This window comes from Capsicum annuum, chromosome 9, assembly GCF_002878395.1.
Source record: "Capsicum annuum cultivar UCD-10X-F1 chromosome 9, UCD10Xv1.1, whole genome shotgun sequence".
Taxonomy (NCBI): domain Eukaryota; kingdom Viridiplantae; phylum Streptophyta; class Magnoliopsida; order Solanales; family Solanaceae; genus Capsicum; species Capsicum annuum.
The window spans coordinates 630,811-702,370 of NC_061119.1; the positions used below are offsets into that span (position 1 = coordinate 630,811).

The 71,560-nt window shown below is 35.0% G+C and overlaps 7 protein-coding genes across 11 annotated transcripts in view; 3 read left to right on the top strand and 4 right to left on the bottom strand.

The window, feature by feature from the left end:
- Positions 1–2,791: 2,791 nt before the first annotated feature.
- On the bottom strand, positions 2,792–18,887 carry LOC107843273 (probable UDP-N-acetylglucosamine--peptide N-acetylglucosaminyltransferase SPINDLY). 2 transcript variants are annotated; one of them, XM_016687543.2, is made up of 18 exons: positions 18,567–18,887; positions 14,815–15,253; positions 11,642–11,803; positions 11,378–11,553; positions 11,186–11,261; positions 10,438–10,566; positions 9,818–9,937; positions 9,662–9,730; positions 9,498–9,579; positions 8,918–9,012; positions 8,423–8,487; positions 6,627–6,825; positions 6,270–6,464; positions 5,078–5,172; positions 4,851–4,986; positions 4,497–4,714; positions 3,838–3,965; positions 2,792–3,635 (listed from the first exon to the last, which is right to left on the bottom strand). In XM_016687543.2, exons 2-18 carry the CDS (start codon positions 15,223–15,225, stop codon positions 3,196–3,198), a joined length of 2,796 nt encoding a protein of 931 aa, XP_016543029.1. In that variant the 5' UTR covers positions 15,226–15,253; positions 18,567–18,887; the 3' UTR covers positions 2,792–3,195. The 2 variants fall into 2 exon arrangements, with proteins under 2 accessions (XP_016543029.1, XP_047251858.1); XM_047395902.1 differs by lacking the exon at positions 18,567–18,887 and adding an exon at positions 17,379–17,399.
- Positions 18,888–20,416: 1,529 nt separating this feature from the next.
- Positions 20,417–25,763, top strand: LOC107843271 (vacuolar protein sorting-associated protein 55 homolog). Of its 3 annotated transcripts, none has more exons than XM_016687541.2 (5): positions 20,417–20,552; positions 22,662–22,713; positions 23,065–23,104; positions 23,208–23,292; positions 25,245–25,763. In XM_016687541.2, exons 2-5 carry the CDS (start codon positions 22,681–22,683, stop codon positions 25,426–25,428), a joined length of 342 nt encoding a protein of 113 aa, XP_016543027.1. In that variant the 5' UTR covers positions 20,417–20,552; positions 22,662–22,680; the 3' UTR covers positions 25,429–25,763. The 3 variants fall into 3 exon arrangements, with proteins under 3 accessions (XP_016543027.1, XP_047251859.1, XP_016543028.1); XM_047395903.1 differs by having other exon boundaries at positions 20,536–21,920; XM_016687542.2 differs by lacking the exon at positions 20,417–20,552 and adding an exon at positions 21,934–22,587.
- Positions 25,764–28,943: 3,180 nt separating this feature from the next.
- Positions 28,944–35,311, bottom strand: LOC107842278 (NAC domain-containing protein 90). Its single transcript, XM_016686034.2, has 3 exons — positions 35,033–35,311; positions 32,929–33,203; positions 28,944–29,504 (listed from the first exon to the last, which is right to left on the bottom strand). The coding sequence occupies exons 1-3, from the start codon at positions 35,208–35,210 to the stop codon at positions 29,178–29,180; spliced, it is 780 nt and encodes a 259-aa protein (XP_016541520.2). The 5' UTR covers positions 35,211–35,311; the 3' UTR covers positions 28,944–29,177.
- A 7,935-nt stretch (positions 35,312–43,246) lies between these two features.
- LOC107843270 (dehydrogenase/reductase SDR family member on chromosome X) lies at positions 43,247–52,777 on the bottom strand. 2 transcript variants are annotated; one of them, XM_016687540.2, is made up of 9 exons: positions 52,359–52,777; positions 51,053–51,119; positions 49,187–49,215; positions 48,899–49,107; positions 47,784–47,902; positions 47,177–47,272; positions 47,017–47,092; positions 45,860–46,013; positions 43,247–43,616 (listed from the first exon to the last, which is right to left on the bottom strand). In XM_016687540.2, exons 1-9 carry the CDS (start codon positions 52,572–52,574, stop codon positions 43,467–43,469), a joined length of 1,116 nt encoding a protein of 371 aa, XP_016543026.1. In that variant the 5' UTR covers positions 52,575–52,777; the 3' UTR covers positions 43,247–43,466. The 2 variants fall into 2 exon arrangements, with proteins under 2 accessions (XP_016543026.1, XP_047251860.1); XM_047395904.1 differs by having other exon boundaries at positions 47,017–47,107; positions 52,359–52,756.
- Positions 52,778–55,277: 2,500 nt separating this feature from the next.
- Positions 55,278–56,021, bottom strand: LOC107843269. Its single transcript, XM_016687539.2, has one exon. It carries the CDS (start codon positions 56,019–56,021, stop codon positions 55,278–55,280), a length of 744 nt encoding a protein of 247 aa, XP_016543025.2.
- A 3,062-nt stretch (positions 56,022–59,083) lies between these two features.
- Positions 59,084–70,086, top strand: LOC107843268 (sorting nexin 1). Its single transcript, XM_016687538.2, has 11 exons — positions 59,084–59,237; positions 59,357–59,503; positions 63,385–63,520; positions 63,893–64,026; positions 65,099–65,173; positions 66,531–66,690; positions 67,677–67,810; positions 67,891–67,959; positions 68,693–68,772; positions 69,430–69,490; positions 69,581–70,086. Exons 1-11 carry the CDS (start codon positions 59,220–59,222, stop codon positions 69,788–69,790), a joined length of 1,224 nt encoding a protein of 407 aa, XP_016543024.2. The 5' UTR covers positions 59,084–59,219; the 3' UTR covers positions 69,791–70,086.
- Positions 70,087–70,586: 500 nt separating this feature from the next.
- The window catches only part of LOC107842277, a 2,600-nt gene continuing 1,626 nt past the window's right edge, over positions 70,587–71,560 (top strand). The window contains exon 1 of the mRNA XM_016686033.2: positions 70,587–71,097. Coding sequence (XP_016541519.2) covers positions 70,789–71,097 — 309 coding nt within the window. The 5' untranslated portion in view covers positions 70,587–70,788. The remainder of the gene's footprint in view (positions 71,098–71,560) is intronic.

The window sequence follows — 71,560 nt, forward strand, 5'->3', positions numbered from 1 at the left end:
GTGATTTTGGCCAAAAATCAACCTGGCTGTCCCAGGCAAGATGGAGAGCGGCCTAGTGTAGGCCATTGTGATTTTTGGGCAGTTTGGATTTTCAAACGGGAGAAACGGCGTGAACGAATTATTTTCGGGTAGATTCAGAATCTATAGCCCATGGTTTTCGAGGTGGGCCCAGGGTTCAGGCATAATTTTTTCAAAAAATTGACCCTGCTGCCCAGGCAGGCTGGGGAATGACCTAGTGTCAGCCATTTTAATTTTTTGGGCAGTTTGGGTGGTCAAATGGGCGAAACGGCATGAACAGGCCTTTTTGGGGCTAATTCAGTGTGCTATAGCCCATGATTTTTGGGGTGGGCCAGGGGTCCAGGCGTGATTTTGGTCGAAAAGAGACTCGACTTCCCCAGGCAGCCTGGGGAGCAGCCTAGTTTAAGCCATTGTGGTTTTTTGGGTGGTCAAACGGGCGAAATGGCGCGAACGGGCAATTTTAGGGCTAATTTGGTGTGCTATAGCCCATAATTTTTTGGGTGGGCCTGGGGTTCAGGTGTGATTTTGGCCGAAAATCGACCCGGTTTCCCCAGGCAGGCTGGGAGCAGCCTAGTTTGGACCATTGTTGTTTTTTGGGCGGTTTGGGTGGCCAAACGAGCAAAACAGCTTGAACAGGCCATTTTTTATCTAAATTGATGTGCTATAGCCCACGGTTTTCAAGGTGGGCCCCAAACCGTGCGTGATTTTGGCCGAAAATCGATTGGGTTACCCCAGGCTGGTTGGGGAGCGCCCTAGTCTGGGATTTTTTTTAGAACTAGCCGATTTGGGTGGTCAAACGGGCGAAACGGTGCGAACGAGCCATTTTTTGGCCAAATCAGTGTGCTATAGCCCACGATTTTCGGAACGGGCCCGAAGGCCGAGCGTGATTTTGGCTGAAAATAGATCGCGCTACCCAGGCAGGCTGGAGAGCAGCCTAGTGTGAGGTTTTTTTAAGAACGTGGTAGTTTGGGTTGTCAAATGGGAGAAATGGCGCGAACAGGTTATTTTCAGGCCAAATCGGTGTGCTATAGCCCACAATTTTTGTGGTGGGATCGGGGGACGAGCGTGTGTTTGGCCAAAAATCTATCGGGCTGCCCTAGGCAGGCTGGGAAACGGCCTAGTGTGGACCTTTGGGTGGGCGGGGCCGTTTATGTGGTCAAACAGGAAAAACGGTGCAAACGGGTCATTTCAGGCTAAATCGGTGTGCTATATCCTACGATTTTCGAGGTGGGCCCAGGGTCCGATCGTGTTTTTCACTGAAAATCGATCGGATTGCCCCAGGCAGACTGGGGAGCGGCCTAGTGTGGGCCTTTGGTGTAGGTGGGGTTGTTTGGGTGGTCAAACGGGCGAAACAACGTTAATTATCAATTAACTCAAACGGGCGATACATATCAAGAAAACTCCACATCCTATTTTTACTCTATCATTAACTCATTCAAGATTTCCTTCCTTAAAATATCTCCCTAATTATCAATAATTAAATCATCTTCCTTTCTGATTTTTTCTCTTCCATTAATGCTTAAATCATCTTCCTTCTTCACTTTTTCTCCTCCATTAATGCATGCAACTTTTTTTTTCCTCTCCCTAAAATCTCTCCCATTTTTTTTAAAAATCTATTGATACATATATAAATTTATTTAGTTATTCATACATGTTTATTCTTGTAATGGTGATTCATATGAATGATAAATATGATATCATTATATGGGTATCATGGTGATTCATACGATAGATACATTTTGTATCATTTTAACGGGTGATACATATGTTATTAATAGGTGATACATATTGTATTATGGTGATTCATATGGTAGATACAATTATTTATTTCAATTATTGGGTGATTCATATGATATTAATGGATGATATATATGGTATTATGGTGATTCATATGGTGGATATAATTATTTATTTCAATTATTGGGTGATTCATATATATGGTATCATGGTGATTCATATGGTAGATACAATTATTTATTTCAATTATTGGGTGATTCATACGATACTAATGGGTGATATATATGTTATTATGGTGATTCATATGGTAGATACAATTATTTATTTCAATTATTGGGTGATTCATATGTTATTAATGTAATGTAATGGTGTAGTCAGTGTAAGAAACAAAAGTAATAATATTTTTTAAAAAAAGACTAAAAGCAGAATTGAAACATAATTAAAATTATATCTAAAAAAACAGACTAAAATTAAAAACCAAAAAAGAGAAAAAAGAAAAAAAAAAAGCATATCTTTCATAATTAAAGACGGAAAAAGAGAAACATAATTAAAACACCTAAATTAAATCTAAAAAAGAAAAAGAAATTAGATGTCCTTCCTTAAATAAAAGAATACAATGAATAAAAGAGAATCTATTATTTTCTTAAATAAATATCTTGTTAATTTCAAATGTATCACTTTTTTATATGTATCACCATATAACAAATGTATCACCATTTTAAAAAATCGAGATAAAATATAATCAACAAAATAATCAAGATTTTATGTAATATCAACTTAAAAGATTCAGGATTTATGTAAGTTACCCTGTTTTTAAAAAGGCACATAACATTTAACATCACATAGAATATGATTCTTAATAAAAGAAATATTCATGTATTGTTGAAATCATAAAATTTATTACATTAATTATTTTGAGGCCTCAAAATTTTGAGAGACTAAAGTAAACGTTTTACTAGCCTTACCCGTGAGTCAACCTTGTTCCAAATTTCCAATGTCCAATCCCTTTGGAAGATAACATTCTTGAAAGAGTTGATTAGAGAAAAGAGGAAGACAAATATCATTCCATTAGAAAAGAGGATCCGAATCTGCTATACTTGTTACAACGAAAAATTCCAACCAGTAACAACTTGAGCAAGAGATAACTCTATCTAATACAACCCACATCCTAATACACTACAATTCTATTTTTGGAACAAATAATAATTTCACTAGCCCTTCCAACATTCTTCTCAGCAAAAAGAATTATGCCTGCACACTCTGCAATTGCAGCTATTAACCATGTCAGCCGTTCAATTTAGCGCAATAGGACCCCATAAATAATATGATACAAGGGGCTTGATCGCATTTCAGAAGCTATTGGAGACGACTTCTTGAAGCTTGGCTTCTATTACCAATCATTCCCCACTTCTTAACGGACAGACTCGCCAAGCAAACAACTTAGCTCAGCTTACCATGATTACTATCTTGATTCAACTGCACCCCATTTTCTTCACCAATGGAAGAGTTGTATGCCAAGGTTGGTATTGTAGTGAATCCATTCTCTTTAATTGATCCGTCTTCAGAAGCAGAAACGATGGTTCGTTCTGATGAATTCACAGGCGACTCTTCTGGAACCACACACTCTATTTGTGTCTGCTGCTGCTGTAATAATTCCATACGCCTCAAAGATGGCACATCTCCATCACAGTACCTGTGCCACATGCTCCTATATGTTGACTCAATATTTCGGGTGAACTTTGCCCCGTCACAAAGTGGTGATTTTGACATCAGTTCTCGAAGACTCATTCTCAAGTTTGATAGAGACGTAACATCTGAAGCCAACTGTATAGCCGACTCAACATACTCATCTTCATTCCTCGCCACAAGGTTTTGTAACCCTAAAATGCAAAATTGCCCACCAATTGTACAATGTGTGAGAACAAACTTATGATTTCCCCCCTTGAATTTATTTCTCAGGGTCAACCTTTTTTTCTGAGATTTTTCATCCCATTTATGGAAACTATACTTTCATCAATTGGCAAATGTAAGCACGAGTTCATAAGATGCAGAGATATAAAGATCAATCGAGAACATACTTACCAACTGTCTTAAGAAGACTCACACCAACATTGTGAGCATGTACGGAACCTCCCATAGTGACACAAGGAACTCCCATGTATAGCGATTCACATGTTGTAGTTGTTCCAGCATACGGAAAAGTATCCAAGCTACAAAAGGAGGTCTAATTAGTTTCTCAAGGAACAGAGATCTCTCAAATACAAAATGGTCCTGCAGCTTCCATGACAAGATATGTTGTGACTTACTTTTGACAGTTGTTGCAAATTTGTTTGTTTGTAGTTTATAACAAAAAGAAACAGTTGACTTCAGTGAAGAAAGGGATCATGAGCTTTAATTTAAAATATCATTGCAATGATCACTTAAACTAGCATGACATTGAGAAACATAGAAAGTTGAACAATTTAAAGAAGCAAATTGATAAATCACAACCTATGAGCAAGATGAGAAGAGCATATGCATGGTAAGGGTGCCCAATCACCTTAAAACTATATTCTAGGAAGAAAGAAGAGATGGAGATAGTAATAGCATTGCATTCTTTGGTATCTTCAAAGTGAAGCTTGATACCCCATAAAAATTTGGAAATGGAACTAAGAAAACAGCTTTGTGCAAAATTTACAAATAAAATCAAAAGCTTACACAGATTGCTGAATATAAGAAGGCCACATGAGCAACGGCGTTACCTAATGTCCATGAGGGAGTATGCTTGCATATGATCGTGATTTAGAAGGATTAATGGCAAAAGATCAACTCTCTGTGGCTCCAATCCCAACTGCTCGAGAATAGAAAGAAATCTCTGCCTCACACTATCGCAACAGAACGGCTTGCACTTAACAATTAGCCGAGAATGTGGAACTGCACATAGAATTCTTGCCCAAACTTGTAGAACTTTAGGGGTTATCTGTATTGAAAACAAGTCAGCAAGAATACAAGGAGAAAGAACCACATAGTGCTGTCAATGAATACAGTTAAACTTTAAAAAGCACGAAACAATCCCATCACATGCTTCTCAATGACACTAGGTTCCTGATTAATACCTTGGCAAGATTGTTAAAGCTACCAAATGTAACGAAGCCATTGGATAAAGCAGGTGCTGGACACACTGGCCCAGCTTCAGGAGAAGGTGTGTAACAAAGAAAGCTATTTGGCAATCGAACTAACTCTTCCACATGTCTGCCAATACAATTGAAAAGATTAGCCACAAGATAGTCATGAGATCCAACTTGATAAGGTCAAATATGAAAAAAACCTTTTTCCCACTTACTTCTGTTTTGTGTTAGGAGGGTCAGCCATAGCATCAGTGATTCTATAATCAATAGTGGGCAAACCAGTTGTGTTGGGGTATCCAATCCAAGTCACCTAGCAGGAGAAACATATAGAATCATGAGGTGGCGCAATAACAGCTAAGAAGTTCTGCCATAGCAGGGAGATTAGTTAAGACTTCATTTATAGCAGGGAAACTTGATATTAGAAGCATAAGCATCAACAACAACAACAACAAACCCAATGTATTCCCACAAAGTGGGGTCTAGGGAGGGTAAGATGTACGCAGTCAATACCACTACATCCGAAGAAGTAGAGATGTTGTTTCCGATAGACCCCCGGCTCAAGTATTAGAAGCATAAGCATGTTTCAGAGAAATATGGAGTGGGAATTTTCTTGTGACGTCCAACAAGAGTGGTTGAATTAAGCATAAAACCAAGATGACACAGTAGAATGAACCAACAAACTTCGGCATTTCAGGAAAGTTACACCATTGATTCAGATGTCTTTATGAACTAATTAACTTACCAATTTCAAATGAAAATTTTGAGTTGACAAGCAATTGTGGACAGCCGTTTTATAACAATTCCAACCACCCTTGTGATTCTCCTAGTAACAACGTTATCCATGTATCTTAGAACAAAATATCATATGATCAAAGAATGTAAAGTACGTATTGAGCATGAGCCCTCATGCTCGATAAGATCCACAATTTGAATCATATGAAACTACTAGGCTAGCATCGTTCAAAATCACTCCAACATAATTCAGAATGAGATTGAATTCATACACACTCATGATTCTGAATTTCTTGATGACACCAATCTCCGAACCTTAATAGAAATATGAACTTGGTAATAGCAACACATGCTACACATCTATCTCTATTGGTTCTCTTGGAAGCATAAAAGTCTAGAAAGATGGAGGGTCAGCCTGCAATCTCAATAGAGATAGATATTCCCTTGGGATTATTAATACGCCTGATAAAGGAAAAAGAACAGAAGAACCACCAACTTCCAGTTTCTAATTTTATGCGAGTTCGGTTAACCATTCCCCGGAAAAAATATATCCAAAAAAAAAAAATGAAGGCAAGATCTTTCCCTTAAAATCTCGTGTGATGCAGTTGGGCCTCAGTCAGACAAGCAATACCAAAATTGGAAACAACCACGTTTAGGACATAATATAAAGATTACCTGTACCGGCGCGGGTCGGCAAGCCATGGTTCCCAGTTTATTATTAGCAGTGTGGCCTGTAAGTTCAACCATGATATCAACTTTATCTTCTCTGATCATGCTGGATACCTTTTTCTCATCAATCCCGTAGATATCCCTCCAGACACCACCCTTTTTCAAGACTTTGTCCCTAAACCTGTTTGTTTTTGCATCTGCCTGCAATCTCAAACAAAGAACAATATAAGAGCATGACTTGGTAATTTTGCCCAACGAATGTCTTAATGATACAATCTAAACAGCAAACTAAGAGCTGTCATAAAACAAAGACAAATGAGGGATCCGCGACTAAAATGAGGGATCAGTGACTGAAATGAATACCTTTACAACAGCTGAATAAACCACCACCTTGTATTTTGCGTAGTCATGATTGGCAAGTGGTGCTTCGATGAAGTATGAAACAGAGTGAGTAAAATAATCAGGCGAGACATATCCAATCACAAGTGGCCTTTCTGGGACCTTTGAGTTGTCCCATGAAGTGAACTGTGGATATAATTTCATAAAACGTCGACCCCAGTCTCTGCATTCATGCAACTTACAGTCAGCATACGCAACAACAGATCCAGAAACAGAATCATCCAAACCAAATACACAGCCAACTATAGGTACATGTATATTACTAATCGTAATGACATAGGCTACCTGAAACTATTTTTCAACATCTTTAATGAGGCTATAGATGGGATATTGGGGAAGTCCTATTCATCCTAGCAGCAAGTGAGGAAAGGGAAAAATACATGAATATAACATTGTCATGGTTAGGGGTACAGGATACATCAAGTAGTAGAAAAACTATTTAAAAAAAAAAAACTTCTTGTCTGCAATCTTCTAAATTTTGTAACAGTTGGTACAAAGGCCAAACACGTGATGGAAGAAACTTGTTATCTCATTTCACTAGAAAGTTATAGTAGGTCATGGGTTAATGCTAACATTACCAGAGCTAATGAGAAACTTAATGGAAGGTGAGCTTTATTGTGCAACTTGGAGAATTCAACCTAAACATGTTAAGATCACCGAGCCTGCTCCAGTTGCAGCTTTTTCCTCTATTACAATCACCTATTTGCCAGGTAGACGGGAAGATATCTACTAGGTCATCAGTGAGGTTATTTTGTGTCACCATTCAAACAAAAGTTGTCAAACCCCACAGAGCTTAATTCAAGTGACAAAGGTTGAGGGACTTGTATCTTAGGTCACAGGTCCGAGCCCTGTGTCATGCGAACTAAGCCTGGTATTTAGGTAGAGAAAGGTAGAAGGGAGACCCATTATCCCAAGTTTCAAAAGCTGTGGTTGGTGCTAAGGGTTGGCTCAGACAAATTTCTTGGTCATAAAAAAGGGGGGGCCCGTTCATTTTTATCATTAAAGCTATTCCTACCTATACTAGAATTATATCTTATTGACATTTGACCTAGTGAGCGAAATGGAGAGTCTGTATAACATATTACTAGAGTTCTATTGTTAGCACTGGCTTGCCCACTAGACAGATAAGGAAGAGGATGCTGTTCGAAGGACTTACAGAAAATTAAAAAGATGAGATTTCTGTGGTTTAACTCTCTCCTGCCTAATGAAACTTCTCATTGATCTCGTCAAAATGGATCAAACAGAGGTTTCATGGGCACAAGTGTGGTACATAGTATCACAAAGGAGGAAGTTGATGCCTGCGAAGCATAGTCTAGCAGACTTAAGTTAAGGTTCCCATGTCCATCTTAGGCACCACATCGTAAATATCCCACGTCAACATCAAGATTATACAGCAAGCATGATTGACTACATATATTTTTTTTATGACTATGATTGACCACATATATACGATTCTTTTGAATGCACAATAGGAAACTCACGTCAGTCATGTCCTTAAAATACAGTTGTTATTAGTATTATGATACTGGCATGTTCTTTGATAAAAATCTCATATGGCTATTGTTATTAGTACTATGTCTACCGGCAATCGACTGTGCAAAGAAGACTTTTCAAAGTCTTTCCTTACTCTTTCAGCCTGCACAGCATACTTTCTTTATCCTAATTCCGCATTTGTTAGTTTCCCTTTTCTCCCATGCTTGGGTAGCATTTGCAGCATGATATATTATGCAATAGATCCCACAAGAAAGAAGTAAATAAACCTGTGAGCCTCATACAACTTGTCATCATTTCCTTCATTAATGTAGTTCATGGCAAGTAACCGGTTCTGCAGAACACAAAAATAAAGATACATGACACACGGTATAGCAAATCCAAAACTTCTAAATGAAGACTCAAATAACTGCCATCTCATTTTGTTCAAGTAAAATGTTCCCCTCTCATGCGCATAATAAGTTGAGAGATTATCATGACATTGTCTCACTTTCAAATATACTGCATTCCAAACTTCTCATTTTTGTCTCAAGGGAAGTGAAATAAAACAGTTCATCCTATATGACAATTATTTTCTTTAATTTTAATTAAAAAAGAAATAGGATAAATAGCCAATGCTAGCTAAACATCCATCACAAGTAAAATCTAACAATCGAATTCATCTATAGTTACAATTATTCAGAAGACAAGTATTGACATCAAAAGAACGGTCTTGCAGAAAAAGTCAAGAATCAGGATACAACCAAAATCATAAGAGAATATACCTGGCCAGCATTTCGGGAATCGGGATCTATCTTGAGGCACTGCTCATATGCTTCAATGGCCAGAGAGATATTACCTGCATCCCTGTAAAGGACTCCTGTACAATTCCCAACAAAGATTTGATTATCCCATTAACCAAAGGAGTAATAACTAGACAGATTCTACTGAACAGGAAGCATGAGTCTTCAAGGATACTTCGACAACTGTGAGAAAACATAAACAACCTAAAGATGGCTCTAACAAATTGGAAGAACTTACGAATAAAATTGGATGGCTAAATGAGAAATTTGTGGATGGTAACATCAGAAAAGCGGAAACAGAAAATTCAATACAGGGACAAGGAAGCAGTTACATTATAAATCTCTGAATTAATGTTCTAGAGAAAGTAGCTCCATAACAACCTACAGCACAACTTAGATAGTTAATTTTCTTCTTTTTTCTCTTCCTACTTTTTCTCGAGGGACTAAGCGGAGCAAACAATATACAGAAAACTGGGATGAGAAAGGGATAAACATGAGTTGCATAGAGAAACAAGAACAGACCCTAAGTTTACACACATAAAAGCGAGCTGGAAATAAGGACCTAGATTATTATATGCCTCTGCATATGTTGGGTTTGCAATGATAGCTTTCTCAATCATGCTAGCAGCAGCATCCATTTTACCCTGCGAGAAATCAAAAAAGATGCTACTCACAACAGAACAAATACTGCTACAAAGACACTAGTAGATATCAATCGATGTTCACCTGAACTGTGTAAACTACTCCGAGATTGTTCAATGACTGAGAAAAATTTGGTTTGATTGACAAAGCCATCTGTGGAACATGCAATCGCAAATTGAATAAAACATAGATCTCCTTCGGTCAACCCAAATTAAAAAAAATTACGTGCAAGATAATTGCCTGGTAACATTCCACTGCTTTATCAAGATTGTCCCTATCCTTGTATATCACTCCCAAATTGTTGCATGCTTCAGCACAATGAGGATTAAAGTGGAAAGCAAGTTCATAAAACACAACAGCCTGCACTCGAAAATAAATCATCAACACCTTCACAAAGGAAGCAACAAGAATAAATGTCTCATCCAGGAGAAGAAATGAATAACAAGAGTGGAACGAGGGGAAAAATAGAGTAGATGTTGGAAAGGTACAGAAAACTAAACATTTGAGGAGATATACTCTCTCTGTCCCATTTTTGTGGCCTTGTTTGACTGGGCATAGAGTTTAAGAGACTTTTGAAACTTTTGGTATTAAACAAGCCATAGACATTTGTGGCTATAAATCATCTCATTAATGGGAAAATGTGCATTTTGAAGTTAAATGATCTCTAAATATAAAAGTGGTAATTCTATTTGGGACGGACTAAGAAGAGAAAGAGCGCTACATAAATTGGGACAGAGGGATCGGAATAGTAAGGTATGAACCTCAGCCATTGCAGGCTGCAGAAATAAGTGTAATCCCTGAAAAAATGTGGCTATGTTGTCATTTTAGAGATAAACGTTTGGCCTAGAGCACAAAATTACCATGTCAAATTTCAGCATTTCACCATAGGCAACACCCAGATTATACATTGCATCAGCATAGTGCCAGTTATAGCAAAGAGCTTTCTTGTAATATGCCACACCTTGGTTGATGTCTCCTTCCAATTTAACCTGAATAGAAGAACAAAGAATTCATAAGCATGATACGATTTTGGCAGTTCTAGAAGAAGTGACCTAAGAAACCACAAAAGCTTTACAACAACAACATGCCCAGCGGAACCCCCATAGTGAGGTCTGTGGAAAACCAGAAAAGCTCTAACTTGCTTTATTATAATGAAGAAGGTAAAGGTTCTAATAGAACTGCTAATAAAAGATAAGAACAAGTATGTGTATTCATATTTGTTCCCTTGACAACATGATAAATGCTTATATGAACCCAAGGTAACCTCCCTTTTTTTCTTATGGGTTGGAGGCAGGGAGTTGTCAACTGCTAAATTCTTCAGCTGCTTAATTAAAATTTCAGTCTTCATAGCAAACAGTATCTTCTCATGTTCAACAAGAAGCAAAAGAAAGCTGTGTGAGCTATAAGGCAGAAAGTGAATGCAAAATGACTTTAAGCAAGCCTGTGGTTACCATGCTCTTCACTATGAAATTGCAATATGGACTGTCAAATTAACAATATAGGAAGCCGATATAGCGATAGTGATAATTGCTAAATTAGTATAAAGTCTTACTCTGAAGAATTGACTGGCATTTTATGAAGTTAAGAACTATTCACAAACTAATTTACCTTTGTGCCTAAATCAGTCAGCGCAATTGCCATGTTATTCTTGGCAATCTCAAAATTTGGGGACACAGCTAAACACCTAAATAAGCATAACAAGCAATAATAGCAATCAGATGGAGACTGCAAAATCATGTATAGCCACCTGACACAAAGATTAACTTCAATCAAATAAACTGAATTTAACATTCTAGCAACCTCTCATAGCAAGCAATTGCAGACTCCAAATCCCCACGATTTTTGTATATAACGCCCATATTGCAATAAGCTTCAGCATACATGGGCCGCTCCAGTGCAGCCTTCTCATAGCAATTAAGGGCCATGTCGTATTGCATCATTTCTGAATATACAACGCCGAGGTTATAATAAGCAGGCTGCAAATACAACAGAAAATGTTTAAGCTTGGGCTTTCGTGATAAAAACATGGCAACAAAAGTCAAAAAGGTCACTGGAAACAATCACCGCATAATGTGAATCAATTTTGATAGCTTCATAGTATTTTTGGATTCCCTCCTGAGTGTTGCCAGCAAGCTTCAGGCTGGTTCCAATATCAGTCAATACAATTGCAAGGCATTCCGCTGCTGGTTTATATGAGGGGTCAGCTTTAAGTGCTTTCTCATAGGACTGCATTGATTTAAATACAACATAAAGATTAGCTGAAAATTATAAATGAAGCAAAAGAGAGATCCTGATTAGTGATAAGCTTCTGCTTCAAATTCAACACAAAAATTAAGTGAACTATAAATACAACAATAATACCCAATGTAATCCCATAGGTGGGGTTTGGGGAGGGTTGAGTGTATGCAAGCCTTACCCCTACCTCGTGGAGGAAGAGACCGTTCCCGAAAGACCCTCGGCCCAAGTAACACATATCAAAGCCAGTAGAAAAGGAAAATACAGAATCAAAGAGGACTTAATAAACCATAAGGAAAGCATTACATAGCATTCGATGAAATAAATGAAAAAAGAAATAGCTTTGAACAGTGATAACTTCATCACACAAAAATCAAAAGGAAAGCAATCATCAGAATAATTTAAAGCAACTCGTGTGAAAGGCACACATTCTGCAATAAATTAATGAAGCTAGATCATTTGTTTAATCAGAAGTCCATCAAGACGTAACCGTGATCACTTCCAAAATCTTTTAGTTTGCAATAACCTTGTCAAAATGACGCCCCCAGGACTCAGCTCACTTGGCAACGGTTGAGGGATTTGAGAGGCTCCAGAGGGATTTCTCAGTATTACAAGAATAATGATCTTGCTAAAGTGATCATATAACAGGTCAATTACAACCTCTAGAGCAAACTTTGTCTAGCTCTTCCGTCAAGGCAGACTACAAAATCCAACCGCATTATCACCTGAAGAATGAAAATGCAATACTCATTGGTGCATTTCTATCTTATTTTTATGAAATTGCATTGGTGCATTTCTATTTAGTAGGCCTTTAAGCCTCCATTCTACCAAAACAGAAGTCCATTTCTGTATTCAACTAGTTCTACTTAGCTTTTAACTTGATATTTATCAGCCTAGCTCATCCGAAATCGGAAATCTTTAAACTGGATATAACCAACATTTCAACTCATTAGTTGCTAGAAAGGTAAACAATCCTATACTCTTGTTTCCACTTTTAGTATAATATGATTTCTGGTTTCAAAAACTGACCAAGCATCGACTCCTCCGACAAGCATATTACTAAAGTTCTAAATGTCTGAACTAGTTACTTCGAAGATTCATATAGGTCTCTTGTGCCAAAAGAGAAGTGGAAGTGAAAAAAATTCTTTTTGAAGTTGTATATTTGCAATGCTTATGGCCAAACACCACTTTGGGAATAAAGTGAAAAAAAATTCCGGAAAAAGATAAAAAATTCTTGTGGCCAAACGGGGACTAAGAACCTTCACTGATCATGTTTCTCCCTTTAAGTTCAAATTGGTCTAAAATATCAAGAAAATTGGACTAGAATTGCTTAGCCACAACATTCAGAAGCACAATGACTGCATTTATACTCTACATTATATACCCTTTTTATGAGCATTGTATCCGGATCAGCTTGCATGCACCTAGTAACTCTGCCAACCAAGGCTTAGATAAACAGGAAGAGATCACCTAATGTTATTGCCTTAGCTCGAATTTAAACCTAACATCTCATGGTTCTCCTCCTACTTCATAGACCACTAGGTTACACCCTTGTGTGGCTCTACATCTTGTCCCAACTTGAACCTCATATATGAGTACTACTCCTTGTCTCATTCTTTAACCCATAATGTCGGCATGTGAGCCCTTTCCTGACGGTAGGTCTACCATTTTCAAAACTTCAAATTCAAAACTATGTGACTCGGTCTCTTTTTAGAATGTAGTAAATTTCATTAATACTGGTATTGAGTAGGTAGCATAATCACAAAAGCGCAACATTAGTTGCATATAAGAATGTGGCTCGATAAGTATATAATAAGAGGTTAATAACTAAATTTAAGTTCACGTAAATTGGTGTTCCATGGGAGGTGCATAGATTTCAATTTTGGGGTGTGCTTAAATTGTAAGAATTAAAAAAGAGGACAACATGGACGTAACTTAGAGGTATATAGGGTTTCACCAGGACAAGCTCTAAAGGTAAGCGGTTTCACCTGGACAACCTCAAAAAGTAAGCTTTTTGACCTGAACAGACATAAAAGGTGCATGTCTCACCCACGATAATCTCAGAAGAAAAGGCATAATCCTTATCAACAGATGCTATCTTTGTCATTAGACCAATGAGACAGTAAATCACCTATTTTTGCACTGCCTAGTCACTGCTGCTGTTTGGCACTTCTTCTCAATGTTTAGTCTCAAATGGGCCATGCCTTTCTCCACCAAAGATGTTTTTGAAAGTCAGATTTTATAGGGAGTTGATAAAACCATCAAAAGGATCTGGAATATGATCACAGCAACCATCTCTGGTGTATTTGGAAAGAAAGAAACAACAGGTGCTTTGATGGGAAATCAACTCTTACTAGCTTTCTAAAAGGCGTTTGTTTACTTAGTCTTTTTAGTTGGCATTTTCACTCCCATGTAAACAGTGTTGATAAATTATTTGGATTTTGTTAGCTCCTTGACTCTTATTTAGCAGTCACTAAGGTAGCATAGGTTCTTTGACTGTTTCAATAGGTTTTTTGCACATCCTTCTAGACTCTGAAGCTTGTTTAGAAGCTCTTCATTGCTCTTTGTAATTTCGTATCTGCTTGATGCCTTTCTAGCAAAATTTGTTTACTTTACCCAAAAATAGTAGGTATATAGGGTTTTCGCATAAAGAAAGAAGGGAAATTCCCAGATTCACATATAAGAGCCTCATGCATATGTAATGCATAGAAGCTGTAAGCTCTTCAAACCTTCTACAGAACTACTTTAAACTCAATAAAAATTTTGCAACTCCAAATTGAATCACTCGCTGGAAACTTTAAATAAGTAATATAAACTGACATTATCAGACTGCAGTTTGTTTCAGTCACGCCTATCAAAACAACAAATGATGAGTTATCAACACCAGAAGCTCCGCTATATCCAATGACATATCCAATGAGATCATCATTATTGTTGAATACCACTAAATGTAATCAGATGACTATAGTGGAATACCAGTAAAAATAACTTCATGCACATACCTCAGCAGCCTCGACCAGGCGACCCTCATCTTTGTACAAAATTCCGCAATGGGTGAGGGCACATGCATTTTGTGAGTCCACTTTGATAGCTTCAGAAAAACTTTCAAAAGCAAGTCGCCCCATGTTTTGCATCTGCAGGCAAATACCTTTGCCAATCAGAGACTCAATACTCTCACTATCCTTCTGCAATACACTCTCATAGATAGCAAGTGCATCAACAAACTTGTTCCTAGAGCGAAGAATATTTGCATAAGTGATGGCATCCTTCTCTTCAAAAATCTTCTTTACATGACTTATTCTACCAGGGGAATCTTTGGAACCAGAAGAAGATTGCCCTCCATTCAGAAAACCATTGCTACCAAGTGAGTCACTTTCTTTTCCATTCTCGACATCTTTTTCCGTCAACGCCATCTACCTAAACCTGCAGAATCACCTGAACCTGTCGAACAAAAATAGCTTGTTTTAATAAACAACCAGGGAAAAAGTAACATGAAAAGGTTGTGTTGAGCTGTAAGAATCCCCAAGTGAGGTTTAACATCTAGTTCACATTGACTCCCTCACAACATCTGGCGATACATAAAAATTAGAACAATTTGAGCACAAGTAAGTGTTCATGGTGACTATTGAATTAAACATCGATAAAGTACAATTTCTTGATATTCTAGACAAACATGTATCAATAACAAACAGAATAAAATGGATAAAACTTGAAGTAAAACTAAAAGATGCATAAAGCAAAGACTTCATTCAACATTCAAATGTACACAAAGACTTCCACCACTGTAAATTTTGCTACTTCTACTATCCTAACTAGCTTACCCTAAACAACAACATCACACCCAATATAATCACAAGTGGAGGTCTGGGGAGGGTGACATGTACCAGACCTTACCCCTACCTTTTGCAGGGGTAGAGAGAGGTTGTTTCCAATAGACCCTCGGCTTAAAAGGGAACAAGATTACCCTAACTTAACAATAGCATACCCAAAGTAATCCCGCAAGTGGGGGTCTGGCAAAGGCAAGATGTACACAGACCTTACACCTACCTTTGTGGGGTAAAGAGAGTTTGTTTCCATAGACCCTCGGCTTAAAAGGGAACTAGCTTACCCTAAAAACAACATCATAACCAATATAATTCCACAACTAGAGTCTGGGGAGGGTAAGATGTACACAGACCTTACCCTTACCTTTGTGGGGTATAGAGGTTATCCTCCGCTTAAAAAGGAACTATCTTAGTAGGGGTTTAGGGAGGGTGACATATACACTGACCTTACCACTACCTTTGCAGGAGTAGAGAGAGGTTGTTTCCAATAGACCCTCGGCTTAAATAGCAACTAGCTTACCCTAACTTAACAACAAAATACCCAGTGAGGGTCTGAGGAAGGTAAGATGTATGCAAACCTCACACCTACCTTTGTAGGGTAGAGGTTGTATTCATAGACCCTCGGCTTAAAAAGGAACTAGCTTTACCCTAACTTAACAACATACCTAATGTAATGGGACCTAGGTAGGATAAGATGTATACATACCTTACGCTTACTTTTGTGGGGTAGAGAAATATTGTTTTCAATAGACTCTCATCTTAAAAGGGAACTAACTTGCCCTAACTTAAAATATAATACCACACGTGCAGGTTTGAGGAAGGTAAGACGTACACACAGACCTTACGGTTTCCGATAGACCCTCTGCTAAAAATGAAACTAGTTTACCCTTAATTTAACAATAAAGCACGTACTTATATCCAACAAAAATACAGTTTACCAAAAGCCCTCAAATCTTGGCAAAACCCTATATCAGTTAAACCCCTTTTTTAAAAAAAATTGGGCGGGGGGTTACAATATGGAGAGTTAAACACTCACCAACAAGGTGAGGATTTAGGTAACCAACCAAACTGAGCTACTAAGATTCCCCGTATCAGTTAAACCCTTTTTTTTAATTAGGAGTTGGGAAAGAGGAAACAAGAAGGGAATTACAATGTGGGAAATCGAACCCTCACCATCAAGGTGGGAGTTCAGGTAATCCACCAACTGAGCTACTAAAATTCCCCGTATCAGTTAAACCCCTTTTTAAGAAAAACTAGGGGTTCGGAAAGGAAGAATATGGAGGGGATTACAATGTGGGGGAATCGAACCTTCACCAACAAGGTGTAGGTTATTTCTGATAACCAACCAACCAACTGAGCTACTAAGATTCCTTGTATCAGTTAACCCCTAAAAGCTAAACCACAATTTTCCTTTTACAAAAACTAAACATAACCCTCTACACAAAAAAACATAAAATGATCATGATTTAACCAAAGAAATCTCCACAAAATTAGGGCAAAAGGCTTCAACCAACAATGTGGGGAATCAAACCCTCACCAACAAGGTGGGAGTTCCAGGTAACCAACCAACTGAGCTACTATGAGCTACTAAGATTCCCCGTATCAGTTAAACCCCTAAATGCTAAAACACAATTCATCTTTGACAAAAGCTAAATATGACCCTCTACACAAAAACATAAAATGATCATGATTTAAACAAATAAAACTCCACAAAAGGAGGGAAAAATGCTTAAACCCCTCACCTATTCAATCACTTTCACAACTTCATTTCTTTCACCATACTCCCACGTAGCAAAAAGTCTTGCCAAACCCCCATATCAGTTAAATCCCTTCTTTTAAAATGGGGAAAATGTGGAGGGAATTACAATGTGAGGAATCGGACACTCACCAACCATCCAACTGAGCTACTAAGATTCTATGTATTAGTTAAACCCCTAAATGCTAAACCACAAATCTTTTACAAAAACTAAGCATGACCCACTACACAAAAACATAAAATGATCATAATTAAACCAAATAAAACTCAACCAAATTACGGCAAAATGCTTAAAACCCTCACCTATGCAATCACTTTCACAACTTCATTTCTTTCACCATACTCCCACACAACAAAAACCCTCAAGTCTTGCCAAACCCCCATATAAGTTAAACCCCTTTTGTCTAAAAATGTGGAGGATTACAATGTGGAGAATCGAACACTCCCCAATAAAGCGGGAGTACAGATAACCAACAAACTGAGCTACTATAATCCCCCGTATCAGTTAAATTCCTAAATGCTAAACCACAATTCATCTTTTACATACCCTAAACATGACCCACTACGCAAAAACATAAAATGATCATGATTAAACCAAATAAAACTCCACAAAATTAGGGAAAAAAGATTCAGCCAACAATGTGGGGAATCGAACCTCCACCAACAAGGTGAAATAGATAACCAACCAACTGAGCTACTAAGTTTCCCCGTATCAGTTAAACCCCTAAAAGGTAAACCACAATTATTCCCTCCACAAAGACATAAAATGATCATAATCAAACCAAATAAAACTCAGGTAAATTAGGGCAAAATGCTTCAAACCCTCACCTATTCAATCACTTTCACAACTTCATTTCTTTCACCATATTCACACACGGCAAAAACCCTCAAGTCTTGCCAAACCCCCAATCAGTTAAACTCCCTTTTATTAAAAATAGGGGAAATGTGGACGGAATTACAATGTGGGGATCGAACACTGGGGATTGAACACTCACCAATAAGGTGGGCGTTCAGGTAACCAACCAACTGAGCTACTACAATTCCTCGTATTAGTTAAACCACAATTCTTCTTTCACAAAAACTAAACATGACCCACTACACAAAAACATAAAATGATCACAATTAAACCAAATAAAACTCAACAAAATTAGGGCATAATGATTAAAAACCTCACCTATTCAATCACTTTCACAGCTTTGATACTTTCACCATACTCCACACATCAATACACAGTGTGTGTGTGTGTATATAGAGGGGGTGGGGCGTACCAAGTGGGGGGTGGGGTATAAGGGGGTGGGGGGTGGGGGGTAGGAGGGCCTGTTTCCGACACTGAGGTTTTTGATTGTCTGCCAAAGTACCGGAGCCCCTGGGTGTACGTTCGTTTGCTATATTGGCCAAATTTATACGCACGGATTCTTTATTAATTACCCTTACTTCTTCATTTATTTACTATATTGCCACTGTTGGAGACATTTGCTTTCAGCCCCCAAATGGCATTGAAAACTACTTATGATTTTAGTTACTTATTTAAAAAAGAAAAAAAAAAGTTTAAAATTTATATGAAAGAGAAAAATTATCTACTTTATATTAAAAATATTTTAAAATTTTGAATTAAATAATTAAAATGAAGCTAACGTCTTATTAAGCAGAATTGATCGTTAGTTATATATGAAGATTTTATGTCATTCAACATTGTTACATTAAAAATAATAAACATATAAAAATAAAAATAAAAAATTCTAATTTTGACTCTTGTAAAAAAAATTATTTTCGGCGATTAATTTTATTGAGTCAATCTTGTCACAGTGTGAGAATTGATGATTTTTGTGATATTTCCTTTTCTGCCCCCTTGTGATTTATTTAAAATCATTTAATCCACACAATTTTGTTAACTTGTGTTTTGATACTACACTTTGTGGTGTATAGTTAATTACCTATTCTCTAGGTTTTGAACTGGTGATTTTTTTCTTTGTAAATTCGGTGTAGATGACGTAGTTTGAGAACACTTAAGATAACATGATTTAGCCGATTAGATACGGACACTATAAATATTAAACACAAATATATAAACAAAAATAATGATCAGATGAAATGCACCTTAAGGAAAACAATCACACTAAGTTGCCAAGTTTTTTTTGATACTACACTTTATAATATATGAGATAATTGCCTTTTCTCTAGGTCTTGGACTGATGATTTTTTTTCTTTAAAAACACGATTTAGGTGACGCTGTTCAAAAACATCTAACATGATTTAGTCGATTAGATGTTTAAGAACACTACAAATATTAAATACAAATATATAAACAAAAAATAATGATAAGATGAAATGTACCTCTAGAAAAACACTCACACTGAGTTGCCAGATTTTTTTTCCCCTACGGTATCGTAAAAATCACCCTAAGCAGACTAATCTAGGGTTGAATGTGTTTGGGAAAGACATTGTTTACATCGAATAAATAATACTTAGATGCAATTTAGGCCGTTTGATTAAAAGAAAGCTAACGGTTGAGATCTAAAAAATGGTACAGTAGCGTGGATTGGCGAATTATAAATGAATGTGTCCGATCATTCATTAAAAGTTATTATCATAAATCTTGGTTTCTTAAAACATCTCCACTTAAATTGACTTGTTATTGCTTTATATATGAACTTTAAAAATGCCTCTAGACTTTAAACCAATTAATTTCTCTGTACGTGCATTGTACGTGTCTGTTGAGTTATGTAATAAACAGTTTTGTAGAATACATCTACTTGTCAATTTTTTAACAAGATCTACAAGTCTCATTTAAATTTATAAAAACCACTTTTATCATTTTCTCGAGCAAAATACAACTACTATTCCCCTCAATTTTCAAGATTTTAACCGCTAATTTATCGCCGACAAGGTGAGAGTTGGCAAAAGAAGAACATTTGGGGTCTTTAAAGAGTGATTCCAAACATCCAAGCTCCAAAAGACAAAACAACAAAGTATTGGGGCAACTTTTAAATAAATACTATTTACAGGGTCCAAAATAGAAAATACATCCAAAATTTATAAGCCCAAATTTTTACTGCTTTCTTTCAGTTTACAGTTCAAGAATCAGATTTTGGATCAGCAAAATTTTCTTCCTATTTTACCCCTTCAAATTTAACCATAAGAATGGCGATGACCATTGAAGGTACAATCTTTTTGCTCCCTAATTACAATTTTGTATTAACAATAAACCCCTTTTAATTAATTTGTTTATTTTTTTTCTTTTTTTTTTTAGTTGTATTATTTTTGCTTTTTTCTAGTTATTGTATCAAAAGTTTGAGGTTTAAGGTTGTTGATTATTAGATTATGGTTGGTGGGGTTCTTTGTTTTGGGTTAATATAAATGGCTCAATTTTTTTTATTTTTTTTTGAATTCCTTTATAATTTTAGTGCAGCTGAAGTACTTATGATTAAACTTTTAGCTCCTGTTTGGCTGTAGATTTTGAAGTTGAAATTGGAAATTTGAGTTTTGGAATTTGAAGTTGTACTTGAACATGCATTTTACTAGGAAAACTTTGAAGTTTTGTGAGCCAGTCTTTGGGACTTGAAAATATTAAAGATCAATTTTTTTTATCAAATTCATGGTCAAACAGATATTTGAAGATAAATTTCAAAATTTGATCCAAAATTATTGCCAAACACTAGCTTAGGCTTATGGTTCAAAAAAGTTCACATCTTTCAGTTTCTTCTTTGCTTTTTGATGGCAATTCAAGATTCATTCATGACACAATTCTAGTTTATTACAGCTGAAATGCTTCTAATTAAAGATTTAAGCTCATGTTTGGCCGTAGATTTTGAAATTGAAACTTGAAAATTTGAGTTTTTGAAGTTGTATTAAGCTGTATTAGGATATGCATTTTTCACTCAAAAAGAAAATTAATTGAAGTTTCGTGAGTGGAAGTATCGAAAACCCAAAAACTGGTTTGAGCTAGTGTTTGGGAACTTGAAAATATTTGAAGATCAGATTTATCAAATTTCATGGTTAAATAGATACTTGAAGATAAATTTTCAAATTTGATCCAAAATTTATGACCAAACACTAGGTTAGGCTCATGGTTCAAAATGTTGAAATCTTTAGATTTCTTATTTGCTTTTTGCTGGCAATAGAATTCTTGATTCATCCATGTCCAAGTTCTAGTCTTTTGAGTTCTTTAGTAATTTTACTACAGCTGAAATACTTCTGATTAACATTTTGGCTTAAGGTTTCAAAAAGTTTGCATTTTACATAGTTATTCTTTGCTTTTTACTGACAATGGAGTTCTTATCAAATCTTTAATTATGGGCGGGAGTGGCAGCTTATGATATGTCTAATCATTTTCCTTTTCACCAAGCTTGATTCTCGAGTTAAAAAATAATAATTTGAAGCTTGATTCTTGAGTTAAAAAAGACTTGCAATAGAATTTGAGCAAGTTGCATTGTATTATCAAGAAGAACTGAACTGCAGAGAGTTCACATAGATCCAAACATCATTTAAGCGGATGTAGAATGGACACTTGGCTATCCGATTGCAGATGGTAAGCTGACCTATGGTGCAATTCAACTTGCCAGTGTTGCTTTGGTAGATAAGTTATTATTGGCTGTGTCAAAACACATGGAAGCATAGGAGAACTCGCAAAATGTGTCAGGTTTTAGGAGAGCAACACATCTTAGAGATATGAGCTAAAGTATGTCTTCAGTTTGCTTCTGAAATTGAACTAAAAAATTATGATAAGGGTATTGAAGTTTAATGTTTCATCCTCTAATGAGTGGTGGCTGCTTCTGCCATTTGTAAGTACGACCAGCATGTGGCTGTAGATCGTGGACTATGACTACTTCTTACTCTTGACTTCTAATAAAACCGTGATCCTCATTTGTAATTAGTAACAATCCAACTTGTTAATCAATAGAAATCCAATAATTTCCGAACTGATTAGTCTACTCAATAACTGTGTCTTTCTGGCTAGACCGGGATGACTAAAGAAGGGCTTTGCTTATTTACTCGATGTTTCTCTTTGGCTCTTCTATTTACAAATGATGGTATCATCAAAATGATTTATTTTGATCATATTTCTAATTTAATGTAACTCGTTAACTTTAAATTGTCGAATCTCATTGTGTTCATACTATTACTAACTTTATTTTTTTCTGGTCCTCTGTGTCACCTTTATGGTTCACTTGCTGTTTTCACTTCTCGGATAAAGTGTAAGTGATTCAACTAATATTTGCCATTGGTTTGTATTTCTGGTAGACTGTTTCTGATATAATGTCTGATCCAGGCTTGCGGGGCTTGCTTTCATGTTCTCTTCCAGCATCTTGTTACAGATTCTGGTAGGTCTTATAAATGTTTTCCTACGTGATGAGCGTGTATCCCTAGGTTGTGCAAGTACCAATAAATTTAGTGTATTGCTTGTATAGTAACAAGTTAAATTAAGGTTATCTACTTTCTCATTACCCCCTGTATAGTGTATACCGCCAATAACCCCCCAGCCCCCACCCCCCAACCACCACCACCACAAACGCATTACCATATTATACGTGTTTTGTGTGTAAACAAGAGGATCATTCTGTTTGCTTTTTGTGCATATAATCTATTTTTTTTCTTTTAAAGTAAACAGTGCCCTGTTGGTCTTATCCAAAGAGTTAATTTTAATGATTTTGCTTCAATATTGTTTCTTGTAGGCTTGTGCTTTATACAACAACTGGTGGCCGCTGTTATCTGGTATGTGAAAGAAATGTTATCTATGTAGTTGGCTTATTTCTGTTTTTTAAGCTGAGTAAGCTCTAATTGTTGGCTAACTAAGAAGCGTACTTGGTTTTGGCAGCTCTTATGTATGTTGTGGTCCCCATGCCATGCTTATTCTTTGGCGGTGGATCAACACAGTTCCTAATAAGTCGAGATGGCGGCGGGTAAGATACTTTTACGATGTGCAGAAGTTTATTGAACCTCCTTCTCTCATGAATTTCTTATGTACTGCTGTAAGAAGTGCTTTCTTTACTTATGAAAACTGGGGATAAACTCTGTCTTTTGTGATGTCGAATAAAGCTGCGGGGTGAGTTAAATGGAAGGGGTACTATATTTCATTAGCCCGTACAGCATTTTAATCCTTTCAAATCATATCGTGGTTTGTTCTATTATTTTCCATCCATTTCTTAAATACATGTTCTAGGTCATGTTCACTTTAAACTCAGAGGTTATATGACTTCTTATTTGATTCTCGTTCATGCTTCATTCATAGAATAATTCGGCTCTTTCTTGAATTGAAAGATACTTGTGAACCATTAATTACTGAAGAAGACTGCTTATATATATTATATGTAGGATTTAGTGATTGCTAATTTGACCGGTCACGTCATTGTTGGAGATTGTCTATCTGCGAAAACTGTGTAATGTTAGTGTTACTGCATTAATAAAATTAGATTTCAGATGGTAAACATTGCATATCAGGGAAACTGGTAAGTGGTATGAAGTACGGATGATTAGGACGTGTGAAGTATGTGTTCCGATAAAAGATGACCTTGCTGCACCCACCAACATGAATGTGAAAATCGACATTCATCTGTTGCTTGTTTTATGATTAAAAACTACATTTTACAATATCTTTATATAATGTGATTCAGTTTGGACTTTGGAATACTTCGAAATAAAAGTCATTTAACTTATATACCAGAAGTCAAGGTTAGACTATAAGAATTCAGGAATGTTATTATGTTTAAAAAATTTGCCTTAAGATTTTTTTTTTTTTTGATAACCGTGGTGTGCGGGCCAGCTTAAGCGCACCTCGACTACTTCCACGGGATACCTGCCACCTCCGACCGGCAACAGTTGTGAGGTACTCTGTGTGCCAATGGTAGAACAGATGGAAAGAAATCACCTAGTGTTCGTCTCTGTTGGGAATTGAACCTGAAACCTCATGGCACTCAACCTAACTTCATTGAACCACTAGGCTAGACTGAAAGGATTGGTTGTATTTCTTTTACTCGTGATGCTTTAATAGCTTGGTTGGCCAAGCTTCTAGTAAGTCAACAGTACTTATTTAAGAGAATTTGTATTTGACCAAGATTTTGGAAAAGTATATTTTCTTTTAATTAGTAACAGAAGGTGTAAAACACAGTGTTTCCCCGGTAGCGCTTTTGGAATATTAGTCAAACACAAATTGCTGCTCTCATATTTGCAGAAGTGCTTTTCAAACTGAATTATTTCTCTCCACTTCTGAAAGAAACAAGACGAACAGCATACCAATGCAATCCTATAGCTGGAGTCTGCAGTGGGTATTGTTTCCGATAGCCCCACGGCTCAAGTAAAGCATAATAAAATCAACTATGGAAAGGAAAATACAGTATTGGCACAGCCATGTTAAACATAATGAAGAAAAGAACAACAACAACACATAATACGGTATCGAAGCAAAGGAAACAACAAGCAATAAAAAAATCGAAGAACAAGATACTAGTATGTGAGTACTGATAAGAAAACTTATTAACAGACTAGACAGTGCTCGACTATTTATCGACTTTCTACCTAATCTTGACTTCTAACAAAAAACACTCGTTCAAAATAGCAGATTTTGAAAGCTTGGTCCAACATGCTATATATATGTTTTATCTATGATTTGATGTTTTAGTGATCGTATGTTGCTCGAACTCTTCAAAAATGTCAGCAGGTGCGTGTTGGATTCTCCAAAAGCAGTGTATTTTTAGAGAATCTGACAAGGGTGCGGCATCGAAAGTGAAGAGTCCGCGCAACATAGTTAGTTTTACTTTATGAAGACCTCCTCCTTTCTTGTTTTTTGCTATCTTTTGTTGCGTACTTCTCGCCAAATCCTTCTCATGTCAGGCCTTTTCGTTTTTCATCTTTGCAGCTGGATAGATGCCGCTAAATTCTTAACTGGTGCATCAGCCGTGGGAAGCATAGCCATTCCCATTATTCTCAGGCATGCAGATCTTATCCAGACAGGAGCAATGTTCATTGAATTCGTCTCCTTCTTCATATTTGTCTGCACGGTCCTGTGTTTTCATCGCGCCAGTCTTGATGACGAGTGGTGATATATCAAAATCGAGGCATCGTGCTTCACATTCCTCGACTGTAATTATGTTGCATATATGGTTCCGACTAACAAGAAATGCAAACAAAGGTAGCGCGGAAAAGGAACCAATGGTAGATATGAAACTAGAAATCTTGCTTCGCGTTTCGCAATGTGTATAGCTTCGTCAAATGTCAGATTCTTGATGTGAGAGTTTCTTTTCGTCGATGTTTGAACCTTTTGCTGATGGAACAAAGACCACATTTTTAGTTATCTGCATTCATAAATTTGCTAACAGATCATAAATCCTCAATCTTGTTGCCTAGTAATGTGAAGCATTCTGTGGATTTTTCTGCTTGGACTTGTGCTTATTTCAATTATACTTGGTGGATTTTCAGAACTCCATTTAGTTGAATTAGCCCCTCGCATAAATGTAAGGTGAGGCTGCGTGCGTACAATAGACCCTTGTGGTCCGACCTTTCCCGTACTCCACTCCGCGCATAATGGGAGCCTCCAAACGCCACGCCTTGAGCTTGACCATCTATACTTTTTTTTTTCGTGGTTTCCGGGTGTCGCTTTGCGAACTTGACTAGCTGTACCCACCACCGGGTCCTGCTGTTTCAAGGCGGGTCCACCACGGGCCTCGGAGACGCGGCCGGTTTGTAATGCCTCCAGTGGCCCTACTGGGGCTCGAACTCGAACTCGAACTGGCGACCTGAAGGACCGTCCTCAGGCCTTTACCAGCCGAGCTACCTCTCAGGGTTTGACCATCTATACTGTATTTGCTAAATTACATGTAAATATTTTGAGATAATATTTTTTTGCTAACTTATCAAACACTAGAAAATAAATAAAGAAACTCATTTTACAAGAAAACATTTGCTATATTGTCGAAGCTAAATATAGACGTATTGACTTTGTCATTTTCTTACGAAAGCTCTATTAACTACAATAACAACATATTCTGTTTATTCAGTATAATTTCATAAGTGAAGTTCTATCTTTATGGAATAGAATGAACAAAGATTATTATAATCCCTAGAATAAAATAATATATACTCTTGCATTGTAAAAAAATATATATATAAACATGTATTCCTTATTTATTAATTAGAAGTTTGTTGGGAAATATATTGTATAATTAGGTAAAAGAATTCTTTTTATGTATATGTATTATTTATATATTAACTTTTCTTGACTTCTTCATTCGTTTACTCTTTTACATTTTGGTACATTTTTGGCTAAAAGTTGTAACTATAAATATATGTGTGTGTGCGCATAGTGGAAAGTAGCTATTAGGTTGGAACTAATTAAAGGACGCGCAAACTTGATTCAAACACTATGACTTAATATATACTTCCTCCGTACTATTTTAGTCGTCCCAAATTAAGATAACACGGTTATTAAGAAAAATAATAAATAACATGGTTAGTTTATCAGACCTCTATTAAATGATATTTATATTTTAATTTAAAGAAAAAATAATTAATGCAAAGGGTAAAATATGAAAAAAAATAAAAAATTGTCTTGTCTTGATAAGTAAAAAAGGACAAATAAAATAAGGACACCAGATTAGAAAATTTGGGACGAATAAAATAGGACGGAGGAAGTATTTTTTTATCAAATACAGTGATGTTAGAAGTTTTTAAAAAGTCAACGTGGAAAAAAACATAACTAAATAATTGTATAATTAATGTTTGGAATATTATTCAGTGACGAAGCTTTTACTGGGTCCTGTATATTATTAATTATGAAAGACAAATTAAAGATCTTAATTAGGTTGATGGTTGAACATTATTATTATTTCTATCTTCCTTTATAAGCAGAGTTCGGCCAAATCCCATTCGACGAAAAAATATACTATTTATACATGATTAAAATTATTTTTTTATGTGGTTATAGTAGGTGTTGAACCCCCTTTCGACTAAGTTTTCTTTGAATATTGAACCCCCTTAGTTAAAATCGTGGTTCCGCCTCTATTTATAAGGTGCCAACTTTTAGACACATTTTTACAAACCTCAGAGCATTTCACTGTCCTGACAGGATTGCATCAGGGATCTACTCTTAGTCCCTTTTTGTTTGCGTTAGTAATGGATGTGTTGACGCGGCATATCCAAGGGGAGGTGCCGTGGTGTATGCTTTTTGCAGACGATGTAGTCCTGATAGATGAGACTCGAGGGGGTGTGAATGACAAATTAGAGTTGTGGAGGCAAACTCTGGAGTCTAAAGGGTTCAGGGTGAGCAGAACCAAGACAGAGTATGTGGAATGTAAGTTTAATGACGTGAGGCGGGAGAATGAGGTAGTAGTGAGGATAGAAGCACAGGAGGTAGGGAAGAGGGATAAGTTCAAGTATCTCGGGTCCGTGATCCAGAGTAACGGTGAGATTGACGAGGATGTCTCGCACCGTATTGGGGCGGGATGGATGAAGTGGAAACTCGCATCGGGGGTGCTGTGTGATAAGAAGGTGCCGCCCAAGCTTAAAGGCAAATTCTATAGGGTGGTAGTCCGTCCGGCCTTGCTGTATGGAGCGGAGTGTTGGCCAGTTAAGAACTCCCACATCCAAAAAATGAAGGTGGCAGAAATGCGGATGTTGCGCTGGATGTGTGGACTGACCCGAGGGGATAGAGTTCGGAATGAGACTATCCGGGAGAAGGTTGGTGTGACTTCAGTGGAGTGTAAGATGCGGGAAGCACGATTGAGATGGTTCGGACACGTGAAGAGGAGGGGCATGGATGCCCCGGTCCGTAGGTGTGAGAGGCTAGCGTTGGATGGTTTTAGACGGGGTAGAGGTAGACCGAAGAAGTACTGGGGTGAGGTGATTAGGCGGGACATGGAACAGTTACAGCTCACCGAGGACATGACCCTAGATAGGAAGGTCTGGAAGATGCGAATTACGGCAGAGGATTAGGGCCAGTTCGGGTCGCTAGTGTAGGGAATTAATTGGTGGGGGTGTATTCCTGTTATGATTCTGTATTCAGTGTTTCGTGTTCCGTGTTCCATGTTTATTACGAATCTGTGTGCTTTCCTCTGCTTTATATTCCTGCATTCCTGCTTTACTCTGTTTTATATTCCCTATGGGTGCCGTATCTATGTTATGTCATCTGCTGCTGTGCTGTACTATGTGTTTGTGTGATATCTCGTGACTTGAACCGGGGGTCTTTCGGAAACAGCCTTTCTACTTCATCAGAGGTAGAGGTATGGACTGCGTACATCTTACCCCCCCAGACCCCACTAAGTGGGAGTACACTGGGTTTGTTGTTGTTGTTGTTGTTGTTTTACACACTAAATACAAATAAGCATGCATTTAAGATAATTAAAAAGAAATATAAACGTAAATATTTCCTATTTCTCACATGCATATATAAATATATATATATACCATTGCCTAATACTCTAATATTCAAATAGTTCGATCCATTTGACTAGCGTTCATAAAAAAGGAACTCAACGCGTACAAAAAGAGTATTAACAACGTTCGAATAGATATATACTCCAATAATTTCACTCAAATTATTTTCAACAACAATAGAGTTATAGAAACCTAGTTCTCTTATTATCACAAAGGAGTACAATTTAATTTCTAAACTTTGAGATCTTATATAATATAATAAGAATTGATGGATATATTTAACCCTATTAAATCCATCAAGTCATTCGTAAAAAAAACAACAACAACATAAACTCATAGGATTTACACATGTTCCATATTGTTCTACTCTTGATTTATAAGTAGAAAAAATCATAATTGATCCTATTTAAATAATGATGAACTAATTATACATATAAATAAAATTCCAGTCATCAAAATCCCATAAGGGAGTTTCAGACAAATCATTGAAATTTCCCACTGGCTGTGAATTATTTTGATAATTATAACCAAAATGTTCTCCTGATGATGAACTTGTTCCAATTATATTATTATTATTATTATTATTATTATTATTATTTGATGGTTCAGCCTGATTATGATCAACATTATTAATTAGTGGTTGATGAGGGGTTAATAATAATAATCCAGAACCAGCTGGCCTTCTATCAAATGCCCTAACACACTTTGATTTCTTGTAAACTCTGCACAAGCTGAATTCATGCCTCAACTGCATAAAAATTCAAAGAATTTGAGTTATATACGTACACTGATAATATAAAAAATAAATATATATTCAAACAATTGTTTTCGCTAAGTATTTAATCGATAATCTGGTAAAATATGATGAGTCACAGCATGCTATAACAAAGGTTAACATCATTCATCGATATATAGTTGTGGAAACAATCTCTTACACTAATATAAGATAATGCTACAGTATATAATAAGAGTCGTAGTACGTATGACGGGGACTTAGTGCATTAGCTTGCCTTTTTAACGTTCATTGATATGTGAGAAAATCTTTACGCTCTATGTTAGTATGCATGATTATAGGCAAATCTCTTTGTAAACATTAGAGATAAGCCCTTGAACGATGGTCAAAGTTGCTACGACATATTCGAACTTCACAGGGATTCTATTACCCCGGACTCAATTTTAACATATTTTTGTGCTGATTTGACATCTTTTTATTATATTAAATGGGGCTCACATCAAAGGTGTCATGTCAGCTAAAAAAAGTCGACAAAAGGTGTCACATCAGCTAAAAAAATTGACAAAAATATGCTAAAATTTAGTTCAAGGAGGTAAAAAGACTCCTGTGAAGTTAAAATATATCGTAGCAAATTTGATCATAGTTCAGAAATACTAGATGCTCTAATCTAAACATTAATTGATAATCTGATAAAAATAGTGACATGCTGTCACGCATTGACAATATATATACACTAGTCAGTGCACACAACTTGAATCCAAATTCTAAAGACTTTAGGTTATATGTTATAGTGGTGCAAAAAGTATTTACACACATGTAAATTTCTTGATAAATATTATTGGTGACTCACATGCTAAATATCAACACTTCCAACAATATATAAAATTGAAGGTTACAATCAAGAAATAGAGATATGTCAATTTTAAAATATTAAGATGAGCAAGAATTAATAACATATATAGTGTAGCCCTATTTTTCATGTGTGGTGTACAAACAGAATTTCATTTGTTAATATCATGTATTGTCTTTATCAACAAAAATTCTTATAAATAGTGGGGAAAACAAGAAGAAGATAATAATCATGAAGAAGCATATGCCAAACACTAGCTGATACCTAGTTAAAAACAAACAAATAATCCATAGATAGCTAGCTAGTTAATTCTTTTGTCCCCCCTCTGTAACAATATATTCAAACAATCAATCATTTTTCTAGGGTCCATGTATGATATGATCCCTGTTGAGAATATAATAAAATAAATAAAAATATATTTTTACTAGCGGTAAAATCATTACACATCGTTGAAAAGAATTTTTATATACTTGGTCATGAAAAAAACGAGGTGATAAGCACCTTTCACCTCCAATATTAAGATTGTAAATCTGAAGTTATCCAAGAATTAAGTAAAAAGGTGAGAGCTTTCAGAATGAGGTTTAAAGAATTCTTTTTAAAAAAAGAAAAATCAGATTTACGAATGAGGGAGTGTATTGAAAATATATGCTTTAATTTTTAATCTGTTTAAAAAAACACTAAAAATTAAAATTGAAATTAGCTACAAAATTCGTCGTTGATCCACTAAATTAAATTTGTTGTTTTAAACTTCTTACTTTACCTCTAACTAGATGATTTATAGTTTTTTTTTTGGTTTCTCATTCAGTGTCTGATATCAACATTGGAGCTTCGACTAATTCGAATTGTGCATTGTAGGGCCCATTAAGGGGATAGCGCTCCCAATAGAATTTTCTCCATACCCAGGGCTCGAACCCGAGTCCTCTGGATTAAGGGTGAAGCAGTCTCATCACTGCACTGTGCATTGTAGGGCCCATTAAGGAGATAGCGCTCCCAATAGAATTTTCTCCATACCCAGGGCTCGAACCCGAGTCCTCTGGATTAAGGGTGGAGCAGTCTCATCACTGCACCACAACTCATGTTGGTAGATGATTTATAGTTACATACGGAGTACATAAATAATTAATTAGTATATTTTAGATTATAATTTTTTTAGAAAAATGCTTTATTTCCATGTTGAACTATACGCGAAAAGGTTGAGACACACCCGAACTTTAGGAGGGTCCTATTAATCCATGGACTAATTTAAATCGTATTTTTGACAATAACCTTAGTACCTAAGTGGCACATACGTGGCACACACGTGTGCCTACATGAATCCTTCAGTGTGTTGTACCACGTATGTACCACGTAGATACTAAGATTGTCAAAAATACGATTTTAATTAGTTCAGAAGGTAATAGAACCCTTCCTAAAATTCGAATATGTCTTAGCTTTTTTACGGATGGAAATAAAGTATTTTCTCTATTTTTTTTAAAGTTGTTTTTCCTAACAAATGTCATCACATGATCTGTTCAAAGAAATGATTAATGAAGTACAACATTTTGTTATTATGGTTTCTTGTCAGAAGCACCTTCAATCATCACATATAACCAAATTTCATGAACCAACTCATTGGTATAGCACTTGTAGAAAAGAACAATATTACATGCTCTTGTATCAACCCTCAAGATTATCTGTCTTTTTCATCTCATATTAGAAAGAGCAGACTTTTATTTGATTAATAATGTCTCAACACAACTAGTTGCAATTTTTATACTCCCTCCATTTCATTTTATTTTATGTGTCGTTATTTGATCGGACACGAAGTTTAAGAAATAAGGAAAGACTTGATAATATTTTCTAAATTATCCTTTATCAAAAAAATATGCTACTCCCTAGCTCCGTTTCAAAAAGAGTGACCTAGTTTGACTTGGCACGGAGTTTAAGAAAGTAAAAAAGACTTTTAATTAATAATATTCCTGTGGTCTTAAATTAAAGTTGTATCAAATATACCAAAATGTCCAATCTTGTAGTCTTAAGCATGCCACGTGTAAAATTGTGTCTTTAAATAGTTAACAAATAAGAAAATATGACATTTTTTTGGGGACGGACCAAAAAGAAAATGATAACACATAAAATAGAAAGGAAGGAATAATTATCTTTTATGGGACATGAGACGACAATATAAAAATTCAATCAATTTTTATAGTTATCTTTTACACAAATAATTCGCTTCATGTAAGACCGTCCTTCAAAGAGGAAGAACTTCCTAGGAAGGAGGGAATAGTTATCTTTTATGTGACACGAGACGACAATATAAAAATTCAATCAATTTTTATAGTTATCTTTTATACAAATAATTCGCGTCGTGTAAGACCCATCCTTCAAAAAGGAAGAACTTCCTAGAATGATCTTTTTTCATTTTCAGAGTTCAAATTTGAGATCTTTATTTAAGGATGAAGCTAGTAATCTTATCCATCCCACCACAACCCGGCCGTGAGGATCGTTATATTAAATTTAAAACTAATGATAAAAACCTAGGAGTATACTATATATACAACTAGTTAAAAACCCTAGCTAATTATTGTTTTTTAGGGTTGGAAAACTAACCTTTCCATCATCATCAGTAGTAGCTTTATACTCATTCATCTTCCATTGTGTTTTCTTTCCATTTGGAGCTCTTCCTTTATAGAAGACCATAGTTCTTTTGCCTCCAATAATTCTATTATTTGATGATGAGTATACATAACCAGGTGTACCAGTAGCTTTCCAATACCCATGTGTTGTTAGTCTTGTTGGTCTTCCACCTCTAGCCTCCCTATCTTGTATTGGAATGAAGAAAAACCATTGCTCACTGTCATGTTTGATCACTTCTCCTGCCATTTCTGCATGTTCATTTTCAACAAGAATCAATAAAGTAGTGTTGGGGGTCTATCGGAAACAGCCTCATCTATACCTCTTCGGAGGTAGTGGTATGAGCCGAGGGTCTATCGGAACCAGCCTCGATCTCTACCTCTTTGGAGGTAGTGGTATGGACTGCGTACACTTTACCCTTGATCCCTAGACTCCACCATGTGGGAATTAATTAATACACTGGGTATGTTGTTGTTGTATAAAGTAGTGTTAAAAAGAAAGAGCTTAACGTACAATTCCATGAACTACGATAACAACAATATATTCGATGTGATCTCACAATAGCAAGTGATGTCTAGGGAGGATGGTATACATGTACAATTCAGGGGTGAAGCCACACTTTGTTCGGCAGGAAATTATACTATTTATATATCACTAAAATAATATTCATTTTCAAGAATCATATTTAGAAAAAAGAAGTGTATTAAAAAGAAAGAGTTTAACAATTCCATGAACTACGATAACAACGACAACATATTTGATGTAATTTCACAATCAGTGGCGGATCCAGGATTTAGAAGTGGTGGGTGCTCAGGAGGTTGGAACACGTATATTGATGCTCGAAGTTTTAAGGTTCTACTTGAAAATTAAAGCATCAAGCTATCTTCTTGGTTTACCGGGTGCTTTTCTAAACCTTATACCAATTTTTATATAATTATACCTAATCTGCCTCGAATTAACGGGTGTCGGAGCACCAAAAAATGGTCATAGGTCCGCCCCTACTCACAATACCAAGTGACGTCTAGGGAGGAGGGAGTACGTGTACATAACTTACCTCTATTTTGTGAAGATAGAGAGGTTGTTTTTGATAGACATAGACCCTCGGCTCAAGCAATTAAAACATAAAAATAAAATCAAATATATAAAGCAAATACAAAACAATTCTATGAACAAACAGTATAAAAAGATTTACATATACACTATATGTAGGCTGCGGTGAATTCAAGATTTTCGTCAAGAAGATTCAAATTAAAACTCACTAAATTTTTGCCCTATCAAATCACCGAAATGATAGTATATAATTGCATGTTGTGCTATAATTATTGAAGATAAAATTAAGTATATATATAAAATGTGCTTAATACTTCTAATAGCTTAAATTTTAGATGAAATAATCACTGACTAACCTAAAATCCCAATTTATAACATTCTACAGTAGGTCAGAATGCACTAATATTGTAAAAATTATTTAGGTTAGAATGTTAAATATATTTTTTTAAAAGGTTTTAACTCATGTTTGTTGCATGTTGAACCACACAAATCTAAATTATTCTTATGTCCTATAGTTTGAATTATCGATTCTTATAATTTTCAATTTAAATCTCAATATCTATAAAAAGAATCATCAAATCAATAAAAGGTTCATAAAATGAAGGTTAAATAACATGTAATTGATCTTTTTGATAGCAGAAACATGCTTGATATGATAATTAAACCATCATCATATAATAAAAATTGAACAAAAAGGCATAAACTTAATCCATGCTTTTCCAATTTAGAGAGAAATTAAAGTCTTTTCTCCACAAAATTACTCTTCAAGAATATTATGAAATCATAAACAAAAATTTCGAAATACCAAAAATTATTCATAATTTTTAGGGCTAAGACTTTCTCTGGATGGAAATTAATTTCCCAATTTGTTCATCTGGATCGATTGCTTCTAATAAAACAAACATCAGAGGAATTTAATTGAAAAATATATTGTATGAAATCTAGTTTTTAAAGAACATGAAATCATGACAAAAATAAACTAAGTTACCAATAAGTATGAGGAAAATTTATGATAAAGTAAATTGCAGACCTGGGAGTTGAGATGGATTGTATTGATAAATATTAATAACTGGTATAACACGTTGAATGTCATCAACTCTTTTTCCTTCAAGTTTATTTCTCAAATAAAATTCCACCAATTCTTCTTCAGTTGGATAAAATCTATATCCTGGTGTTAACACATTATTAGCACAAGTAATATTCTCCATTTATTCAAATATATATAAATATTTCTCTCTATTAATTTTCTTAAAACTCAATAATAATCTTGACAATATATACTCTAGCTCACTCACTTAATTTTGTGCATGTCAAGGTTTGTTATTGCTTAGTATTTATAGAGTTAACAATGTGAGAAAAAAATAGTTTTTTTTTTCCTTGGGGGGTGGGGGGTAGGCAAGGAGAAGGAAAGGAGTGAAAATTAAAACGAGTGTGATAAGGAAACTTAGAAATTTCAAAGGCGTGTGAACATGAGGAAACATTAATACATTTTCCTTTTTTATTCTGCGACCAATAAGAGATAAGTAATCGTAAAATTAATTTTACCTTTGTTTGAGATAAAATACATGTTATAACTTTTATGGGGATTAGTTATTCCTGATTGCAATGTTATTTTTGTTCCACACCTTGAGGGAGGGATAATTAATTTTGAGATAATTAATCTCGGAATAACTCGTTTCCACTCAAAATTAAAGGAGACTACATGCATGTACATGTACATTCATTTATAAGGAAAGGAGGAATTAGTCAAGATACTTTAATCTTGCACATGCGTTTTTAAGAAAATTTTTTACTAGCAAATGAGTGAATAAAGTAGAAATTTTTTTTTGAGTGTTTTTTTTTTTTTAAATCTAGCAGGTAGCGAAATCAGAAATTTTATTAAAGGTATGTTCGATCCGATAGAAAATATTTCTTCAGAAAAATAAGTATATTTCTTCCTTATTTTATTATGTTAAAAGATATGAATATTTTTTAAAAAATATTTAATTTGTATATAATCTAGACAAATACTATAAGAGATAGGGTGTGACGGAGATGGGGTGAAGATGAGGTGCGTTGGTCGTGGGTGCATGGCGAGAACATAATCAATATGGAATGCCACTTGCGGAACGGAACTTGTTTTCCCTACTTTCACTACATACAGAAGTTATTTCTTCCACCAACACATTCATATATCGAGTAATTCTGTCCAATGAGATCTATACGAATGGGTAATTTTTTTCATATCAAAGAAAATATTTTTGAATTGGTTGTTGATCATGATATATGTTTCATCCTATGTTCTCAATGCATCATGTTGGGTTCGACATCGAGAGTGCGTCATGCGAAAGCTATTACTTGCAAACTATGAGACGATAAATCAGACGACAAAGAAAACAATACTAAAAGACATAAAATTATTATATGTTTTGACCAATTGACCTACATATTATAAAACCTAATATTTAAAAACATTAAATCTATTGGGAGAAATCTTCCCCTAAACAAAGATTCTTTAAAAGATTAATTCCTGAGATCTCTCATTAAAAATGAAATTGTACTTAATTAATTACCACACTCAACTAAAGTCCTTGGTTCCAATCTCCTCTATATCATCCCACTATAAAGATGAAAACATAGATATACTCAAAAAACCTAGATAGAATTTAGATATAGAACATTTAAATATAATTCAAAACTCCAACCCTAGGGTTTTATGTATACAACAACAACATATTCAGTGTATTCCCACCTAATGAGGTTTGAGGAGGATAGAGTGTACGCAGACCATACCACTACCTCAGATGAAGTAGAGAGACTGTTTCCGATAGACCTCCGGTTTAGAATCAATAACAGTATAACAAACACAAAACATAAATGCATATAAACTTGTACATGCAAAATAAACTAACAACGCTAGCCAAAAGCTAATACTAGAGCCACAAGATACTACTATATATCCGAAACCATAGACAACACTCCACCCACGAAGAAGAAACTTGAGAAACAAATAAAGAATGCCCCCCTACTGTTATCGACGTACTCCCACCCCTTGACCCTCTACCCTAATCCGCACATCCTCCACACCTTCCTATTAAGGGTCATGTCCTCCGTAAACTGTAATTGCCCCTAAAATAAAGAGAGACATAGAGAGGGACAAGTCTACCATATGATAATAATTAGCAAGCTTTTATACAATAATGGTTGGAAAAAGTTAACACTATTATATTACTATCATTTTAGCATAATTATATTAAGAGATTAAAAACTTTTTCAGTCAAGTTTTTCTTAAAAGCTTGCAAATACTTTTTTCAGTCAATTTTTTGTTTTACCAGGAAAAAAGAATGTAATTACTACATATTCAAGTCAATTTAAGGACCCGTACGTTTGTCTTTATAAAGACATGTCTAAATCCAAATTTAAGATATATATTATTAATATATATATACACACACTTAATTAATGATGTCCAACCATGATCATCTAAATGGTCAATGATGGTTGTTGGCGGTGATGAAAATTATGGTGGATAATAGTAAGAGCTAATTATACGTAGTTGGTGAAAAATAATGGAGTTAATTAATGTTGGTGATTGATTAACGATTGTTGTGGTAATAATTAAGTGTGGTTGATGATGATAATTGTAAATAGTGATTACTGATGATAGCAGCCACCGGCAAGTGACTAGTGAGTGAAAGTGAATAAAGTAACGATCAAATATATATCATCTTTGTTTGATGTTTTATCTTTCGTTTGTTTCAAAAAAATCTATCGACCAATTCTCCTATATTCTTTCTTTTTCCCTTGATTCTTTTTCGAGCGAAATGTAAAATTCTTAAACGTGTATATATATATATATATAGCATTTTATTAATATTAAGATTTTATTATGTATCGAAGTGAGTTATGACCAAAATTTTTATTTTTTTTTTAAAATAAGTTATTTGTAGTGTACAACATAAAATTGTCAAGAACTTAATTCTGTAGTATCTTTTAAAGTCATTCTTCAAAACAAAGAAAAAGCTCGTCAAGTGTTGAGAAATTTCTTTGCTTGACTATTTTTTCTTTTCACACTTTACTATATAATATAATATAATATAATATAATATAATATAATATAATATAATATAATATATATATACTAGACATTGACACGGGTCCAATATATGTGTTTTTTTTAATCTCAATTTGAGATTTATGTGACATAAATATAATTTAGATAATTAATTATTAAAATAATTTTAATTTTTAATTTTTATGATTTATAATACTTTTTCTTCTATTCTAGTTTAAGTGACACTGATATAATTTCGAAAGTCAACCTATATGGCACTAATATAATTTCGACAGTCAATCAAATGTTTTATGTTGACATATCATTTTGTGTCCATTTATGAAATATTATTAATTTTCTTATGTGACCTTAATAATTAATTAGGGTCATATAATAAAATCACCATTGAAGAAGCGAAGAAGACATGTCTTAAATGACATAACAACTAATTAGAAGTGATATAATAAAATTACTATAAAAAATACTTATGAAAAAAAAAATGGGCCTTTCATATAAGATATCAAGTTAATTTTTAAAAACTAAAAATTAAGGAATAATATAGTAAAATTACGATTGAAGTAGCTGAAGCAGTAAAAGCAGACATGTCGAAGACGTGCTGCTTATCCCACTTATATATATATATATATATATATATATATATATATATTATACCGCGTCAAATGCATGGAATCCTATTTAACGTCAAATAGGAATCTTTGTCACATCTTGTCTCCCTATTTTATTGTAATCAACGTCAATGTAAATTATTTTATACACTATATAATCAAATCATTCTTCACTTGTTATATCACATGATATGTATTATTTTTTGAAGTTACATAATTCACATTTAAAAAAAAAAATATAGTTGTAGATTTATATAAAAGTAGCACATTAATAGAAGTGAATGTCACGAAATACCGCTTCTTTCAAAAATATTTATTGTGTATCTATAAGTATATTATTTTCTCTGCGGCATGTGTGGAATTGATAACCCAAACCCTTCGTAGACTAAACTCTCTCATCCGAAAATGTGATTATATATATCTTTTATAAAAGGGTTAATTTATAAGTTGTTGTCAAACCCTAATATTTTCTACAATTAGAAGTCATTTGTCAACAATTAGATAGAAATTGTAGAAATAGAATTAAATAAAGTCCAATTAAATCAGTTGGTCAACCCTATGTTTGCGACTATAATACGTAAAATGTATTATTTCAACTCAATAATTAATAAGTAATACTTTAGGCAACTATAAATACATCTATAAAAAAAATAAAAAAATACCACTTTGCTAATTAAATATAGCGTAGACCAAACTGATTTAGTTGATTTTTTCAATTAGATAGAAGTTGTAGAAAATGGAATCAAATATTGGTCAACACTATGTTTAATTTGCGGCAACAATAGGTAATAATATAATAGTTCAACTCCAATAATTAATAAAAATTAAAAAAAAAAATGTGAAGGAGAATTGTAATATTAAATTATTATACTTGAAGTGGAAATTATTTAGTTTGTGGAGAGATTTATTAGCATTAATAAATGCTCAATCTCCTTTGACCATCTAAAGAGGAAATGGAAATTGTTTAAATTTGATAATTGATACCAATTTTAGTTATATGCATTAAGTTTTTTCCAACCTGTTTGGTAGGTACCACTTAAGCCGAATGTTTTATCAGAAATAATTTTTTTATCTCTATGAAATATGCGATAAAGTTTATGTACATTTTACGCTTCCAGACCCCACTTATAAAATTTGACTGCAATATCGTTGTTGTTGTTGCAGTAATGATCTGAAGAATGTATATATATATATATATATATGCCACTTTACTGTCTAGTTACCTATTAGACCGTAGGCATAGCTAAGGGATTCATTTGGACCTCTTTCATCCGAGAATTATTTAATATATAAGATTAAATATTTTTTTATGTATATAAATTAGATATTGTAAGAGCCTCTGGCAGAAATATAGGATAAGACTGCGTACAATACATCCTTGTGGTGAATCCTTTCCTCGAACACCGTGCATAGCGATAGTTTTAGTGTATCGGGTTATCCTTTTTTATTTTTATAAATTAGATACTGAATTTACTAAATTTTGTATCGTATTTAATTCTTTATATTTAACAAATTCTATCTTGGCCATTAAATAGACATACTATATAGTAGCAATTGAGTTTAACTGATATACATCAACAATATAAATAATTTTTATAGTATTAGATCATATTTACCTTAGGTAAACATTTTTATTTGAGGATTACCACTAATATAATTCGTAGAGAATAATCGTTGGGCTATAGTCCATGTTTTTCAAATTTTATATTAATGTTTGTTCGATAAAATGACGTTCACGAGCTATTTTTGAATATATCTCTATAATCGTTGATATAAAGTTTCAAGTTTTATAAGTGAAACGTTACGTCTAAATACTAATAAATGACTATTCATGTTGTTATCTTTATGGTTGTGATGATGGGCCACAGGCCTCATTTGGGGTATCCATGATAGAGGTTTCCTCTCTTGGGCCATTTGATATTGTTACGATAAATAGACGGATTGAGTTAAATTTAGATTATTAGTTAAAATAAAAAAGTTTTTAATCGGTCTAAAGCATATTTATGTTGAAATAAAATGGGTCGAAATAAGTTAAAACGATGAGTTATAATTTAATTCACTCAGCTTTTACTATCAAGGTTTAAATTCTTTGTATTTTTTTTTCTTTCTAAATTATTATTATCTGAGCAATATTTTTTTAAAAAAAAAACTCTGGCTATAACACATACCAAACGTAAAATATATTTTTAAATATATATTGACAAAGATTTTTCATAGAAGGATTCGAGCTACAAGTAAATATAATTTTTAAATAGATTAAATGGGAAAATTAACATGAGTTGAATTAATAATTGAACAAATTATTAACTCGTTTGGCAGTGAGTCGCATCTTCACAAGCTAATTTTCTCATCCCTAAATTCCTCATGCTTCGGCAAAAGTTATGCTTGTCGAATGTCATCTCAACGTTATTACATTTATGTATCACTTGATAGAGATGAATTTTATAAATATAAATTGAGAGTTTTAGTGTCCCCATCTAATTTATGAGTTGAACTTGGTTGATGTGATTGAAATTTCAAGTAGTGCATATAATGTTCCAATATTATGTGGTAGTCCATTATAATTTACAACCAATTTGTTTAGAGTTACTACTTAATTTATAGTAAACTCACTTGAACTTTATGGCAAGCTGATTAGTCGTTGATGAATGATTTCGTGAAAAGTTATTATGGATAGAAAACAACATATCGGACTAATTTTGTGGTTTTGAGTTAGCTGACTAAGAGCGGATAGGACGGGCAAAGAAAACAATATTGTTACGGCTTCGATTCATCAATGTTGAAATCTCAGTCACACACATTAATTTTTACCCCCATGAATTATGTGTAGATACGTGTTCACCAATAGATGTTCTTACTTTTTGTATTCATGTGCCTCGTCAATTAATAATTCTTTTCTTTTGTTATCAAACGGAACCAACAATAAAATTATTTTCAAGTTATTTCTAGCTCACCTTCGAGTTGACAAATCAAAATCATTAGTATTTGTGTGAAGATCTACTTATATTACACATCATCCTAAAGTGCAATCACGCAAAATGCTTCTCCTCTCCCACTCTTTTTTTTAACAATCGTGCTATTCGGTCCAATTTTCACATATCTCGATTAATTCCACGAGATGCCTCATACTTTTGTCCTTTTCTTTTCTTATGTGGGTGACTTTCACTTGCTTGGAAAAGGAAATTCATGAGAAATTGCTTCAAATTTTCTACCAACATCATCTTAGTGAACAAACAAATAATTGAGAATAGTCTTAATGGTATATGCTTCCTAATTTTCCACATATTAATTGCACATGTACCTCTTAACTTCACAAGAAAGAAAAATGCCAAGCAACTTCATGTGAACTACTAGTCATCGTCACGTCTAGACAGGGATGACAATGGAGCGAAACAGATACAAAAGCGAGCCAAGATGGAGCTTATTTAGGACAAGGGAAGAAAGCTTTTCAGAGATGAAGCTATAATCAATAAAGAATGAATAAAAATGAAAAATATGAAATGAAAATTCGTAAAATTGACCTTAACTATTCTTAATATTAGATTGAGGCGTGACATTTTACCTTTGTTGTGACCACAAATCTGAGCGTGATTTCCACTCTTTCAATTATTTAAAAAAAAAAAAAAAAAAAAACATGTTGGGAAAATCATAATCTTATTCCCTCCATCACTATAAAAAACAATGTACTTTTCAACATTTTGTCTTATAGTTAACATCTTGACCTTGAAGTCTCCACTGAAAAATTCCTTCTTATTTATCATGTCTAAGTGCAGATATTTGACTACAAAACAAAAACATCGTTTTTAACCCATCACCAATCACGTGTGCGCATAGGAATACATCTCTTTTCTGATAATCGTGGTGTTCGGGTCAACGTGCATACAACTCGATTAATTTTACGATATATCTTGTCATAGGTATTGGGTAACTTTGTCCGTCAAGCCTAGAAAAGATGGGAAGAAATCACCTAATATTTTTGTCTCTGATGGAAATTGGAAATTGAACCTTGAAACCTCATGGTGTTCAACCAGAGGCGGTCCTAGGTTTAAATTGGTGGTGCTCCGGCACCCATTAAACTCAACGCAGAATAGGTATAATTATATAAAAAAAATGTATCAAAATTGATATAAGATGAAAAAATACCCTTGAAAACAAAATGATAACGGGGTGTTTTGGTTTTCATGCAGAATCTCAAAGCTTTTTTAGGTGTATAAATAATAGTATTCATTACACAATCGTAGTGATATAACTCTTGGGGCTCGTTTGGTACGAAGGATAAGGAACAACTTATCCCAAAACCAAAGTTTAGAAGGCTAAGTTGTATCTTAGCAAGGGGTGGCAAAAGCTGCGAGCACATCTTAACCCAACCCACTTCAGAGCAAATTACCTTTGGGTAGCTCGTACCAGCGTATTCTTAACTCAACATATTTTAACTCGTCCAAGTTCAGCCCAGCTCGCTTATTTGACACACTCATTATTCTTACCCATGATTGATTACATTACAAGCAAGTTTAGGTAGCTAAGAGTTTGCTAGTATACTTGGTTTAAGTAGTATAGACTATAGAGAGTAAAAGAATGACTAATATTGGGAAAGGATGCTAAATATTTTATAATGGCTGATTTCTTGTCTTTAATTACTTGTAACATAAACAAGACTTACAAAGATTACTCAATTAAAACATCAAGATACTAACTTTGAACCTCTTTCAAAATTATAGAAAAGAAATTTATAATTTCTTATATCAAAACTCAAGTTTATGCTTCATACCTAATTGGAGGAAAGTTATCAGGTTTAATGTCTCTGGTCAAGTTGTATCCTGGGAAGCAAGCTGACGTTCAAGGAAAATTTGAGACGAAGCATCCCAGAGATCCTTTGTGAGTTTGGAGTTATAAGAAAGCCGAGAAGATCTTAGAGTTCTACCATTTCCTCCGAAGAAGTATACTCCCGAGGTTTCCTGGTACATCCATCAAAGCATGAGGAACCCCAGATAAGAGACAAGAACATATAATCACAATTCAAGATGAAATCGACGAAGTATGTTCCAATAACTAGATGCATAAAGCAGCTAATGAGTATAGCAATTATAAGATGTTCCAATAAGCACCCATTCTGTGATGTACGGTGAAATCAAGATCCTAAAATCTGAGGATAGATTCAGTGAAAAGATGAAGAGAAAGAGGTAGTTTAGTATGAATATTGGCTGAAGAGAGATGAAACAAATATGTCACTACACAATGGTTAATAAAGTTTCATAGGGTTAACATGTAAAAAGGAAGATATCGATGTGTTTTAGTTGTATTTATCTCATAAATGACATGCAACTCATAAGAGTAAACTGCACATTTGTAGAATACTTGTAATACTTTGTCTTGTGAATGTACTTGCATCCGTGGATTATGTATTACATGGCATGAACATACGTATATTCATTTCAAGTTTGATAGGACTTAGGAGCGTGTTGGACATTGATTATAAGGGGAAGCTATCGGCTATGCACTTGGGGAAGATTATATTGGTTTCAATTGGTCGGTACATAAGTAGGCAAAATAATAGAAGCACCCTATAGCATGCAACAATAGTTATAGCATGCGTGTCGTAGCAGCCCGACCGGGGTAAAAAGCCAAATCGACAGTAGCAGAGGCAGATCTAGAATTTTTGTAATATGGTGCACCACTAAAAAGGGAGAAAAAAGGAAGTAGTAAGGGGGAATTGATCCCTGTTCCCCTAGGTAAATATGATTCAGCATTCCACCAAGTCCACCATATAGCTTTTTTGGAGCATGGGTGGAGAAATTCTAGAAAATATGTACATACAATACTAGTTAGAAGGAGAAAACATGGGTTCACCTGCACCATAAATCCGCCCTTGGACAGTAGCTGAGGGCTACACGATTGCTAGAGTGATCAAGGAATTATACTGGATTGTTAGAGCATGAGTCGGTCGCTACAGCATGCACAGAGGGTAAGGCCTCAGATGAGGCAGTAGTGTACAGTGTAACGTGCTGACAAAATTCAACGAGATTGCTATAGTGCTGGAGTGATCGCTATAGCGATCGCCTTATAGTGTAGAGAATATAACATGATCTATATAGTATCGCTTATGCGACCAGTTATCAAGAAAGCACCAAAACGGGTATTTCCCTATTTTTACCACAAAAAACATTCCAAATAGCTACGCCACATATTATAAAGGGAGAACTGAGCTCCATTCAATCCAAACCACTAAGGTGAGTTAAGAATGGGCTATTTTAACTTATTATATCAAAATTTGACTCTTACCATGGATTCATGAGCCCAGATATATTCATCATTGGGAGAAATCCACAATTCAAAAAAAAAATTCTTGAGTCATTGACCACAATAGATAATTGTTTTTTGCTTGATTATCAAAGATGACAGACAATGGAGAACCTGAGGAAGATAAAGGTTATTATATCAGTACTTTATGTGGATTGGTTCAGGGTACATTGTAAGGAGGTGTTGGGTCTGCGGAGGATGGTCCTGAACTGTTTCAAAATACAGTCAGTGATGCATGGTACAGTAACAGAGACGTAGTACAGTTGGACATCTAAAAGCAGGACGAGAAGATCAAGGGCGTGGGATGTTGCCCCTTTAGTCCGAATGTGGATAATATGGAAGGAAAGAGAGGGACTGAATATGACTCTGTATTTGAGGAAAATTCTCTACTCTCTTATATCTAATTTCTATTTGGTGCACACAGTGTAATCCCGTGTATTACAAGTACCGAGGAGAGTGACTAGGATCCCATCCACATCAGCTTTCAATCAACAAGTACCGAGTGAATCTCATTATACCTAATGGATTAGCGTATCACTGCCATGCCACTCTCCTAAACTCTTTATTTTATTCTACTTTTTTATAAGTCTACATTCAGTCTTTATTATAAGATGTTTCACAATCCACATGATTTGTCAATCCCATTCTGTATTGAAATAGCAGAATTTCTTCTGCGAAGGACCATTACTCTTCATTAAAAATATTAAATGAGAGGAATTCATCAACTATATGAATACATTAGCCTAATTTCATAGAGAAACAAGTTCCAAAGAATATTGTGCTTCCGCTTCTTTGAGAAAATTGTAGACATTAACCAAACAGGCAATTAAATCAAATAAATGAACCAATAATTGAGAGCCAATTGATACATAGCACAAAACAGAAAATAGGACAGACTCACCGGTGGCGCATGTACTGCATCTAGAATAGAGTCAATTCCTACTTCAGGAGACTGCAAAAGCCCCAAAAGTTTCAAAACGTAGTATGCTAAACATGAGAGGCATGACGGAATTTCTCGCATAATGTTGGTTTTCACTACTCCAGGATCGGCAGCACTTCATCATTCCAGAAACCAAAATAGAAGTGTTCAGGAAAATAAAATTACCACTCAAGATGCATATAGAGAGTTCTTCAATTAGTTAGGACTACATGATCTAACTTACTAAAAATTAGATAAGAAGCTTAAAAGTTAGAAAGAAATATTAGAAGCTAAAAAGATTAAAGTAACAAACATTTCACTGGTCTCCACAATCGCAGTTTCATTGCAAATCCAATGGTTGTTCCTGACTGAGAGGCAGGCAATAGCGAAGCTGAAAGTAGATTAAAGTGGAGCAATTTTCTTTTACACACTCTTTGCTCCAAAACCACTTTACTTTAGCTGACAAATTCAGGTATCACAGACTCGATTACTTTCCAAATATGTCATAGATAGCAAAGGAAAGATCTAAATTAGCTGCCCACCCATCAACTGCAATTTAGACAAAATTCTGCCTGAACACCTCAGTTATGTTCTCAATGGCCACGAAAATGCATATTTCATAAACGAAGACTAAGTGAACACAACATGACATCTATTATTCTATTGCAGAAAATCATAGAGACTACTAGTACTAGATGCTTCACAACCCTACAACTGAAGCAGTCCACAGTCCCCATGGTTTATACCACATATGATCCTTTGAAGTATTATAAGCACGCATAGTGTACGAACACTACTCTTGAAATCAATATCCTCTTCAGAAGGTATCATAGTTCCGCTCTCTTTGTCATGCATCTAGTATGTTACACCCAGAAAAGCTTAGTTTAAATTTAAACAGATGCATAAACGTGAAAAAAGAATTAGCCTACAATTTGGTTTCTAGGTAACTAGATATGGACAAACAAATGACGCCGTAGGACAATATAAATTAACCTGTACAAACCAAAAGAAAAGATAAGCTTTACTTTAATATACAAACTCACTCTTGAAAGGTATAGAATTAAATCGATAAGCATAACAACTTATGAGATGAAATAGAGAACCTAACATATGTTTGATAAAGGAGAATACAAACATACATGACAGAGACACTGTGCGATTTCTCCACCAGACCAACTTGCCGATGAAGCTCATATGTGAAGAGCAGAAGGCATACTGCAAGGGAAATGGCTAGAGTTTTTAGATGCCAATGAGCTCAAAGATAGCAATGGTTACTTTAATCTGGAAAATTCAACTTACATTTGGAATACTCATATACATGAGCAAATGGATAGGAACTTAATTTTGAAAAACACTGCCCAGATATTGTTTCCCCCGTGACCTCCATGCTAGACACTATCAATCAAGAGTAGGAAATGCAAAATTACAATTGCAGTTCTAGTTCAATAATCAACAAAACTACCCTCATCAATTTACACTACACTGCAGGAAAAAAAAAATAAACGAACAGGATACAAGCAGCACTCTTAGCAGTGACTTTACTAACACAAACTGTGTTCCAATTGCATCTCTCCATTTAAAGATGAAGAATTATAATAATCTAGCTCATTATCTCAGGAAACCTTTTTCCACGGATCGCGAAGGCTGAGTTGTAATCAGCTAAAAAACTTTAAAATGACAGGATAGTGGTCCTAACACTGAAGAATATAGTATAGAGGAATAAAATGAAGACTGTCAAAGAAATTAACACATATGAACATATGAAGCAACATAAAATGCACTAGAGTAATTTACATAGGCTTTTGAATTTTGACACAAGCCAACATTTTTTCTATTTACACATCGAGTGTCCATGATGATAAACATTAAGTCTACAGATTACTTATAGCATAGGAATTATACCTACCACTCCGATGCGTGAATGATGTAACATTAACAACACGAGAAGGGATATGACTCTGTTCTAGAAGCGGCAAAAGCAGTTTTGTAAGACAAAATGGACCAATATAATTAGTTGACATCATCCTGCAGAAAAAAATAGGAATGTTCAATTAGCACATAATTTATGTTTCTTAGGATCATTGCAATCCTCATAGTAATCAGAGAAAAACAGGAGAGAGAGACAGAGGTTAGCTCCTATCAGTGCTACAGGTGCCAAGTTTGTCATGCAACTCACTAATGCAGGATCGTAACAAATTAAGGCACAATGTGAAGTTTGTTGTGCATTAAAGGCAAGTGAAGGGTGTTAATTTTGATGAAGCATTATCTAAATCACAAGAACATTCTTCTAAGCCTATCTGATAAGTGTAGTTGGGATAAATAGTGTCGATTAAAGTGCTATTCTATATTGTGTTTCATAGCTCTGTAAAATTTTGTCTGTTCCATCAGTGCAAGGATTAGTAGAAAGAGTTTTTCCATAAGAATAAAGGATGAAATGCATATATTTTCAGTTTTTCTTGAGAAGAATGCACAATCCAACCTATTGCAAGCTAAGTTACTCGGACTCTTCACTTTCGGCGCCGCACCCGTGTCGACACGACATGGGTGTGGGTGTGGGATCAGTACCCGAAATGGTCAACCGATTTTGGGTACTTTGACCAAAATTGACTAGAAAAGTCCAGCCAATTTAAGAAATTCTATAATCAAAATAAAAGCTAAGGTGAAATTGAAGAAAATAGAATACCTTGTATATAGAAAATTTCTATGTTATTGCTTTTCTTTTTATCTCCTTTTAGGATTTTCTTCTTGAAAAATATTTTCTCCTTAAGTTTTCCACATAATATCTTAAAATTTATGTTTTATAACTCTATTTTTAGATATTTACATTATTTTTCGCCGAATCCCCGCACCCGTATCCATCCCTAGATCCATATCCCCGAATCTTTAAATTGAGACAGTGAAGGATCCGACCTCTAGATCCGTACCCGTATCGGACACCCGCACCCGAGTCCGAGCAACTTAGATTGCAAGGATAAAAAACCACAATGAAGAAAAGGAAAATATAAAGATTTGGGAGTTTACTTATCACATTGTTCTGCAGTGATTCTGTATGATGTGGCAAGGATTCCAGCATTATTTATTAGGAGCTGGATAGAGCAATGCAGATCTGAGTCCAACAGCCACTGTTGAAGAGATAGTTTGAAGCTCAAGATTGACTTGTATGATGACAAATCAACCTGAAAAGCTTTTACAAAAGCATCATCTATCTGTTCTTGGATTTCAGACACAATCTGTGAAATATAACAATGAGAATATCTTAAAGCAGAATAAGAATGAGGTTGATGAAAGCCAATGACTCAATTACAATACCTTTGACAATGAGTCCAATGACCTTCCAGCTGCAAGTATTAGTGGGTCAGTCAAACCATACTAGCATCGACTTAGAGGTGTGAAGGTTTCACTAAAAACTGCCGACAGTTAAAAGAAAAAAAAACGTTGCAAATGTAATTGGAACAAAAGTAGCCTTCTGCTGAATTGATTTCTAATACTACAGAAAACAATTTACTAAAATCACCAGAAAAGCAATTTGCTACATGGAACAGTTTAAGATACTAAATATAAAAAACAAGAATATTCCTGGTCTAAGACAACAAGAAAGCAAGAAGATGTAGGAAATGGGAACTAATTAGTGCACCTCACCACTGTAAAGTGATATCATCAATATCCCACACGGAAAACAGAATTTTCTTCCCAAATTTCTTTGCCAGACAGTTTATCAACAAAAAGCCATACTTCACAGTCTTAAGAGGGTTCCTTTTCTTACATCAAACTCTCCTCCCACCCCCACCCAACACCCCCCAAAAAAATGCTCTAATTGCACAGCTACTATACTTCACAGGATTTGTTTTCCAGACCATGTGATAAGCCAAGGCAATTCCTGAAGATTGAAGCAACCTCTGAATATAACCAAAGATATAAAATGACTAGAGGCCCTATGATAAATATGTGAAAGAAAAAGGAGAGGGTAGCACTTCACCTTACCTTACAGTAATCAAGACCAACTACCACGGTATCAGAATTCTTCTATGCAATTTCTTAGCAAGGAAAAGCTACTCCAAGATGTAAACGGTAAGGAAAGAAACTGTTCCTAATGAATTCAAACACTATGAAATTCTCCAACAAAATACAATCTGAAAATAAGAAAAGATGGGGAATGAAAAGGTAGCGTTTTACTTAAGAATGAAGACCCATGATTAGCCCCTTAAAAGAGAAATTAAAACTGCAGCTCTATGTGTCTTTCCTCCTCCTATGCAATGCTCAGCTCTAATGAAAATCCTGTATAATGACAAGACCCTTATTTCTTGAAAGAAAAGGCAACAATCAGATAATTTTTGGCGAAGTGTGATGACGTGTCATAGATATTTGGGCTTCCCTATCTTGCTCCTCTTTCTCAGATTTCATGAAGTGAGACTGTAAAAATGTGAATAGGTTCTTATCTTAAAGACTTGCTTCCATGAAAATTAGCAAATCACGAGCATTGCTCCTAAGGGCACATTAAAAAGAGCCTCTGGACCACATCAGCATCTAAATGACATAATGAAACCTTTAAGACTAAAGATATTCTCATCATTCATGTATTGCAAAGAAAATGGTTGCACGGAAGAGAGACATCAAAGCATCTTTCAAAAATATACTCGCAATAGAAATATCATGCCATGACTAAATAAGATTTGTTTTCTCAGTCAGCATGTAAATCATGTCATTAAGTCATCCAAGAATCATGATTCTTGTCAATGAGCTACAAACCTTAGAGGACTCAAATGTAAAAATGAAGTTCATCAGCTAGTAGGAAAGCAGTTAAAATATGAACGCAATTACATCCGTAAGTTACTCCTTATAGGTAAGAGAATTAGATAGAAAGCACACCAATGACACAAAATTGTCAACCTAGGTAATAATGTTTGACAATCTCCATTTGTGTGGAGCAGATGCCACATCAGCTACTGGGGATAACAAAGGGTTGAATTTAACAAATATCATATTGCACTCTTGACATATACCTTAACCAAAACATCTCCTTGAATTCATAAATCAATAGAATTGTAAGTTTGCAGCGTAGTTCTCTTGGAGAGCGCTTCTCCATGCACACATTTGATCTTTTAACAAGTATAAATAAAATTAGAATGGCATTACATTTTTTAATTGTATCAGGGAAGCACGGATTGAGAAGCCTACCAAGAACAATGTAATAGCCTTCTTTAGCAAGGGCATAGGAAACAGCAGCACCCAAACCAGATGTGGCCTGCAAATAATTGCAAATTAACGCCAATAAGAACAAGACACAGATGGTAATGTGAAGCATAAATAGCTTGTAGCAATTTGCACATATAGCACATAGCACTAGGGTATGAAACCAATACTGGAAGAAAAAATTGATTAAGCCGAAATGACTTTCTTGGTAACAAAAGTTCAGATATCTATGGCTCAGACATAGCGATAGCCAACAAGAATACACAAAGTTCTTTCATAAAATAGCTAATGCCCTTAGCACCCAAGGGTGTGACCTCGTGGTCAATCAAGTGATTGAGAACCATGAGGTCTGAGGTTCAAATCTCAATAGAAACAAAACCACTAGGTCACATCTTCCCCCATTTGTCCTACCCTGGGTGGATAGAGTTACCTGGTACTCATTGTTGGTACGCATTGCTGGTGGGAGGTGTTAAGTAGCCTGAACACCACGGTTGTTCAAGAAAAAAAAAATGGCTAGCTAATCCCCATAAAGATTTAATTGCATACACAAAATTGAGGCTGATGGCAAGCTGATTAAAAATAACTCTGTGTACCAGTGTACCAAAATCATTTACCATTAAATGTGTATACAGTAGGCAAAAATGAACAGTTAGTATGACATAGGTTGGAACATAATCACATAGAACTACCAACATAAGCAAAACAAAAAGAAGTCCCGCACACTAAAGCTCCCGCTATGCGCAAGTTCTATTGTACACAGTCTTACCCAGCATTTCTGCAAGAGGTTGTGTCCATGGCTTGAACAAGTAATCTCCTGATCACATGGCAACAATTTTACCAATTTTTTCAAGACTTCCTTCAACAACCAGCATAAACTACAGAAAAAGACAGTCTGATGCACTAAAACTCTCCGTATGCACGGAATCCAGCAAGGAGCCGGACCACAAGGGTCTATTGTACATGCATCATTACTTGCATTTTTGCAAGAGGCCGTTTTCACGGCTTGAACGATGTCAGGTGGCAACAACTTACTTGCATTTTTGCAAGAGGCCGTTTTCACGGCTTGAACGATGTCAGGTGGCAACAACTTTACAGCTACTTTGAGCTTCTCCTTCAAATACTAACACAAACTACAAAAAAGACATCCTGGTGCACTAAAACTCCTGCTATGCCCCAGGAATCCTTAACGTGTATTTTTGCAAGATGCTATTTCCATTGCTTGAAGTCGTAACTTTACCAATTACTCTAAGGCCCCAAACGAGAGAGAAAAAAAAGCGTAGAATAAACTTACACCAGTAATTATACAGAGGGGCTTTCTGATAGAAGCACTAGCTGATGATACTGACGGTGGAGAACGATCATACAATTTGGATTTCCGGGCGAAATGCGTTTGTAAAAACAGGTTAAAGTATGATCGAATGAGAGAAATAGTCCAAATAACGCCCATTCTCCAGAATTCTCCATTGCACACAAACATTAACGCACCCTTCAACTCTTTTATCCCCATTTTTGAATAATTTGTGTATTTCAACTCACACCGATAACGCAAAAATTCAAATAATTTACTAATTGAGCTACTAAGATTTTCGAATAATTATATAGACATAGCCATCAAGCTTGCGAGTTTGTGCTCGTGCCCCGTTTTTACGAGGGAGCTGAAAAGCTACGAGTAATGTGAAGGGAGTGGGTAGCTAACTATTTATATGACATTTTTTTCCTATTTTTCTTTTTATATATTCGATCACAAAATAATATAGTACTAACACATTTTTTATAATTATTATATTTTATTTTAATTTATGTGACATATTTTTTTTTTCGTTCATGTCAAAAGAAATGTAATATTTTTTTATTTGATAATTAATTTTCATTTTATCATTACTAGATCTCAAAAAATAATATTAAAGTGATTTTAAAAGAAGTAATTTTGTAACCTATATAAAGTCATTATTTATTTTTTAAACTTCTCGTCCGTGATACATAAAATGAGATCGGATAAACGCCCTCTCAATTACGACTTGTTTGACAAATAGAGATCGGGTAAGGAGGTTCGTTGAGACACCCAATTTGTTGATGGGCTTCTAGTGGTATTGACCCATTTCAGCTTATTTCATTTTGATCAAAGATCCATTCACATGAAACACTATACTTTGTTTTGAATGATTATTATGTATGAGAAAATTATCCCATATAGTATTATTTGAACAAATTTGTTTTGGCCCGTGTGCAATTTCAGTTACAATATCAGCGAGAGCCCACCTGTAGTCCATTTTTAAGCATATGCGACATTATACATAATTATATTACACCATTTTTACGCACAAACCGCGCCAGCAACTTCTCTGGTGAGTTCACACCCTCTCTTTCCCCTTTTTATTGTGATTTGCAGGAAAGGAAAATGATACGTTTTTGACAAAAAGAGAAGGTGTTTTTTTTTCTTTGATTTTAAGATGGTTTCTCTTTTTCATTGTCTGATTAATTTTGATAATTGGATTGCACTTACTATTTCTTTTCAAGTGAAACTTTGAGCTGCAGAAATGAGGTCGCGTTCTTCATCATTGTCAAAGCAAGCTGCATGTAATGGTCAAACATTCACATGAGTTTGAAAATAGAGAAGGTTAACTAGCTAACATTGAGAGATAAGCTCATGGCATCCCGCACACCTACACATTTCTTTCCAATGCTGGAATGAAAATAGAGAAGTTTAGCTAGCTAACATCGAGAGATAAGCACTTGATCCAATCATTGAAGATTAACTCCTTTAAGAATTGAAAACTAGGAGTCGAAGATGACTTGCAAGTTGGTGTAACTTAAGACAGCAGGCACAGAAGTCATCTAGTAGTAAAAAGTCTCAATCAACTAGTGTAGCAGTTGAAATGCACCAAATGTTGACGAACGGCATGATTGATAGACAATTCAACTAGACAGGGAAACTGCAAGATAATAAAATGGTGATTAAAACGATTCCCCTATTATAGTCGTTTCGAGGGAGGAGCCACAGAGTCTTTCACTATAGTAATCACTCGACCAGTTTGAAAAGTCTATATGTGTACCATGAAATTGTAAATATATGATCAAATCAAATAATTTGCAAGGCCCCAGTGAAATGCATAAGATGTAAACTATACATGGCACCATGTGACGGATGGAGATGAACACACTTCAACTAGGAAGGCAACTACCTGAAGAGGACGCGCTTAACTAAAGTGTATCTTACGATGAACAACCAAAACTTACTGCAGTTAAAGGAACATGACAACGGCGTCAGTCTTTGATGTAAATCTCTACATGAATGGCTGGAGGTTATCTGTCTATGACCATACAAACTCCATGCTCTGGACATGTCAAACTGGTTGACAAAGAACACCAAGGGAAATTATCCCATTGCAAAGCTCGCAAGCCAACTGTTTGTATTCTTCAATTCTATACATTTTCAAAGAAGGAATCACAAATTGAAGTGAGCCCAAGGTATTATGACTGAATTATATATCACTTGGACGGATTAACGTTTTATCACCCGCCAAAATCCTGAAACATGAACAAAAAAAGCAGCCCGGATGCACTAAATGTCCCTCTATGCGCAGGGTCGGGGCAAGGGCCAGACCACAAGGATCTATTGTATACGACCATGCCCTGCATTTCTGCAAGAGGCTGTTTCCACGACGTGAACACGTGACTTCCCGCAGGTCACATGGCAACAACTTTACCAGTTACTCCGAGGCTCTGCTTCAAAATCATAAATCATCTATCTAATGGTAGTTACATCTTCAAACCAAGCTGCATATTGAAATTCCAATAAAGTTAACAAGTACAGGAGAATTTACATAGCATATAGCAATTCATATACCGAATTACAGCAAAACATAAGAACAGCAAACAGAATCCTACTTTAAACCCATAAAAAAAGATAAATTTGATCACAATTCACAGATAATGAAGTTCTTCCAATCACAATCGTATAAAAATCCAACAAAAAACTATATTCCATTAAAATTCTCTTGTCCTCCATTGCCAAATGTACACCAAAATTTCCTAGAATAATATTTTTCAACTCCCATAAATCCCCATAAACTGATGAATAAACATATGGAACTAATGATGAACTCCATGACTGAAAATTAGCTAGAAAATTTCACTTCAGCTCAGTCCAGATTCATCAACAATATGTATAAATTCACTTCAAAATCAATTGAACTGTTGGTTAATCAATTCAATCTAGAAAACCTGTTTGGCGAAAAACAGCATTCCGAACTCGACGAAGATCTCTTCCTTTGAGTGTTCTTCCCACTCCTTCAAGCACAGAGAACGTTGTTTTAGGTGATCTAGATGATCCTCTAGCTACAATCTCATGCGGCGGAAGCATCTCATCATCATCATCATCAACTTCCACGTCAGCAAGGTCACCGTTACTCGTTGCCTTCTTCGGCATCATCATCATCGGCACGTTCACTGGAACCGAATGCTGGAACTTCTTCATTATCGGCTTACTATAACTGGTTTCTCTATCCAATTTAGGTTTCGGAATAGTAGGAAACGCTCGCGAAATAGGCGAAGATGAAATCGTAGATGAAGTTATCGAAGGTTTCCGATAAACAACGGGACGGTTAGCAACTTTCCGGTGATTATGATGATCCTCATCCTCAGGCAATGCAGCGAGTATACCAAATTTCTCTGGCTGCCGGAAAGTCTGCCGGCGTGAAGGGGAAGTAGAGCTTTCAGTGAAGTCTCCGGTCCAGAAAACTTCATCTTCGTTCAGCTCATCGCCGGCTCCAGCGGCGGAGATTGTACTGTCAAGCGGCGGAGGAGAGAAGACGCCGAGCAAGCGATCGGAGGACGGCGACGATCGACGGTGGCGAAAGGTGACGACGCCACTTTGGTCCATTGAGCTGTCACCCAACCACCGTTTTGTTGATGAATGCAGGCTCAGGATTATATAGAGGTAGTCCAGCTTCATTTTGAACGGTTGAGATTACTTTACTAGTTAATCAATGGATGAGGATTACTAAAGATGGGTCCCACTTTTTAATAGTAAATGCATTATGTGCATATACTTTTTATATAGAATAAAATTTTAATTTGTAGATGAGAATTTAATTATTTAGTGATTTATGAATTAAGTTGAGGATTATGATAGGTGGGTTTTAACTTTTAACGAAAGCAAAATATTAAGTTTTTTTTTTTTTTTGTTCATGTCTTGATTGAGAGAGGTTAATTTGCAGGTAGAACGACTTTGTTATTCATGTTAGTAGTTATAATATTAGTATTATTTCATAATGAAGTATCATTTGCTATATCATTTAGTAAATCTTATTTATGATATTATTGGGTGTAATAATTTTTATTATATCTTGCTCTTCTACTATTTTTTATCTAAATTATTTTATCTTGAGTCTGGGATCTATTGGAATCTCTCTCTCTCTCACCTATGAGATAGTGGTATGGCCTGCGTACGCTTACCTCCCAACATCCGCTTGATGAGAATATAATGAGTATATTATTATTGTTGTTGTTGATTAAGAGGTGTTAATTGATTCCTGGTTAAAAGTATAAGCGTTCACCAGATTAATTGAGTTGCTTTCACAATTGATTTATAACACAACTCATAATCTGAAAAGCGCTCGTGGATGCGTCTTGGGTAATAGATGAATACAAATAAAGTGACATATATTTTCAAATATATACTATAAAATAGAGTTTATATTTTTTCAGTCTCAAAAAATTTGTTACGTTTTATTTTTTGAAAGTCAAATTACTTAATTTTTTATCAATATTTTAAAATATGTTTACTCGACATACAATTTAGAGTCTTAAGCCGAAAGTCTATCAAAAACAATCTTTGTACCTCATCTCTGAGGTGAGGTAAGAACTACATATATTAGACTCACTTTTTGTGAATACACAACTAGGTATGATGTTGTTTGTTAAATTTTTGAATTATTTTAATTCAGTTTAACTATGAAGATTAGTCAAATTATTTCTCGACAACAACGATAGCAACAATATACTCAGAGTGATCCTACAAAGTATGATTTGGAGAGGGTGAGATATACACAAACTGCACTACTATGTTGGAGGCAGAGTGTCACGATATAAAACACGAAAACGAATACAAAGCAAGGAAATCAAAAGGAAAGACGATAAATAGACAGACACAAAAGAAGGAACATAGGCAAACTAATGATATATTAAACCAAGGTCCTCAAACGCAACCTTAATATCAGCACATAAATCCTATGAAGACCGTGAGAGGAATTGAACCCACTCACAATCAATGTTTCTAGACAATCAACGAAACTTTCAATAAGCTCAATAAATATTCTCAAGAGTAAACTCATCAAAAATCCTTTATTTTTAAAATAAGAGAAATACTAGCTATTTATAGTCATGATCTATTTATTATAAAATGAGCCCAATCGCGATTCCAAATGATTAAAAGCCCATGGATATTTTGGTTGATCTCCTCCCCTGCATCAATTTGTCATCTCCATCGCCAAATTGGCACTTGACATCGCCAATTGGTCCTCCTCTCTGTCAATCTCCTCTGGGTGAATCGCAAAACTCCTTTTCATCTCTAAAATAACATCAATTTTATATATATATATATATATATCTTTGAAGTAATTTGACCAGTGAGAATAATAACTAAAATGTAGTATAACTATTTAAAAATGTAAAGAATAATATTCAAATAATTTTCTTCTACCACAACTTTTAAAATTTCCATTTAATTTATTGAGAAAATAATTTCAACAATGGACCCCATTAAGGGGTCATAATCTAATTTCATTTTCATTTCATTTATTTCATATGGAGGGGTCCATTGGATTTAAAGAAATTTTAGCAGTAGGGATGAGAACATCATTATCCATAACAATAATAATGTTTACTCCTTAATCATCTTACTAAAAGAAAATTTGAGCTCATAGTCCTCATGGGGTACGTTAACAGAGGTGGAGTGAGAATTTTAATTACGATTTCAATTAAATTTAATATTATTTATTTATTTAAGATATTTATTGAGTATTTGTAAAATAGTAATATAAAATTACTCAACTAGAACAATTAGAATCTCTAATTTATAAACTATATATACTGATTCTGAATCTATCCGTTTACACATGAATCAAATAGTTTTTTGTTTTTATCAAGAATTGATTAAATGGAAGAAAAAATACTTCGTATTTTCCCTTTTATTAAAGTTATATAGTGCCTTTTATTAAAGTTATATAGTGAATGAAGAATTCAACATCATAAAAAGATAGATCGATAATGAATATATTAAAATATGAAAAGATTATAATTTGATTGAGTATATATTATTCTCTACCAATACAAATATATGACTAATATTATACTTTGAAATTTAGGTGCATAATTCTACGATTTCATTTGGTCATAAAAATAATAATTTTTTGAAGTTAGAATTGGAATTGGTATTGTATTTGGCAATGAATATAAATTAGAATTATTTTTAAAATTTTGCGAGAGAAATAGAATTGAGAAAAAATAAAAACAAATTTGACTTGCTTCACTTTTTCAAGGTCAACTTTAATGAAAATGAAATAATTATTATAGTCAAATACTACTATTTTTACTAAAATATAATATTTTTTTGAAAAAATAAAAAATTTATCATGACTAAACACGTACTGCATTTTATTATGAATTGTTATGCCTTATAACTCACGCCACCTACTATTCGTATGAGATGATTTGGTTGGTAAATTAGTTATCTTGAGATTAATTATTTTAAGATTAGTTATCTTACACTCAAGAAGAGATAAAAACAACGCTGCAGTCCCAAAATAACTAATTCTGAACTGAGTTATTCCAACCAAACATGAAATAAACTCATGGTCAAATTAACATCGAAATTAATTATTCCTTAGGAATCATTTCATGTGAGGTATAAGGATAAATAATCTCGAAATTAAATAAAAAATTATTTTATCTCACATTTAATGTGACATATTAGTTAGCACCATAGTAATAATAACTAATCTCAAAATTAATTATTTGGATATAACTCTTTCCAACCAAACAACCCCTTATCCTTTATATCTCATATGTTTCACGTGTGCACGACGCGCGACTCCTCCATTAGCATTTAGCAGTAGACTTTGTACCCAAACCCCTCAATCCATCGTTAACCATGAACACCACTACAATGGTAACTCCCTTTTTTTGCCCTCAATTCATTCAAATTCGTATGATTATTTTCTGTATTGTTTGATTTTGAATATTGCAAGTAATTAATTAAACAAAAAAACAAAAAAAAAATGTGTGCAGGAACGAAGTGGATCGGGTACAATACAGAGCCCTAGATCACCATCAACACAATCACCTCAAGGACCGTATTTATCAGTATCAGTTACAGATCCAGCTAAAATGGGTAATGGTGTTCAAGCTTATATCTCCTACAAAGTCATCACCAAGGTCGCCTAATTCTCTCTTTTTCCATTTTTTACTGCTAATGTTTCATTATCCATTTTACATGTCTAATTAATTGACTAAATTGAATAGCTAGTAGTAGTAGTATTATCATGCTGGAGCTGCTGGATTAAGGTTGGGTTTATCATATTTTGAAAAGTCCCTTTTTGGATCTTGAGATGGATTGTACTATAACCTGTTGTCTTTGAGCGAGTTTGCGTGCATCTTGAATACTAATTCAAGAGGATATCTATAGGGAAAAAAGTACTTGGTAACTTTGTTTGCCGATGCTAGAATAAGTAGACATTTGGCCATGAAAATCACATTTTACGAGTTCCCCTTCCAGTTAGTAACGTAGTACTACGACTTATGTTTCATTATCCATATGCGTGTGTAGTAATTGTATAGCTAGTAGTAGTAGTATTTTGATGGAGCTGCAGGATTAGGGTTGGGTTATCATGATAATCATATTTTGAAAAGACCCTTTTGGGATCTTGAGCTGGATTGTATTACAACTGCGGTATCCGAGCTAGTTTTCGTGCATCTCTACTACTAATTCAACAAGATATCAATAGGGAAAAAAGTATTTGGTAACTTTGTCCACCGATGCTAGAATAAGTAGACATTTGGCCATGAAAATCACATTTTACGAGTTCCCCTTCCAGTTAGTAACTTAGTACTACGACTTATGTTTCATTATCCATATGCGTGTGTACTAATTGTATAGCTAGTAGTAGAATTATTATGATGGAGATGCTGGATTAGGGTTGGGTTATCATGCTAATCATATTTTGAGAAGCCCCTTTTTGGATCTTGAGCTGGATTGTCCTGTACTTGAGAGTAACTAATTTCATTAAGTTCAATCCATTTGCATGTGTAGTAATTGTGTAGCTATTAGTTGTAGTTTTATGTTGGAGCGGGTGGATTAGGGTTGGTTTATCATCAATTTCATTTTTCCCTAAGAAGCCCTTTTTTGGATATTGAGCTAGATTATGTTATAATTGTGGCGTCTGAGTTTGCATGCATCTCGACTAATTCCCTGTCACCTCCCACCAGCAACACCTCCCACCAGCAACAGGGCAAAAAGTACTTGGTAATTTTGTCCACCAATGCTAGAATAAGTAGACGTTTGGCCATGAAAATCACATTTTACGAGTTCCGCTTTCATTTAGTACTACTACTTATGTTTCATTATCCACATGCGTTTGTAGTAATTGTATAGCTACTAATAGTATTATCATGCGGGATCAGGTTTGGGTTATCACGATAATCATATTTTGAAAAGCCCCTTTTTTGATCTTGAGCTGGATTCTACTATAACCATTGTGTTTGAGCCAGTTTGCGTGCATCTTGACTACTAAGTCAACAGGAATTCAATAGGGAAAAAAGTACTTGGTAACCTTGTCCAACAATGCCAGAATGAGTAGACGTTTGGCCATGAAAATCACATTTTACGAGTTCCCCTTCCATTTAGTACTACTACGTATGTTTCATTATCCATATGCATGTATAGTAATTTTATAGCTAGTAGTAGTAGTATGCTGGAGCTGCTTGATTTGGGTTGAGTTATTATCATATTCATTTTCTTTTCTGAGAAACCCCTTTTTGGATCTCGAGCTGAATTAGCCTGTAGTTTTTCTTAAAGAAATATTCATGGTGTCTGGGTGAGCTTGCGTGCTCACCTTGACTAGTTCCTCGAGACATCTGTCACCTCCCACCAGCAACAAGGCCGGTAACTTTACTACTTAATTTTTCATTATCCATATGCGGTCTGTGGTAATTGTATAGCTAGTAGTAGTACTTTTATGCTGGAGCTGTTGGATTTGGGTTGGGTTATTATCAAATCCATTTTTTTTCTAAGAAGCCCCTTTTTTGGACCTTGAGCTGGATTGTATTATAATAGTGGTGTCCGAGTTACTAATTCAACGGGATACCTGTCACCTTCCACTAGCAACATGGCTAGAATAAATTGGAAGAATGGGAGAACATTAATGTTTTTGTCTCTGCGGGGATTTGAACACGAGACCTCAGGGTTCTCAACTCACTTCATTGACCACTAGGCCACATCCTTGGGTGCATGATTGTCCTGTACTTGAGAGTAGCTAACGACATTAAGTTCTATCCAATCTAGATCACATTTGAACTCCTTCATTCCCATATTAGTTGTCCTTATTGCTAAAATAGTTGTTCCAAATTACTTGTCAATTTACATTATCAAAAAAAAAAAAAAAATGACTTGTCAATTTACAAAATCAAGATAAAATTAATTATATTTTTCCTATTTTACCCTTACAATTAATTCTTTTTGAGAGCGTAAACAAGCTTTGTAAAGTTAAAAAATAAGTTTGTCAAGGTAATTTAATAAAACTGCCTTATTTATGATTTCTTAATGGGTATGTAAAGGGGAAAATTGACAACTAATATAGGACAGAGAGAGTGACACATCTGATAAGATGTGCCCTATGCTTAACATATAAAACGAGAGTAAACAAGGGAAAGAGCTGCCTGTTGGATGTATATTTGGAAGGATGCAACCTTGCGCTTGACGTAATTTACTTGTTTTTGATGAGAAGAAAGTCTGATTTGATACGATAAACAGTCTATCTTCACGATGATATGAGTTATGCAGTTTAAGATATATCGTCTATAGAAAGAGAAATTAAAAGGGTGGGTTTCGGAAGAGGCGCTAGGTAATTGGAAATTCGAACGTTACACATGGATAGATCTATGCCTTAGTTATTTCTTGTTCATATCTTGATTCTACTTGCATTTCACTGTTTAACCCTGCCATGACTTCCGGGAATGTCTTTAAAGCAAGGGTTATCTTATACTTCTAACTGCAAAGGAAGCTTTGAATTCTTTTTTTTTTCGATAGAGGTGGTGGCACTCAAAATTAAGGTCTTCTCTAAGCTCTAACAATATGACTACACATCGATCTATGAATCCTTATAGTCTAGGTCGCACTATTTAAGTTCATCTCAGTTGAATGATCAACTTATTCTTATTGTGAGAACTCATTATACTATTATAGATTGACTAGTAGCGTGCTAGTCATTAACCTACTGCAGTCCACACCATTTATCTGTGCTTGGGACCGGCAATATAAGCAAGTTCACTCATGCAGAGTTAGGAACTCTACTGTAAAACTATATTGAATAGTGTGAACTGCTTATTTAATTTTTGAGCTACACTAGTATATTTTCACTTTATGCCCGCAACAATCACATCAGAATTTGTATAAACGAAAAAATTAAAGTGACTTGCTCTTTTTGCACTGAGCCCTTCTTCAATGTTCTAAGGAAAAGGTCCTTTATGGATACTGTTACCACAACAACATAATACCTAGTGTAGTTCCACAAGTGGGATTTGGGCAGGGTGCGTGTTTCGTGTTTGTACCATCTAGGGAGTTTGTACCTTCGTTACTAAGAAAAACTCTTTGAAATTTGGTTGGGGTGGTTTTAGGTTTGACATTGAGGTCTGAAATGTTAACCTCATAGGTTGTGTAAGATCCCATATTGCTTGTGGGTATAGGCTGTAGTCTTGACAATCCTTACTTCTTGAGTTAACTTTTGAGATTGAGTCAGGCGAAACATCCATTTTTCGAGTAGGCTGAAACAACAACGGAAAACAACTTAAGAGCGTCTGAGACCCAACTTATTGTTCAAAGACTCTTTTTGTCTCCAAAGCTTATGCAACCCTATCCCTGCCTCGATGGAAGTTATTTTGCTGGATTACGGTTCAAAAATATTCTGCTTGTTGTTGTGATTGTTGTTTTCTTGTTTTCCTGTTGCTGGAACAAGCATTCATATGCTTTTAATTGAAGAAAATCGAATATACTTCTCTTGATTATCCTTTAGTTCTCATTCGCCATATTTTTGTTAAGACAGACAAATTTGCCAGAGTACCAAGGGCACGAGAAGATTGTGATTCGACGTTATAGTGATTTTGTATGGCTACACGATCGTCTTTTTGAGAAATACAAGGGCATTTTTATTCCTCCACTTCCAGAGAAGAGCACAGTAGGTACTGGCTGCACTTTTTCCTCATGTACTACTTATCTCTTTGACTTTTCTCTAGCTCTAAACTATGCTAAAACCAATAGGTGTCCAATATGGTCAATCTGGAAATATATTGATTTATTGTTGCTTATTGGAAATGAGAGGGACAAGAATTGGGAGTCATGTAGGTGGATGTTGTTGTACATTGGCATATTTAACTGTGTCAAACATTTATAAGGATGTCTGTTTGGGGGAATCAATCCCATTTTCGCGGAGAAATATTGGTTATAAATATTAAGTATTGGATCTATCAAGGGAAGCCACCAGCTTTCTCACCAATAAAATAATTTTCTTTTCAGAAAGCAGTTTGAGATTATTATTATCTACCTTCTTGCAGAAAAGTTCAGGTTTAGTGCAGAATTTATTGAAATGAGGCGCCAAGCTCTGGATGTGTTTGTAAACAGAATAGCTTCACATCATGAACTTCGGCAAAGTGATGATTTGAGAATCTTCTTGCAAGCTGATGAGCAGGTAATGAATGTTAATTTAGTTGGCTGGACTATTTAGTGGAGTTCATATGTTATCTAACTTTTTGTGGAGATTTATGGCCTTGTTTGGTTCGGTGTCTCCGTTTGTTACTTAAGCCTTTTGAACGGCTTATTTTGTGTTACTTAACCTTGTATACACAAGATTGTTATAGAACAACTACTGTAGTTGACCCCAACTCCTTATTTCTATTAGCTAATTGAACACTATCTTTGAAGAATTTAGGGGTCGTTCGGTTTAGAGGCAAGTTATACAGAGATTAGTTAGTAAATCAGGGATTATATTGAGGGATTATTTCTTATTGGAGGATTGGTACGATATATTGCTAGTTAGCATACAATGTATAATTTAAAACGGATATACTTTTTAAACAGAATAAGAGTTTGTTTACCTTTATTAGGCTTAGTTTTGTGATTTCAGTGTCTTTAATTCATGTGCCAGGTTATTAATATCCACATTCTTATTTCACGTTCCATTCCGTGTTAAAAAAATAGAAAGGTTCCTGTTCTGCTTGTATTATTCATTTATGAGTTGGACAAAAATAGCTACCAAACATTGCGCATATGATCGATCACTGAGTTTAGAACCATGTACCAGTTAGATTTCGGGGATTTCTTGGTTATGTAAAAAACATTGTATTAAATAAAGTTGGATTTTCACTATGTGCAGATTTCTTATTTTAATATATTACTACTTACCATTTTCAAAAAAAAAATTGTTGGGTTTATATGGAGATCAACTCTCCTTATTACTCCAACCATACGATCCTTAAGTATTTGGATTTGGTGAAATATGCACTGTTAATCCGCTGTTTCGAGATCACATTTGGGGTTTAGTGAGGATACTGGGGTAATGAGCTTCTAGAGTAATAAACTAGTCTTAACTCTCAACAGATCTTCAGTAGATTGGAGAGCTTGTTTTTATTGATTTCTTTCGGATTGGTATTTGAGGACATCTCCTCTTCAATTATTACATGCTTTAGATTTCAAAATTTGTAGGAAAGAATTCACTTTTCTCAAAGGTGATTTACATTTGTTTTTTGTTGCCTTTTCTTCAGACAATGGACAGAGCAAGGTTCCAGGAGTCTGGTATTTTCAAGAAAAAGCCTGCAGATTTAATCCAAATCTTTAAGGTATCTGACAGTTGCATAGAATAATAGTACAATTCCGTATGATTATTACTTTCAATTCCACCCTTAAAATTTTGATCATACTTAGAGGTCGTTTGGCAGAGTGTATAAGATCAATGCAAAATATAATGTATTAATAATGTTTGCATTAATAATGCTTGTATTAGTTATGCTTGTATTAGTTATGCATGTATTATTTCTTATACATTGTTTGGTTTGATGTATAAAAAATAATACATCTTACATAATTTCTATACAATGTATTAATAATGTTTGCATTAATAATGCTTGTATTAGTTATGCTTGTATTAGTTATGCATGTATTATTTCTTATACATTGTTTGGTTTGATGTATAAAAAATAATACATCTTACATAATTTCTATAAAAGAAATATTTGTTTACAAAAATACCCTTCTTTGATTTTGTACAGTTTTTTGCAACAAATTTTTTTTGCCATCTCAAATATAATTAGTATTGTTGAACTAGTATATAGAGGTTTCGGATTAATTGCAAGACATTCGTCTTTGCGTATGAAATATTACACCAACGGATTAAAATAGTCGAAACAAAAATAAAATATAAGACGTAAAATTAAGAAATAGTCTCAATTTTTTTTAATCTTTTTAAAGACCCTCGAAGCAAAGCAAAAATATGTTACAATTATTTAAATCAATCATTCATTATTGTAGATTAAAGTGGTGGGAAAAAAATTGTGAAATGTTTTGAAAAAATTCACTAGTGCAAATTAAAATGGCGGGAAAAAAAATGATGAAATATTTTGAGAGGGAAATTGAGGGGTATTAAGGTCATTTAATAAGTTAATGCATGTATTAAAGATTTTGCATTACTAATACATAGAAAATGGGTGGTATTAGTAATACGCACCTTAATACACAATAAAGTGTATAACTAATGTTAGTTATACATAGACTAAAAATTGTACCAAATAAGGTATTCATAATACACATTAATTAATACATGCATTATTTTTACCAATACACTCTACCAAACGACCCCTTAGTTCTTTGTATTACAATGAAATACAAGAGAGGTAGTAGTGGAAGCTGATGGTATAGAAGATTAGAAGAAGGCTATATATGCTATGTTAATAAACATCTACATACTGTCTCATGTATTATGCTTGTGGTCTCTAAGTGAGTTCAAATTAAACTTGACGTCTGTCCTTTGATGTGATTTACGGATGTGTAACTGTTCATTTAGAGTGCGTTTCTTTTATTGAACTTTTAGGCATATTTTGGACTTCAAACCGCTTTAAGCCGATGTCACTGAGTGAGGGCATATTACAATGGCTTGTCCACAGGATTATTTTTAAACTGACAGTAAATCGTAAATGGCAGGATGTGCAATCTAAAGTGAGTGATGTTGTTCTTGGAAAGGAAAAGCCGGTTGAAGAATCTACCCCAGAATATGAGAAGATGAAATGCTACATATTTGAGCTTGAGGACCATTTAGCTGAGGCTCAAAAGCATGCATATCGTCTTGTCAAGAGACACAGAGGTAGGAAAAATCTAGTTTAAGGCATTGAGTACTCTGTGCAAGTGTATTTGCACTTCAGATATTTCATAAAGTATTGCAGCACTTTCTAGTTCACTCTCTTAAGGTGATACCTATCCTATTCTCAAGCTGTGAAAGGCATGGTGATTCTGGTGCCATTGCTTTCTCTCTACCTTGCTTGCACCCTCTTTGCTCGCCTATAGTTAAGCTTTTGGCAGGAGTCATCCTATACCTTCGTCCCTTAACCAAGTGGGCTGATTTATCAACCAACGTTAAAACTTATATTAGCGTTTTATCCTCATTTTTTTGCTGGAGTAATGGTGAAAGAAGTTCATCATCAACTTCTCTGGGAGCAAACAAGGTTAGCAAGACATTGGTCCCAACGGAACTCGAAATCACGACCTTCCGTTCATCAGCAACTCTGTCAGGCTGGGGGATGGGGGTCTTCTAATTGCAAACTGACCTAAATTAGATAATACTGCTGATTAAGCCGTTATTAAGAATGTGTACTTGAGAAACTCAAACTGAACTAATGAAAAGCCTCTCCTATTTCCTATCATGAAGAAAGGGAAGAACATGCATGGAAGCATGACTCAATTGTTTTTCCCTTTTGCTTATGGCTATACTGGCTGTAAAAAAAAATCAATTTCAGAGGAGACGGGCACTTTTTTCAATTCAGATCTGTGATCGGGCATATAATGAGGATCAATGTTAAATTGCAAACTGGGACAGTATACCCCAGATGCAATTTGAAAATGAGGAATTTCGAGTGTGAACTGATTGATCAAGCGCCTTTTCTGTTTGGCATTGCTTGATCTCTTTCCTTTGGCTCGCAGTTTTCAACCCGAAGATGGCACATGACTTTTATTATCACATCATGTGTTTGTTTCTCTAACATACTGTGTGCTTTAATTTCCTTTCTCCTCCTTGTGTATGTGACAAACTTGCCACTCCAAGCAGCTGACCTGTGATTTTTCTTGTTATCTCAGAGTTGGGCGACTCTCTCTCAGAGTTTGGAAAGGCAGTCAAGCTTCTTGGTACTTGTGAGGACAATGCCCTTGGAAAGGCGTTTTCAGAACTTGGGGCAAAGTCCGAGATAATATCAATTAAGCTGCAGAAAGAGGTATTATCAACAAAGAATAACCAATGGTCTTTTCTCTTATTCAAAAGTAGGTAATAATAACAGACTCTGCTCTCTCTCAGGCCCACCACCTTTTAATGAGCTTTGAAGAACCTTTGAAGGATTATGTTCGAGCTGTGCAATCTATTAAGGTGAGCGGTCAGCTTTGATTTTGAGAAAAGGCGTATTTTCTCAAAAAAAATGGATGGAGTCTTTCTTTTTGCTGCTGGTCCACACACTCCCCTCCCCTCCACACACGTAAGAAAAGTTGAAACTTGATTGGTAATCGTACTTCAACAAGGTCAAAATATTGTACTGTCAAATTTTATGCTTCCATCAAAGGTGAAAGGGCAAAAATGTGGGTGCATTGAAGAAAGGCGGCACATGATGAAGTTATATACGCCCGTAAGAAAAGATTAACTATAAAGACAACTGATAATTATATGGGTAGAGAATTGCAATAATTGTTATCAGGTGCATTATTTGAAGTAAGTCCATAACAATCACGTACAGATACCATCATAATTTTCTAAATAATATGCAATGGTGCAATCTTAAGTTTCTATGTAAGATCTAAGATCAAATATTTTCATATAAATTTTTAATCTTCTGTTTATGTAACATTTGGGTAAAAATAATATATCATTTTCCAAGACTGGTTTGAGCTTCGATTCAGGAAACTAGTGTGGCTTCTAAGGCAATATAAGGTTCTACTTAAACAAGGCAAAGAGCCGAACCTGCCTTGATTGCACATTTGACAAATGCTGCATCTTCAAAAGATAAACAACTGTTGCATCTGTATTTGTACTACACCTTTTTCTTTGCTAAGAATAGCCTAATGTTCTTTTACTGTCCTACACTCATATCCGTGCTAACTTTGAACAGGCTACGATTTCGGAGAGAGCAGCTGCATTCAAGAAGCAGTGTGAACTGGCCGAGACAATTAAGTTTAAGGAAATAGACTTGTATGGTTCAACACCTTTCCTGTTCTTCCTTCTCTTTGGTTCTTTTAGTGTTTCCTGAATCTGATCTTAATTTGCATTTGGTGATACTTCCGTTGCATTTGTGCAAGCTTTTCCTTCAACAATGTCTCATTTACAATATACCTGGTCTATGACCGTTCTGCTGTTTGGGGATGTGATGAGGGTTAAATATGCACTATGATATCTAAATACATCTGATAAACAAGGTTTCATTCGGTTTTACCATTAGTTTGGTCTAATCTGGTACTCTATCATACAGGTGTGCTTAGTATGAGACATGGTTTGACATTGATGTAAATATTGTCTAGGTCTTGTTCTACTGGAGAAGTCCCATTTTGTTTTTTAATCGGCTGCTAAATCTTTCAATTTTCAGTATGAGATTTTAGTACATCTACTTAGTCTATCATTGTTCTGCATGTTGTTATTTAAATAAAGCTTAATTGCTGATCGCACCTACACCAAGCTCAATTTTATGACTCGGTTTATTAGCCATCATATTGGCTCCTTGATGTGTGTAAGTAAAGAGTCGAAACATGTGTTTGTTATGCAATCTTGTTAATAATCTTCTTTGGTCATACATGGAGCATCTCAAAGTTTCTGTTCTGAAAAAAAGAAATTGGCTCTTGCCTTTTTTTGCAGAAACAAATACAGGCTGACACGATCAGAGAAGTTGGCTGAGGCTGAGCGCGAATATGAAATGGTCAGTGTGGTTTAACCTCTTCTTTTTTCAGTTAGCTAGTCGTGGAACATGCTCAGGCGGTGACTGACATTGCATTTCCGTTTAATATAGCTTAAGGCTGAAGGGGAAGAAGCATCAAGAAGATTTGATACAATAGTGAGGCTAATGAACGAAGAGATTGTCCGATTTCAAGAACAGAAGACATCGGATATGGGACTCGCTTTCCACGAATTTGCTAAGGGACAAGCACGGCTAGCAAACGGCATAGCAGATGCATGGCGAAGTTTTCTTCCTAAGCTTGAAGCCATCCCCTCAAAATAGTCTTACGACAAAATGAAGACGATCTTCAACGCAGATCTGCTCTCAACGTGAGAGCATACACGGAAATTGTTGCACTGAGAATTGGTTTTGTTGCTGCAGCATGGTGCTTTGTATGAATTTTAGTTAGATACTCGTGTAACTTTGTACAGCAGCAAAGAGCAAAAAACTGAAAATAGCTTAAAAGTAATTTCTTTTTTCTTTTCCTGATGGGCAAGGTTCCAAATGCTGAATAAACATGTTTAATCCATATTTTTTCGTTATATTTTTCATCCTTTTAAATGATCCCAATTTCCATGCGAGCTGTGTTTCTATACTATTAGCGAGAAAATTTAGCTATTAAGCCTCCTCAAGTTTTCAATTAGCAAGGTATGTCGGATTGATAATCGATCTGTTGGATTGATAATTGATATGTGTCTATATATATGTGTTGGATAGATAATAGACGTGTCTTAAAAATTGGTCATTTCCCAACTTATAGTCTATTTAATTAAAAAAAAGACTTGAAAAGACCATTTAACAAAAGATTCCAACAAGAAAATTTGGATAGTATATAAAATTTTAAGATTACTTAAACTCCAATACAGATTAATGACATGACATCATGGTGTATTGTCCCATTGGAGATTTAACCTTCCGCTATGTGCATGGTTTGGACTATGAACGACATTGTCATATACAAAAATACAGTGAACTAAGCTCTTGTTATGCATAAGGTCTAAGGAAGAGGCCCGGTACTATCCTAGTCTGTCCCGCCAACTATTTATAAAAGAAAGAGACAGTCTGGGTGTACTAAGCTACCACTATGTTTGAGTCTCAGAAAATTTGTATATCAGAAGTAAGAAGTAATCTTTTGTTGTTTTATTGTAGACTTTGTCCACCACTGATTTGCAAAAATCCCTTATCCTATTTTTCATTAAACATGTTCACAAACTAACCACTTCTAACTGCAAACACATAACAAAACTAAAACAAGTCCAACAAATTGGAAACAAGTAACCATGTCTTCCTTAACAACCAGACAACATTTTCCCACAACACATAATTCCCAAGTGCAAATTTTTCCTTTCAAGTCTATTCCTCTTTCAACCTTGTTCATCACCAACAAGAACAATAGTAGTAGTACTACAAGATTCTTTAACCTCTGTGAGTTTTCAAGTTACAAGAATTTGTCTGTTGTGGTGAAAGCAGCTAGTGGGGATGGAAGCATTTCACCTAAAGATCAAGATTATGAAGATGGGGTTTCTTTGGGAACTATGAAGTTGCCACTAGATGTTGATCTTGCAAGATTTGAAACTCTACTTTTTCAGGTACTACTTTTGATTGTGAATTTGTTTCAAGATAACAACTCGTTTCGATTTGTTTGTCTTACTTTCATTTTAGTCTGTTTAAAAAAAATGTCTCTTTTTCCTTTGTTGGCAACTCTTTAGTACCAACTTTTCACGTGTCATGTTTAAGGCAACAAGATTAAATGACATTTTGGTACATTCTACATATCTTTAGTTTATGAACGGGAGCCTTGGAGTAACCAGTAAAGTTGTTGCCATGTGACCACGAGGTCACGGGTTCAAGCCTTGGAAACAGCCTCTGGCAGAAATGCAAGTGGTGGGGACCTTCCGCATAGCGGGAGCTTTAGTGCACCGGGCTGCCCTTTTCTTTTTCAACATATCTTAGTTTGTGAACACAAGAGTCAAAAGTCTCTCCGTGTCTAATCATATAACCAGACAAACAAAATGAAACCGGGGAAGTAGTTATTTTCATGTTGAAAGGGAG

Excerpts from the sequence above, each read along its gene's own strand:
- LOC107843273 (XM_016687543.2), bottom strand. The coding sequence starts at position 15,225 with ATGGCGTTGACGGAAAAAGATGTCGAGAATGGAAAAGAAAGTGACTCA. Across the intron at positions 9,580-9,661 it reads GAGTAGTTTACACAGTTCAG|GGTAAAATGGATGCTGCTGC; the intron begins GTGAACATCGAT and ends GATTTCTCGCAG. Across the intron at positions 4,987-5,077 it reads CCTCCTAACACAAAACAGAA|ACATGTGGAAGAGTTAGTTC; the intron begins GTAAGTGGGAAA and ends TTGTATTGGCAG.
- LOC107843271 (XM_047395903.1), top strand. The coding sequence starts at position 21,892 with ATGGACACTTGGCTATCCGATTGCAGATG. Across the intron at positions 22,714-23,064 it reads GCATCTTGTTACAGATTCTG|GCTTGTGCTTTATACAACAA; the intron begins GTAGGTCTTATA and ends TGTTTCTTGTAG. Across the intron at positions 23,293-25,244 it reads ATAAGTCGAGATGGCGGCGG|CTGGATAGATGCCGCTAAAT; the intron begins GTAAGATACTTT and ends TCATCTTTGCAG.
- LOC107842278 (XM_016686034.2), bottom strand. The coding sequence starts at position 35,210 with ATGGAGAATATTACTTGTGCTAATAATGTGTTAACACCAGGATATAGA. Across the intron at positions 33,204-35,032 it reads CAATCCATCTCAACTCCCAG|AAATGGCAGGAGAAGTGATC; the intron begins GTCTGCAATTTA and ends ATGAACATGCAG. Across the intron at positions 29,505-32,928 it reads CTACTGATGATGATGGAAAG|TTGAGGCATGAATTCAGCTT; the intron begins GTTAGTTTTCCA and ends ATTTTTATGCAG.
- LOC107843270 (XM_047395904.1), bottom strand. The coding sequence starts at position 52,574 with ATGGGGATAAAAGAGTTGAAGGGTGCGTTAATGTTTGTGTGCAATGGA. Across the intron at positions 51,120-52,358 it reads CCCTCTGTATAATTACTGGT|GCCACATCTGGTTTGGGTGC; the intron begins GTAAGTTTATTC and ends AATTATTTGCAG. Across the intron at positions 49,216-51,052 it reads AGGCTATTACATTGTTCTTG|CTGGAAGGTCATTGGACTCA; the intron begins GTAGGCTTCTCA and ends TAATACTTGCAG.
- LOC107843269 (XM_016687539.2), bottom strand. The coding sequence starts at position 56,021 with ATGAAGCTGGACTACCTCTATATAATCCTGAGCCTGCATTCATCAACA.
- LOC107843268 (XM_016687538.2), top strand. Across the intron at positions 65,174-66,530 it reads ATTTAATCCAAATCTTTAAG|GATGTGCAATCTAAAGTGAG; the intron begins GTATCTGACAGT and ends CGTAAATGGCAG. Across the intron at positions 69,491-69,580 it reads CTGAGCGCGAATATGAAATG|CTTAAGGCTGAAGGGGAAGA; the intron begins GTCAGTGTGGTT and ends CGTTTAATATAG.